At 40.8% G+C, this 60872-nt stretch overlaps 1 protein-coding gene across 3 annotated transcripts; it reads right to left on the reverse strand.

Moving 5' to 3' along the window:
- Window positions 1-11175: 11175 nt before the first annotated feature.
- fndc1 (fibronectin type III domain containing 1) lies at window positions 11176-54111 on the reverse strand. Of its 3 annotated transcripts, none has more exons than XM_037749999.1 (22): window positions 54012-54111; window positions 45690-45884; window positions 44253-44321; window positions 38296-38541; window positions 37985-38083; window positions 37024-37141; window positions 36718-36905; window positions 36038-36145; window positions 35321-35509; window positions 32480-34753; window positions 32209-32324; window positions 31390-31501; window positions 30913-31263; window positions 29303-29374; window positions 28164-28304; window positions 22639-22875; window positions 19292-19400; window positions 15662-15741; window positions 15320-15349; window positions 14032-14193; window positions 13809-13931; window positions 11176-11988 (listed from the first exon to the last, which is right to left on the reverse strand). In XM_037749999.1, exons 1-22 carry the CDS (start codon window positions 54082-54084, stop codon window positions 11873-11875), a joined length of 5208 nt encoding a protein of 1735 aa, XP_037605927.1. In that variant the 5' UTR covers window positions 54085-54111; the 3' UTR covers window positions 11176-11872. The 3 variants fall into 3 exon arrangements, with proteins under 3 accessions (XP_037605927.1, XP_037605926.1, XP_037605928.1); XM_037749998.1 differs by having other exon boundaries at window positions 32209-32327; XM_037750000.1 differs by lacking the exon at window positions 29303-29374 and having other exon boundaries at window positions 32209-32327.
- Window positions 54112-60872: the final 6761 nt, after the last annotated feature.

Raw genomic sequence — 60872 nt, forward strand, 5'->3', positions numbered from 1 at the left:
ACTGTTTGTAAGATGAAAACACGGACAACTCCCAGACCGGACAACACCGTGGTAGCGACCTGTTAATCACAAGATAGCCACGCCCTAAAGCATACCCTGCTTTATGGTCTATTTGACTCTAAATGGGACCATAATTTACTAAATGAACATCATGCTGTATTGAAGAAGACTTGAAACTAGCGATTGAGACCATAAACTCATGTTTACAATGTTTACTGAGGTAATAAATCAAGTTAGAAGTAGGCTCATTTTCTCATAGACTTCTATACAATCTGACTTATCTTTGCAACCAGAGGAGTCGCCCCCTGCTGGATATTAGAGAGAATGCATGTTCAAGGAACTTCTGCATTGGCTTCACTTTTCAGACTTGGAGGTTGCCCACTGGTCGTAGTAAAATAAATATCTGCTTAATGCTTTTTAATGCTTGGGTCCAAAAATGTAATATTTAAAACTGAAGTTTAAAAACATGTTGACAGAGACCTTATGTTGACAGTTAGCCTGTGACAGAGCGGCTAACTGTTTTTCTCTGCTTCCAGACTTTATGTTAAGCTAAGCTAAGCTAACCTCTCCTGGCTGTAGCATCATACTTAATATTATGTACAGTATATTGATTTATGTGAGTTGTATTGATCTTCTCGTCTAACTCTTGGCAAGAGAGCAAATTAACATATTTCCCAAATTTCTGAACTATTCCTTTAATGTTGAACATCCCAGTGTGAATGTGTAAATGTGAACCATTGCTGATAAGTTAAACACATTGAGAGTAACAAATCAAATTCAGCTACAACATATTCCACTGCCACATTTGCATCTTGCCTCTATGGCACTATTTGCCCACATTCATAATGGGATGTTTGAGTGTTTTTGGGGTGATAAAGTCATATTAGAGCAGTGTAAATATTACACTACCCTTCTACTGATTATGATGAAATCATATCTTTGAACTCAACAATAGGGGCCACTGTGTTGGAAAGTTAACATGGAGAAAAATGACGTCCAAAACAATAAACTTGTCAAAGGTAGACACCCCTGCCAACGTTGTGTTTTGATTATCAAGAAAAGCTGCTCCTGGCCTTGGTCTCCACTGGCACAGACTTTTCCGATGACGTGTTTGTATCTGCTGCAGAGGTGGAGGATAATAATGAAGTAATAGAACATTTGAGCAACTCGACAAAGCAGTGGAGGTTATCCGAAGGTCTGTAACTATGCCCAAGGTCTAGATCACAGGGTCAGATTAGCTCAGCATCAGATAGGCGGGTATATTCTGAATGTTAAATCACTCACTAAAACATACATACTAAATACACCCTTTTGAGTAACACTTTACTTTAATCTACTGCCCTGATCTACTTCATCTAACACCTATAGGTGGTCTATTTGATGTTGGTGTAGTACTCTGATTAGTTTTATTAGTCAGGAATACGTTTCCAAAATTGTTTGGCAAATACGCTCATTCTCTTTCTTGCCAACAGCGAGATCAAAAGATCGATACCGCTCTCATATATATCCGTTAAAGGTGCTGAATTCCAAAGAGCATGTCTGTGATTGAGGGTTTGCTTCCACACGGCTCTCAACACGGCTGAGCTGGCAGCTATCAGCTAACAGTGTTAACAGTGCAAACAATGGCAACAGTGCTGACAGAGCTAACAGTGTTAACCTGGGGGGGGACCGGTGGGTGGGTGTTACGCTTCCGTGACTATATACATATACGTATATATAATAAAATGAATAAAACATATTCAATATATGAAATAGACGAAATTATATATTTTTTTATATCAGTGCTTGCACATAAAATAACAGATGTATTGATGCAGTTAGTTAACTGTGAGATTATTCTGCTTAAAATTAAATTAAAAAATATTTTTAATTTATTACAATGTGGGTTTTATTTTCGTAGTTTCGTCCATCATTTCTATCGGTTATGATAACATTGTAACTGCTGAGATCTGAGAATACTGAAAGTAAACACCCCCCAAAAAAGTGTATAACAGTCACTTCTGGCTCAATCAAACTTGTTGTGCATAAAACCAAGGAAAGTGTGGAAGGTCAAGCTTGTACCAGGAAGTGGGTCTGTAAACTGTGATGGATGTTTATAACATTTTGGACAGTTTGGATAAGAATTTCAAGATTTGATCTTTGTTTTCTCTTCCACATAAGTTTGGCTAATTTGAGGGTTTGTTTCAGACTTTATCTTTATGATCTTCTCATGTTTCTTGTCATGTCAGACTTCTTATGATGGTGCCACACTTCCATATCTAAGCAAATAAAGTCCATAAGTAAGTACCCATAGAAAGGATGGACACAATTCCGAAAACAAGATAATATAAGTTTTATGAAAGGGAAATTTGTCTCCTCCGTCCTTAAGACCAAAAAATGTTTCCTGTTTAGTGCAGTCAGCTCAAACCTCTCATCATGTGCTGAAAGAAAAGGAATAAATTCTGTGGATAAAATGCAGAGTTTTTGTCTGTAGCTGTGATAAATCTGGATTTTCAAAGAGGTCAAGACAGAAGAAACTACAGCATCTAAAGTGCCTCTCTGTGCTGGCAGCCAGGAGGTTTGGAGCCTCATTAATCAATCATAGTGTCCAACATTGACTTCATTAGGCGTTTAACAGGGACTGTAAAGACACCACAACTCAGTCAAGCTCTTTCACTGCCTCTTTATCAGATCTGTATAAGCAGATCACGTAAGATAGGATGACATAGTGTTTTAGTTAGCCAAGAAAAGCCATGGGAACAATTACCATAATCCTAAACCCTATCTTTGAGGTTTATGGGCCAATAAAAGAGAATATTATCTAGAAGCTGCTGGATGAGGAAGGATTTGCATCATATAGTGTCATGAAGGTGTGCATGTGTGCCATGTGTTGACAGAAGTGCGGTTGTTTACGAGCTGCATGTGAGCATTCGGTATGTGTCGTTGCACATAATGACTCGTGGGACATGTTAAATGCACCTCAGACCTCACACATCGTCACAGAGGAAGGTCAGTAGCAATCAACGTCAATGCTTAAGTGTAAGTAAATACCCCGCTCTCCCCCGAGTTAACGATGTCGAAAATCTTTGTTTTTCCAGGTTTGTTTCCATCACATGAAGTCATTTTAGACATCCATGTCATGAAATGAGTTTAGCTGTTGACAGAATTGGAATATGCTGCAGCACTTTCTCTCAGTCTGACCTGATTACCTGGAAATTAGTCTGCTTTAAAAAAACTGTAGGCTATCCTCATTTGACTGCCTCAGATTGGGGTTTGGTTTGTGTGCCTGAACCATGAAACAACAGGGCTTTCATAAAGGCCCTGCGTTTACTTTTTAGAGTTGAATGAATGTTGGCAACATTTCCCGGGTAACATGAGCTGAGTATAAAGACTTCCACTGTATTTCATGACATGAATAGTATATCTCATTTCTAAGCTCCCGTAGGGCTTCACGATAATGGCCAAAATGGTAATCATGATTATTTTGATCAATATTGAGATCATGATTATTTATCACAATTATTCATTGATTTTAGGGATTTTATGTATAGTTGTTATTTGCATAAAAACACAAAATTTAAATGATTAGGAAATAAATTATTGTATTTTTATTTAAATATTTGATTTGATTAAAAAAAAATCTTGGCATTAGTTCTAATTATATATTATAAGCTGTTTAGGAAGTTAAACGGGACTTGCAGTTGTTACAAATTGCAGCTTTATGTCTTCACTCACACTGAAGAACTTCCACACCGATGACGTGTGTCACTGACTGCCACTGTGTGCCGACGTAAAACCATCATGTGGCGGCTGCACATGTGTGTGTGACCGGCTGCTAACTGACGGTGCATCTCTGTTAGTTTAGGAAACGCTTGATTTATGCAGCAGAGTTTTCATGCATCATGCATTTCAAACATCAATGTCGCACTCGATCATGTTCATTTAATTGTGGGAAGCCAAAATCGTGATTGCGATTAATATTCGATTAGTCTTGCAGCCCTAAGCTCCCTGTCACCATATTGTGTCTTTTCCTCCTGCATCTCTCACTACAGGGAATGAAACACTGATATTTCAGACTTTCACTTCTTCTGTGTAACCATAACCTTTAAGAGATAACAACCCATAATCTGAAAAGATAATGTTTTTTGAGTCCTGGACGCTCACCTCTCAGAGTTTGTTAGGTTTATGCGTGACCTATCCACATGCCAAAAGAATGATATAATTGCAAGGCTCAGCAGGCTGAGTTCATAACTGACTTTCACAATGAGCTCAGAGTAGTGAACAAAAACTCAACTTTGATCCAAACCCCATTAAAAGAACAGTGAGCTGAGAGCAAAACAACCGAGTCTCTGTCACTGCAGACTGCCTGTTATGTAATCGTGGAGTTCGGTAAATATTATGTCGCTGAGCAATTGAGAATTTCCAGATCTTTAATTTTCATTAGAGCTTTTTCTCTTCATGAAAAGCTTGTTCAGAGCGACAGGCCTGTTGTTTTTATCATTCCAGCTGATACTGCCGAGGATACTCGATATCCCCCCTGGATCCTCTGCATGTCCTTCTCCTGCCAGTGTGGATTCTCTTCCAATCCATGTAACATTTATGTATTTATCCTTACAGAGCTGAAACCTTAGAGCTGTATTTTCTAACAACCTCCTTGTCCATCACGAGTAGTATTTGCTTAATCTGAAACAGGAACAGAAAGTGACAGATTTAGGTTCATAATAACAAAACAAGTCAAGTTTAGAAATTGAACTCTTCAAAAAAAAAAAGATTGCTATGCTTTTCCAAATTCCACAAAAAAGAAAGCATGCACGAAAAATGAAGCCTATTGGATATATGCCTCGTGGTTTTACTTACAGTTTATTTGAAATGGATTCAACAAAAAGAAAACACTTTCACAATCTATTAAGTAATCTTAATTCTGCACACAATTAACAGAAATAAAACATGACATTGCTTGGAGGATTCTTGATTTTGAGGATCTGTCTCTCACCCTTTTTTCCCTCTTTTGCTTTTCTCTCTTCGACCTTCAACTGATTCTTCTTTCGATGATTTCAGCTCTCTAGAATGAAGTCTAACTTTTTCCAGTCCAAACAGCGTGTGACCCACTTTTATCAAAAAGAAACAAAAAAAAAAAAAAGCAGCATGTGGAAAACAGTTCTTTCACAACCACACATTTTTTCATGAGATTTTTAATGCTCCTGTAATTAAACAATTTTGTGGTATATTCAAATGTATGGAAATGAGCTTTATCCAAATCAATACAATAATGCCAGGAGTAGCTTACTGGCATTGCGCAGCCGGTTTGAGAGGTAGCTGGATTTATAATGTAAGATCCACGTGTGGAAAGTCAGCTAAAGTCAGCTGGGCCTGGTCTCAATCAAGCAAGCGTGGCCTTTTGCCCTTTTTTATATAAAGGATCTGCTCTGTGCACAGACTTTGACAGAGGATCTGACACATACTGGAAAATAGCTGACACATGATGTTTTAGTGCCGTGTCATTATGGATGCATGTCATGGTGTTATCTTGGCTGAAAAGAGGCGGAATTTCAACATCTTTGGACAAATTTAAAAGGGAGCGTTTGTGTGTGTGTGTTTTTGTTTATGCGTACATGAGGCTGATGTTGATGGCGGTCACCGTTTCATCCGTCTGTCTTCTGATGTCAGCTTTTGGCGTCTGGATGAAAGCAGATGCAACAAATCACAATCCGATTCTTAATCCAAAGTCTGATGCTGAAGAATGTCAAAGAATATTCTTAATGAGAAGAGAAAATGACGACAACATCAGTGATCCTACGTTTGATTAGCCAAACTGTCTATTCCATTGGTGTGTGTGTGTGGAGCACATTTTTTCCCTGAGGGCCACCCAGTCTAGATGAACACAGACTCCACCTAAAAGATAGCACACATGATGTAAATGTGGTCTTAGATAGGCTTTTAGTAGAGCTGCTCCAACCATTCATAATCCAGTTAACTATTCCAACAGTGTTTTAAATATGAGAACAATTAAATTCATGTTATTATTATTTGCAGCAGACAGTGATAAAAGAAAATAATCTGGAAAAAAGACATGCTTATTGGAGCTACTTGTAGGCAAGTGTTCACAGGCGTTGTTTGGTTTTGATTATATGTAGAGTTCCTTCTTTTCTGCTTCCAGAGAGGAGTTGGATCAATTAATCAGCTTGCTTAAAGGAACAGTGTTTAGGATTTAGGGGGATCTATTAGCAGGAATGGAATATAATATTCATAACTATGTTTTCATTAGTGTATAATCACCGGAAACTAAGAATCGTTGTGTTTTTGTTAGCTTAGAATGGAAAAAGCTGAGAGTGACTCTTCTCTCTCTTCTCACCATTTTGACACAACACAGCACTTTCTACAGTTACTGCGGTGTCTTCCTGGTTTTAGCCTGAATTTATTATCGTTTTGTGGGTTTTTGTTAGGCCTCTCATCTTCCGTGCTGCAGTACCACTCTCCGCCTGAACTGTTACTAATGTGCCAGCGGGGGCGCTGTTTTACAAAAATTAAACGCTGTTTAATGAGTAATGATCAGAATCAGAAATACTGTATTGATCTCTGGGGGAAATTACAGTTGTTCTATTTTAGAATAAAAAAATATATAAACATAGATAAGAAAGAAAGAAAATACAGATGAAATGTAAATATGTGTGCAAAAATAAATGCAAATATAAAATTGACTATCAAAGAAATCTCAACTTAAATATAGAGGACATCAGACATACCATTTCATTTTTTTTAATGAATACATTTTTACATTTAAACATTTTTAATTAATGAAAAAATAATTTTAATTTCATGTTCTGTTACTTACTATTACTTTTCCTGATGTTTTAGATTTTTGCCGTGGTATCATTTCAGTATCGGTATCGAGATATTAAGGCAAGATATCGTATCGAAGTCAGAATTTTGGTATCGTGACAACACTAGTGTAGAGGTGAGTGTATATACAGTAGTGCGGCAGCGGCGCTGTCCCGAAGCTTTGAATACCTTCGAATATTTCTCATCAAAGCTGAAAAATGGCATTCGGCACAGCCCTACTGTATATACACAGAATAAAAGAATATAAACACTTCTCATATTTTACTTTTTCCCAACTTCAGAATTTCATAGTACATCACAACAAGTTGAAAATCACCGATAATTACAGAAGTAGCTAGCTGTGGAGAAATCTAACTAGCCAAAGAGATGTGTTTCCTGGGAGTTAGTGCACCAAAAAGATGACTTTGAAAACTGAACTTACATTTGACAGTTAATGAGGAAGAGATGCTGTTATAATATGCCCAACGTGATGCCTATAGTGTTGCGGAAAATGTTAGCTGAAAAAAAGTAGGCTGATATAATAATAACACAATTTGGAAATCAACATTTACTGATGATCAATTATTTAGAATCAATCACAGAAGTGTGTGTATACTGTATATCGGTGTCTTGTTTTCAGTTTTTTCTTGGAGTCTACTCTATGTCGTAGTTAAAACCTGAAAAAGCAGCATTTTATCTTTTTTCTGTATAACTACCGAAAGCAATGTGCTCTTTTAACAGAATTCTATATAACAGCAAAACATGTTATTGTTAAAGCTGTTTTTAGTTTCTCAAGGTCAAAACTCTTGTTTGAAGTGTTGTTCTTTTTATTTTATTATGATGAAAAGGTTGTTAAAATGCCTCAATTAAGAGTTTCAGCATCACATGCTCTGAACGCTGCGTTTCAGGTCTTTCCAAGAAGCAGTGCCTCGGGGGAAAGTGGTGGTGCCGAGTTTAAATCTTGGACCACACTACTGTTTTCCTGCTTGTAGGTCTGCGTCGTCCCGTTGTATTGGTTATAGTTTATCTATTTTTCTTCTCCCTCCTGACAGCAGTCATCATTTCTGACCGGAACACACACGCATACATGCGCTAAGTGTGACTTTATCCTCTCTAATATCTGTAGCAGATGTGATAGCCTTCATGTACACGTGTTGAAGCGTGTTTGTCCTCCTGTCTCTTCTTTTCCCTTTTCTCTCTTCTTTCTTTCTCAATTTCCTCCTTTTGCTCATCTGGTATTTTTCACATGCAAAAACACTTTTTCAGGATGGGTTTCCCCATGGTGTGTTGTATTCAGTGTGCAACTCCGGGGTCTGAAAAGTGAAGCCAATGCGAAAGTGCCTTAAACCTGCATTCTTTCTAACAGCCAGCAGGGGGCGACTCCTCTGGTTGCAAAAAGAAGTCTGATTGTATAGAAGTCTATGAGAAAATGAGCCTACTTCTCACTTGATTTATTACCTCAGTAAACATTGTAAACGTGAGTTTATGGTCTCAATCGCTAGTTTCAAGTCTTCTTCAATACAGCATGATGTTCATTTAGTAAATTATGGTTCCATTTAGAGCCAAATAGACCATAAAGCAGGGGATGCTTTAGGGTGGGGCTACCTTGTGATTGACAGGTCACCACCACGGCGTTATCCGGTCTGGGTGTTGTCCGTGTTTTCCTCTTAGAACTTTAATCCTTTCACAGTGTGTTTTCACAAAAGTTAGTTAAAACCTTTTTGCTCCACCCTCTCGTGTCTGTTTGCAAAAACAGACGTCACGGTGACTACGTCCACTTCATATAAACAGTCTATGGTTGTATTGAATAGCATTGTTCTCTGCTCAGGTCAAACGGCACAGCAACTCGCAGCCAATGAAAATATTTTGGGGCAAAGAGAAGCTCATCACTCACTGGAAAAACACATGAAAGCAGAAGCTTTCATCCACACACAGCGTACCTGGAAAATATGTTTGAAAAACTGACAACCATCCACCAAAGTGTTGATTGGTCAGTAACCACTCCAAAAACAACCATTATCTCTCCGCCATTGCTCAGGGGGAATATTCCATGCCCTCTCAGAACTCAATCACCATTTAATGTCTTTTAAATCTGACAGCAATAACACAGCGGAGCCAACCTCAACAAACTACTGCCTGTGCTCCTCAGATAAGGGATTGCAGGCTAGACCCTTGATACTGTGCAACGTTTAATGTAATGGAATAAAATAATGTTTTTAAGTGAACTTTGAACCCCATTCTTGGCTTAAATACAAACAGAATAAGCGTATTTAGGTGTCTTGTGATAGACGTATAGCATAATGATAAAGTCTCTTGCCTCTTGTGGGTTATACTATTCCCTTCCTGGAGGAATGATGGGGATTAATTAGAGTGATATGTTATGTTTTGCTATGAGGCAGAGTTGTACATTATGTGTTGAAAACGAGTAGCCTGGCTGCTACTGGATATCATCAATTTTTCTCTCCGAGTCAAAGCTGACAGTTGTAATCAGTTTTAGGCAAACACTGAAAAGGGCAGCTCCGGTTCTGCTGTTGGGCTTTACGGAAAGAGTGATCCATTTCGAAAATGAATGTCAAAATCTCATACCTGGAGTAATGATTAATTGGCAACACACATACAAAAAAGACCCTCTCCATTCATTAAACCTCATCTGTTTTCCACCTGGTTTATTGTGGTGCTGAGCCAGTTATGATTATACTTTTTCCTTTTTTTGTTATTTTACACAGATGGACTATAATTCGTGTTCAAACAACACATTAAAATCTGAGCACCATAATTGGCTTTGAGTATGAAAATGAAACTCTATTCCTTGTGAAAGATTTTATCTGAAGTTAGCAACATTTGAAGCAAATTCTAACGCCATGCAGGTAATTGGATTAATATTCAGCTTCAAATGATCCACAATATACCAGTGATGATTGGTTTTCCAAATGTGTACAGCAGGCTTTTCCAAATCTAACACAGCAGATATGGGTACTATTTCAAGCAGTGGTGGAGGAAGTATTCAGAACCTTTACTTAAGTAAAATGACTAATATAACAATGTAAAAATACTCCATTACAAGTAAAAATCCTGCATCCAATGTACTTACAGTATTAAAAGTAAAGTGGTGGAATGTAACTAAGTAGATTTAATCAAGTATTGTATTTATAGCTGCTGAAATAAAAAAAACAGAGCATTAATATAGCAGCAAACAACTATTTGCTATGTAAAGATATAGAGGAGTAATGTCTACCTGAGCAGAGAATGAAGTCTCAATCCCTCTGTGTGTGTTGTAATCCGAGCTTCTCCGTGCTTTGTTTACGTAGCCGGGCCGGCTGCGTGTGACTTTAATGCAAGTCCCACTGGCTCACTAACCACCATCGCTCTGCCATTTTTGAGAGCCATGTGGAGGCAATCCCTCAGTCATATATATTATCCTAATTTGGAATTTGGCACCTTAAGTACAAATTTGAGTTACAAACGTGAACTTCACTTAGAGTATTTCTATTTTATGCAACTTTATACTTCTACACCACTACAGTATATAAATACATAAATATTGTAATTTTTTTTGTAATTTTTTAAAAATATGATGCACTGTTAAATATTATAATACCTGCTATTTAAACATAAATGCATCAAAAATGTAATAATAATCCAATAATATGATATTTAATACTATAACACACACAGGGGCCAATTTTCTACAGTGCTATGAATACTTGATACTTTAAGCACATTTTACTTTTAATACTGATGTACTTTTACTCTAGTAACATTCTCAATACAGGACTTCTTCATGGAGTCTGACATGTTGTTGTACCACCATGTTTCAACAGCAGTCCTGAACCTACGCGTTTTTACGTTACCTGAAGGCCAGCTTAGTTCTCCAACACGCTTGGAAAAGGAGGGGTGAGCAGAGGGGTATTCAGTTGGTTGCAATCTGCAACCTTACCACTAGAAGATGTCACTAAATCGTACACACTGGTCCTTTAAGTATTAAATTAATTAATTTCTATACTTAAGAAAAGTACTTGAGTAAATATGCTTTTTTACTTTCCAGCACTGGTTTCAATCCAAATCTAATTACAGTACAAAAGATATGCATTACCAATTTAGATATTTATGGGGCAGTATATTAATACTCTCCACATGACTGATGTTTCCACTCACATGGTTAATGCCAGTGAACTGGTATTTTCTCTCTTTCCCCCTCACCTGCTTCTGTCCACAATATGTTGTTTTTGACATTTCATCAGATTTTAACAGTTGCCGTTCCAGCTGGCTCGACCAAACCTTCTCTGTTACTCAAATCTTCCATTAGTTTGATTAAGTAGATCTGGATCATCTGGGGAAGCTTTTGCTATAAAAGAATGTGGCAGCGGGAGAATATGATATGATTCATGTTTTTGGATTGCTGTGGTTTCCATAACACCTTTATTCAATCTCTCACAATTCCTGAGCAAATATTTGGTCTTTTATTCTTTGTCCGTATACATAAAAAACTTACACAGTAACTTTTAATGAATTCTGATGAATACCAAAAGGGTGTAAAAAAAACAGTAAGATGTTTTAAGAACACGAATAAACAAACAAAAAGTAGCTGTCAGAAGCTGTTACATTATGAAATACAAATCTCACGATTGAAAATGAACAGACCTATACACACCTTAAGTGCCCATTCTTACAGTTTGCTTTGCAGCTTGTGCTTTGGTCCAATGTCACTGGTTTGACCGTGCGTGTGCATTATTGATGAGATAAATAACACTGGGTGAGGACCTGTCTCTGGGATAGTTGGGAATAGTACAAGGACACTTTAGGACATGAGTTACACTAAGCAAGAGCACACATGCTTCTTTTTCCCCTCATATACAAACTGCTTTATATAAAAAAGTGCATTGTAATGATATACATTGAGTTGTTTAAAAAGTATTATATTCTCTTTCTGTGAAGCTGTAATAAATTCGTAGTGGTGTCATTTCATTTGGGCAGGCAAAAGTCTGTTTTTAAGGGCGAGACCAGTGAATGTAAGAGCCTGCAGCAGGATGCAGAAGGGTTGCCCTCGGTAACAATGTCTCCTACTCCTCCTGTGTTACCACTTCCCGGGGATGGGCACCCCGCATTCATACCAGCCCACGAATGGATGGGCTGTGCGTCGGCCAATGACTCCAAATGCAACGGGCTCCTGTCTGTAGGCGCGATAAAATCCTGCAAAAGAAAGAAATGATAATGCTGTTTAGGAGACTTGAATGCAATGAAGAGTGAGCATGTCTGGATATAATCATCATTTAGCACTTGTTAGCAATTACTTAGTTCTTTCTCTGCCTGACTTCATGACAATTCAACAAAAAGAGCCACTTACATCTGAAATGAGGTTTGTGGTGTTCTATATTTCTCTTATTTCAGCAAATCCCATGAAAAGACAATGACTTGATCCTACTAGTATTGTCTGTGTGTCCAAAGCCTGATGACGCTTATTCCTCCGTGCCATAGAGCTCCATTGTTGACCAAAAACTATTAAAAACACATCAATGAGCCACACTGTTGCACTGGGTGACCTGTTCCTTATAATGAACAAGGGCATTGTGGTTTATTTTGAATCAATCCCACATATACCATCCTGCTGCTGTAAATACCAGTGGACAACTCTGGGGTCTGAAATGTGAAAGCAATGAGGAAGTGCCTTAAACTTGCATTCTTTCTAAAAGCCAGAAGGGGGCGACTCCTCTGGTTGCAGAAAGAAGTCAGATTGTATAGAAGTCTATGAGAAATTGAGCCTACTTCTCACTTGATTTATTACCTCAGTAAACATTGTAAACATGAGTTTATGGTCTCAATCACTAGTTTCAAGTCTTCTTCACTACAGCATGATGTTCATTTAGTAGATTATGGTCCCATTTAGAGTCAAATAGACCATAAAGCAGGGTATGCTTTAGGGCGTGGCTACCTTGAGATTGACCGATTGCTACCACAGCGTTGTCTTTTCGTCTTACAAATTTAACCCCTTTCACAGTGTGTTTTCAGTTCATGCTAAAAATGTCTTATTTAGCGTCCACAAACCAGTGGGTGACGTTACAGTGAATACGTCCACTTCTTAAATACTCATTAGTGTACCAAAATGCACTATTCATTACTGTTACAGTAATGTTTGCTAAAAACTACAGTGACCAGCCTCTTTAGGAAATGACTGAGCTTGAATTGAAACTATATATTTGTGACCCATTCAATAGGCTTGACACTGAGTGCCATAAACAGGATAGGAAAGTCAAAGTATTGACAGACGAGCTGATGCATCATCAGTTTTAGTCTTTTCATTGGCTTTGTTGACGATAAGAAAAATATAGAATTGGTCCAGCCTTAACTTTTAAATATAAGCCAACACAAACTACTTCTACAACATTGCAAGTCAGTTTCCAAAAAGCAAAGCACAGGGTGTGTTACTGGGAAATCAAACCCAGTGGGCAAAAGGTAAGCAAATATTGGAAGTTGTGAAAGATTAAATTGTGAATTTTGTCTTTCGAAACGTTGCTGTGTAACAGTGGACTCTCAAGTCTTGGATGTCAAACACAATAACAAGAGAAGGTTTTCATAACACCTTCTACCTTCAACTAGATAACCTTATTAGGCCAATGTACGTAACTTTGAAAGAAAAATAAAGCTAACTACCAATGAATGATGCTCACATTGATTACTCATCCCAAGCAAATTTCAAGTATTCTCATTATGTACTGATATGAGCTGAAAACAATTATCGCTAGGAAGTTGTGGCATTGATCTAAGAAGTTATGGTATAATTAGGAAAATGGCCTGCAGTAATAAAAAGCATGTGAGAATTGGTGCTAAAACTTGCAAAACCCTGGTGGGTCCTTTAACAAGTATTCATTTAAACACTACTCTGCATCTGTGTTCTGCATTGATAAAGATCTATGCAGCTGGTCCATTTAGGAGCCAGAGAGCCAGACAGAATGGAAAGATGTGATAATCGGTTACGTCTAAATATCAAGGCCATAAATGTGCAACATGTTTACCTTGTGCTGAGGGCAGATTATTTGAGAGGTAGAACGGACCGGTCCTTCCGTCCCTGTAGGAGTCCACAAACTGGCAATGGTCCTCTCCCTGGCCAAAGGTATCTCCTATACTGTAAAAGGGCTCTGGGGAGAGAAAAGGGGAAGTGGGAATCATAATTATGATTTTTTTTATGATAGCGCTGTAAAAAGTATTGATTATATCTGGTTTTAAATCGGACATTACCTCTAAGACCGTCTCCCATGAAGATCTTGTATCGCAGAGAGTTACACAAAACCACGCCCACAAACTTCCTGTACCATGTCCGCTTGACATACTGGCTGCCCTTACAGCTGCTGTGGGCCGAGTTATACTTGAAGGTAAAGGGGATCCAGATTGGCTCTCCACCTGAGGAACAGGAGGAGGAGATGCATCATGTTATGGTGATAAAATATGCATCCTATGTAAGACACATCTTGTATACATAGCGGAGGGTGAACTCTGTAAAGCTGAACGAAAAATCCAAGGTTAACAGTTGTGTTATGGTTAGATATTAAATTGTCTGTTCCTGAGGTAGCCAGAAGGCAGCCAAGTCTATTTCATATCTTGTAACAACCTAGATGATGATTTATACAACTATTGGTTTATGAAGCTCTGAATGGTTTACGTTTGATCTGTCTATCCTTTATGAACCATCCAGACCTCTCAGAGTGTCTGGAACAGGTCTGCCCACTGTGAAGCGTTCAGTTTTTATGCCTCACATAACTGAAACAAACTCCCAGAAAACTTAAGGATGGCTCCAACTCTCAGTTTTTTTAAATCAAGGTTTACAACTTTTCTGTTTGCCAATATCTTTTTAAAATTTCTGATTATTCATTTATATTTTGCGCTTCACTGAAATTAGTTTTCTCCTGTTTGATGGGTTTTATTCAATTTAGCTTATCTTCTATCATATTTTACTCTTGTAAAATTATATATATATATATGTGTCTTTTATATATTGCCTTGTGTTTCTTTTGTATCTTGTCTTAGTGGTTTTATATATCTCATGTAAAGCACTTTGAAATGCCTTCTTGAAAGGTCTAGCAAGGATTCAAGGAGGGAAACAGATGAGGTTATACAGTTAGTTTAGTTTTGTCTTGATTTCTGTGCTGCGGTTTCTTAATACTTTTCGGTCAACATATACACAATACAATGTTTCTGAGATAGAGTCATAGTGTCGTTTGCCTATACACAGTAGTAAATTGAGAAACTCTCGCGAGATGGTCAAGGTTAGGTATTGAACTCGAATGGCTCAGGTTAGGATAAGTCGTCGGGCAAGTTTTCGCAATTTGGGGGTTACCTTCCAGACACCACCAGTAGCAATCACAGGAGGGCTACTGATCGGAAATGGTCGAGGAGTGAAAATCCACAAAATGTATATCCTTGTTTAACAGATGTAGACTCTCTCTTTAAAACCTCAGTGCAGCTTGGGTAAGACATGGCTTGCTTGTGCACCTTAAATTAGAGACGTGCAGTCGGTGTATGGACTTACCAGGTGGTCTTTCGATGAGAAGAGGATCGTCTGAAAGAAAGAATGCGATCATTTCACAAGGGAGGAAAAGCACACAGGCAGCACTGCAGATTTAATGCATTCACCTGACTTTGAGAATGAAAGCCCTATAATGCACATAATGCAGATTACATCTGGTAGTCTGCTTTTACCGCAAGGATGGTTTTATATTTGAATATATTGCATTGCAAAACAATGAATGTCACCATGACATTTTCGTTGCATGCTGCAGTACAGCAGAAAATCTAAATCCAGTTTAAGTGCGAGTTGAACTCAATGAGGCGTCTCAAAGTTTATCTTTGCAGGCGTTGACAGGATACACACCTGATTCGGTGACATAGGTGAGTGTATCGCTGACGGGTCCCAAACCAAACACATTCTTGGCCTGCACTTTAAAGTAGTACCTGAATGAAAACAAACAACAGCATAAGGATTTAGTGAGAGATTTAGTAGTCATTCTGCCAGTGTTGTTGTGACTGCGTGAAGGTGAGGAAAATGTTAATGACCATAGCAGATGACTGGGCATGCTTCAGTCAGGCTGATTTAAGAGTAGTCTGTTTTATATTCATATGAATCCAAAGTGAGCGCAGCACAATAAAATGGCTATTTGGCTCGTGTTGAAGGGAGAAGGAGAGTGGAGGGAAGGGCTGCGAGGGGAAAAAGAGACATCTAGACAAGTGGAGATTGAGGAGATACAGGATAGAGGATAAGAACGAGAGACAGAAAAAAAGAGGGAGGTGGAAAAAGTAAAGCACAGGGATAGATGTATGCTGAAAGAGAAGGGATAAATGGGAGGTTGAAAAAGAGGAATAGTCCTCAAAAGAGACATTTGTCACAGAGAGCTTTAATATGGCAGTGAGTTCACGTTGTCTCCAGGAGGTGGATGAAGTTATTAAATCCTATCAGATTAAAAACTAAGCCACAAATGTCAACTTTGAGTGTGCAAACTTTTCCACTGTAGCTGGTTGATGTGTTCGTGCAAGTGTGTGTTCATTAATACAGTATTGTGCACATATGTGCTTTCCTCCAGTCTGCAAGGTCGCATACAGTAAGTTCATGGTCCGTCAATTCCTAGCCAGAAACTTTCACCACGTACAGCCACGAGGCCTGGATCCAATCACCACAGCCACGTGACAACGGTGACCAAAATACATATCAGAAAGACAGAGAGGGAGAGGGAGAGGGAGAGGGAGAGGACACGGCAAGGCAAGGCAGCTGCAGTGAGATGATGTAATGATAGAAGAAACTGGAGAAGAAATTGGAGAAGGTAGAAAAAAAAAGAAAATGTGAGTCAGAATATAAAAACAGAGAAAAGACCACAAAATACAACATGGAGCCAAGATAGCCATTTGAAACTTCCAATACATATTGAGAGCTCTCAGTTTCAGTCAGAGTATCGATCCTCTCATCTTCTCTTGAGATGGGAATCTATGTGGCAACTGCACAAACACTGTGAGGCTAATTCAGCCTCAGTATATATGATAGTTCAGCCACAAAAACTAACAAACGATTATAAACTGAAGTCGATTATAAACTGTAAACTATTCTAGGGCATGTAATGACACTCATATTTTTGAAAAGCAGTGGAAAAACAAGCATGGAGGTTTCAAATTCACAAGTTAACTATTTGTATCTTATCTATAACATTTATTTAATCAGAGATCAAGATCCCTTTTGCAAAAGAGACCTTAATACAGCAGAAGAAATAGGTACAAAGAGAAGACTAGGGCTACGACTAGCAATTACTTTCATTATCAATTAATCTGATGATTATTTTCTTGATTAATGGATACATTTTTTGGTCTATAAAACATCAAAGAACAGTGAAAATGGATCCTGGAGCCCAAGGTGACGTCATCTAGTTTTGTCCAACCAACAAAGAGAATTAATTGCCTGAAAAACAGGTGACGAGTGACCATCGCCTGAAAGTTGAACTGCAGCGGAATCATGATATATTTGGCATTTTTGCTTGAAAAATTAGTTAAACGATTAATTGATTTTGAAAACGGGCATCTCTATGAAGATTCAAAGTTCAAAGCTTAAAATCATCTAATGGGACGAGATATTCAAGTTTTAAAGTCCCTTGAAATTCTCTTTTATGAGAAGGAAATCTTGTGGATCCAAGGAAATTTGTCCACATGTGAGTGCACATATGTGTGTGTTTAGGACTATAGTAGCTCAGTTGTTCTGGCAGACAGAAGGAGCCTGCAGCATGGGAAATGCCAACACTGTCGCATAAACTATCCCAGGATCAACTGTAACCACGAGAGATGCACTATCATGAATACAAACTGGTTGCCAGGGGAGGGAATCCCTCTTTGCAGACTCTTGGAAAACTTTACCCAATGCACGCAGCTCTGTTTGTGTTCAGCAGCAGGTGTTTGGTTTCCTAAAGGCCCAGGACGAGACACCTATCATAACACCTCAAGCTGATTCGTGCCTCCACTGGGCCAGAGGATACTTATGTCCCTGATCAACTCACATCTGAAACTGTTTTTCCACCAGATTCTTATCTGACATACAGCTAGCACGTTTAAGGCGAATGGCAGGCAATTTATTCCCATTCTGATCCTTTAGTCCCACGTAAAATTGTTCAAACAGTACATTTGCTAAAAGCACTTTTACATGTATCATTGACACTTACAGCTTTCAAGCAAAAGGGGCTTAATGCACAGCTGTAAAAGGAGCCAGATACTTGGGGGTTTTGGGTGAGAACTCTCCCTTCCTCTCTTGGGTCCATGTGCTAAGAGATATTTTCGTGCCTTTATTTTGAAAATCTTAACCCCGTGTCTCGTAAGACAGGGTTTTGGAAACGCGCTCTAATAACTGAAACAGACCGAGGTGACTGTATCTGTGTGGAAGTGTCAGATAATCTCTGCTGTATTTATGTTCCGTTGAATTTTCCAAGATCTCTCGAGTTTTACAACATGTCACATTTTGGTGCAGGTTCAACAGTGTTTCTTGACATGCCTCCATTTAGCCTAACAGATTTCCTGATCTCTTATACAGGCATTACAGTATCAGTATCCAACTCACACTCTGCTTAGATCAGTGTCAGCCTGGTTCAATATCACAACTGGCAACATATTCCCACATAAACATGGAATAGTACCAACAAACACGTATACATACATGCATACATGAACTCACAACACAGACATCCAGACAAGATGCATGTTCTGTGCATTATGTGATGACAGCATAATGATATAAACACTCAGCCGCAGCCAAGCACCTGCACCTCAGGCAATAACCTCATCATAAACATTACATGCAGGTCAGGGCAAGAGATCTTTCAACCAAGCAAATCTTTGTAAGTTCAGGTTTTCTTTCTCTATGACTCCCATGTGTGAGATGATACTGTGAATCACTGAGCCTGAAAGCATTGTGCACATGCTCACGTCAACGTCTCTCTAAGAGTGTGGCTGCGTCTAAAATTCCATACCAACATGTTATTTAGAACGCTAAAAACAGTATGTGAGATTTTACGTATGTCTGAAACCTTAGTATGAAACCAGTTGTAAGCGAATTGCATACTATTTACTAACGGCGGCATAAATATCCCACAATGCAATGCGGTAGTGACGACAATGTTCATAACATTGTCATTGACAGCTCTGCAACATCAACGCTTCAATTGAAGTGTAAGTATAATATTTCACTTTGCTGGGAGTACTAGTTCAGACTTTATGATTCTAGCACCGGTTACCATGGTTACATGTCTCCAACCGGCAAGTTGACTCTCAGGAAGTGACGACGTAAATTACTGCTCAGTGCGTCCAAAGAGATACACACTACTGTTTATTCACACAAGAGTATGTCGAACGATAGTACACATATTGGGTATGTAGTGTATAGTATGTGATTTTAGACGCAGCCTGTGTATTATGTACGTAATACGTATTATTATGCATGCACACACAATGATATAATCACAGGTGGGTTATGTGTTACCTGGAGTTAGGTTTGAGATTCTCCACAGGCAGGTGTGTCCCACTGGAGGGTCTAGTGGACCATCTATTGTTGAGGACATCGTCATATGAAGCACTGTGGACCATGTAGCCTGCAGGGAACAATACAGGATAAAAGGGAGAACTCAGTAGTTGATATAAACAAAGACAATGTCTCAAGTGAAACACAATACCCCGAGGTTCAACATTAAAGGAATACTTTGACATTTTGAGACACTTTTTTTTTAACCAAGAGTTAGAAGAGACCGTCGATACCACTCTCATGTATATAAGTAAATATGAAGCAAGCACCAGCAGCCAGTTAGCTTAGCACAAAAACTGGTAACAGTAGGGCTGGGTAATATATCGTTATTATATCAATATTGTTATATGAGATTAGATATCGTCTTAGATTTTGGATTCTAATATTGTATTATGGCATAAATGTTGTCTTTTCCTGGTTTTAACAATTGCGTGATGAATTACCAGACTGTTCTAGCTGTTATTTACCTTTACCCACTTAGTCATTATTACTGATTATTTATCAAAAATCTCATTGTGTAAATATTAGACGATATTGTTGCAATATCTTCAAGGTATTTGGTCAAAAATATTGTGATATTTTATCTTTTCTTTATATCTCCAGCCCTTGGAAAAAGCTAGTTTGGCTCTTTCCAAAGGTAACAAACCCACCAGGTGTTTTACTTTATCAACCTTGGACTCACATGACCTACGACTATTTATAAAGTATGAACATTTATTTTATGCATTCAATTATTTTGTGAGAGTAGGTGGTCTCCCATATACATTTATGTGAAGAGAAACTGCCGCCCTAGCATTTTCTATAACTCATGCTGACTGTCCTCCAACCTGCCTGTGTGTTTTCTTCTTCTTCTCAGTCACGCACACTAATCCGTAGAATCCGGTAAGCAACCTCAGGTCACGCGGCTCTCGCTCACTCACTTTAAAACTATGGAGAGCAGCTCTGCCGCACATCAAACTACCAACTGTTTCTATTGGACTTTTGAGTCTGAGTTTCTATTTGTACTGGAGCCGCACCAACACAGCTGGCGGCTGACAGGAGAGAAGGGAAATACTAGCTACTTTGTTTTTCTTCTTTTGGTTTTTCATTCCTTCTCCATTCTACATTGTTAAACTGAGGTTTGATAGAGTAGTATGTGGACTACTGCCTACTCTGTATTTTCCTGCTTTAGGTATAAATGTATGTCCTTTGAGCCAAATACAACACTTGTAATACTGAATAATGAGTACGATTTGTCCAAAACCTTTAACTAAAAGGTCCTCTATGCATCAGAGTAAAAGGAACCAGAAGTTGGGTTCAGGTAAAAACTCAAGCCAATGTCCCTCATCTCTTGAGTCCACTTGCTAACAGCTGTTTCCATCCACTTGTTTTTGAAAGCCGTGACCCATAACTCGTAAGACATGGTTGTGAAAACACGCTCTAATAACTAAAACAGTAACTTGTGATTGTATCTGCATGTGTGAACTCTACCTGCATATGTGTGTGTGTCAGATGTCTGCTGTATTTACAGTGCACGTCTTTGCAATGTGGTTTATAAGGAAATTCACATAAAAAGTTAATCTAAAAGTTAAAAGTTCTCAGAGCCGACTTATCTTTGATATCGCACATAACAGCAGAGAATCGGTACATCAGCGCCACAACACTTAATAGAAATGAGTTTCTGGAATGCACCGTGGTATGTGAGATAAAACTAAATCACAGAGTAAGTATTTGAAATGGGAGAAAATAGCGATCAGGTGCCAAAATGTCCAGACCAATTAAGTGCAAAAATGCATTAAAGTAATAAGTAAAGTGTCAGGATAGTGTGTGTGTGTGTGTGTGAGCAGAGAGGAAACACCTAGGAGAACAGATGGAAAGAAAGAGGGGAAGAAAACACCAGTGACAGTACAGACCAACTATCTGTTTTACACATCAGTGGACGGATGAACCCGCGGCATGACCAGGAGCTTGGGTTTTCCTGCCAAAGAAAACTTTCTAGCCGGCCAGACTGCTACCTTTGATAGTCCACCACGTCTCATACAGTAGGCTGTTATCTTCACTCTCGTCTCGGTCCCTTTTTTAACCCATGCGTCACTTTCTAGATCATAGGAGTTTTGTTTTTCCCTGAGAAACTGAACAGAGCTGAAGAGCCCTATTCCATGTGTTCCATGTAGTCTGTTTTTCATGATGTATTCACAATAAACTGCTGGAGCGAGTTCTTAAAACCTGAGTCAGGGGGGATGCTGGTAACTTGTTAAAAGCATATCCTAAACCACAGCAGATGAAAGGCTGAAAAAACATCAGATACGTGTGGACTGTAACGTTCCTCCAATTAAAGGTAGGATTGGTAGTGTTGTTCAGATACATTTGAATTCCTCTTCTTCTACAATGGTTTAGTGGCACCTGACTGAGGTATAACCAAAGCAGAGAACTAAATAAAACTGAATTACTTAATACCGTTTTGACCAACTAAATAAAAGATAAATGGACTTGCGTTTATATAGTGCCTTTCTAGTCTTCTGACCATTCAAAGCGCTTTAAACCTCATGTCAGCATTCACCCATTCAGACACACATTCATCGACTTATGGCAGAGGTGCAAGGTGCCAACCTGCCCATCAGGATCGAATCTAAATACTCATTCACACACCGATGGCACAGCCTTCGGGAGCAATTTGGGGTTAAGTATCTTGCTCAAGGACACTTCGACATATGACTGGAGGAGCCGGAGATCGAACCGCCGACCTTTGTTCTACCTCTGAGCCACAGACGCCCCAAATTACAAATACACAATTTAAAGGGACTGTTTGTAACTTTTTAAGCGTATAAATGTACCGGGTCGGGAGCCATGCGCGCTCGCATATGCGAGAGAGAAACGTTGTCTTCTCGTTACCGACCGGGTGCCGGTCTCTCCGGCTGCGGGCGTAGAGAGCAGGGAGACTCGCTGCAGAGCCCCGCTGCCTCAGCCTGCACTGAGGCAGGAAAAGCCAACACTAAGATCAGATCTAAATCATATTCATGGAGAGACCTTCGTCTGGTCAGCTAACATTACTGCCAAGCAGCTGAAATATAGAGTGATATTGTGGTTTTAGCTGACGTGTGTCGCCTCACTGTTTTGAGCGATGCTCGTTCAGGTATATTTAGAGCGAGCAAGCGCGAGCCCGACGCTGACTTTCGTTGATTTCACGGCCACAGGTGTCGCTGTTAACAAGCATTTCTGAAAGTTACAAATAGTCCCTTTAAAACAAACACCAAGGATATACTGATTTCTTAGCAAAACATTATTTTAATTCTAATTCAACTTTTAAATTCTGGAAAAACATTTCTTACCTGAGACCATGTCATCCTTCAGTGGGCGGCCCCAGTCCAGAATGATGAATGAGTGGCAGCCCTCCATGGCGACCACCGTGAAGTTGCGAGGCTTGTTTTTGGGAGGCTGATTCTGATTGGCTACCAGGCTGTCCTTCTCTATCAGGTCTGCTAGGACGTCGACCTGAAGATACTCCAGAGCCTCCGTCAGGGAGCACGGAGAAGCCGGGTCCTTCCGGATGTAGTTCACATAGGGAGCTGATGGCAGGAAAAAGTGATGGCAGTTATTTATTTTAACTACATCATTTCCTAAAATAGGCAATTAATAATGAATACAAATATTTATTTTGCATTATTTATAAAAAAAAAAATAATCTTCTTGATCATAATTTAAAAAATATAAAACTTTTCCAGATCATACTAATTTAATTTTTAAAAGGGGTATCAGAAGTTGGCCTGCTGGCTGTTGTGAACGCCCTCCTATATTTCCTTTGTTTCCTCTCCTCCTCTTTTTGTCTCTTTTTGTTTGTTTTCAACAACTCTAGAAATGCCAGCTGGACCTACAGCTGTGAATACTTCAGAGATCCCACAATTCCTAGTCTGACTGTGATTTGGAGGGAACCACTGGAGCCTGAAGTCGCTCCCACCTCCCCAGATGATTGGCCCTCTGCGCAGGCCAAGAGTCTCACACGTGTCAGTATCTACGCATCACCACAGACTGTGTGGGTTTAAGCTGTCACAAGCTCCTACTGTATGTGTGTACGCAGTCTTATGTATTACGCATTCATACACTGAAATGCATGCTCTGTCGTCAAGGGGAGCAGATTTATGCGTCTGTTTATGCACAGGGTGCTTGTAAGGCTGCGTTTCTGCAGAGCATCCACATGTGCAGGATCAGTGCAGGTTTGTACACACAGAAGATCCAGATGTTTTGCTCTGATCATGTGTCCTTCTGTCTGTCTTGTTGAAAAACCGAATCCAAAAACTTTGACGAAAACTGCCATGTGTGAGCCAGACGTGGATCAAATGACACTGGGAAACAGCAACAGGACAGTTCACATAATGTCATCCCTAATATCAGTCTAGTAAAGCATAAATTAGCATTGTAATAGTCCAAACATCCTGGACCTCATTTTCTAGTCCTATGTGGCAAAATCCATCCATCTGGATCTTACTATAAATCAGATTCATGCAACTGCTAAGAATTATTAGTTAATACGTTTTGTCCCACATCTTGCTTTGGGGCCTTCAAACTATGCTTGGACAGATAAAGAGACTAAGGGAGGTCAGACAGTTCATGCAAAGCATGTCAGTAGACTGGCAAGCTGCTGAAATGAACCTAAAATCTATTAAATTAATAAATTGAGAGGAGGATGTCTCCACATTGAGCCAACAAAGCCTTCTTTCTGTGCTGATGTCAGCACTCGCAACTTTTATGATTTCCACCGCTCTTCTGCTCTTGCCTGTTTTTATCTCGGGGGAGAGTAATAGCTTTCAGATGGCTCTATGTGAGGTGAACACAAGGAAGCTGTTGTTTACCAAGATAGATGGTGTCCACAGTAAGCCATGTTATTGTCCCACTACTGCTTCCAGAGCAGATGATACTGATAATTGTGACATTGCGCTGATAAAGACACAGCCACCAATCTTTTCCTGACAAAAGGTTTCTCACAAAGATCAATATAACTGTGACGGTGACAAATTGCTTTTAATCTGTCAATAGCCGTGTTTCCGTTCAATTATCAAGCAAATTTTAAGCAAACTTTTGAATTGTCGCAAAAAAAAGAAATGAGAATTATGTGTGTTTCCATAATCCATTTAGCGCATCAACTTTTTTTCGACGAAGGCAAAAACCACCTCAAGCGAGCGTACAAACCTTTTTTCCGTAATTGAGGACATTTTATCGAATGTTGCCGTTTCCATACAGTTTTTCTAATTCAATACTTCAAAATGCGAATATACAGTAAATATTGAATGGCAACATGGCTAGTGAATGATAGGAAAACTGTTACTTATGTTTTTTTCCCGATCGTTAGACTAGCAAAAGGCTCACATTGGAGCTAATGGCAGTCATTTGCATCCAGAATGATTTCCCTTGATTCTGATTGGCCAGAATTTGTGCATTATTTTACACTGAAACCAATTTTATATGTCAAAGTCATATAAGTTACTCGCCGTGGGAAGTGCTACACAGCTTGAGAAGTCTTCTGTGACTCTGGAAGGATTTTTGTCAAGTCTCAAAAAAATGACTCATGCGTCATCTGTCATGTATCTTGGCTTGAGTTGCATTATGGGAGGTGTAGTATCCAGTGTTTTTGGAACTTGACCCATCCTAAGGACTAAAAGTCACGATATCTTGGCTTCCACTGCGTCGATTTTGACCGTTGTTTTTTCAATCTTGTAACCCATCGTCTATCGGTCTGATGACAGATAAGCCTCTGGGGGGCTATATTTTGAGGTTCTGGTGTAGCCAGCGGATATCTGGGCCAAGAATTCCTTTTCCATGCGCTGATTATTGTTTACAGTCTGATTAGCAACTTGAGACTTAAGTTGGAGTTGAGAGACGTGTACGAACGGATTGTTTCACAAGTAGCCAGTTTACAAGCTTAAACCAATAAAAAGCTGAATCATCATCACGGTAGCTGGTTCCAAGATTGCATTTCGGCCAGTGCTTTCCACCTTTTTCGCTCTCTATACAGACTGTTTACCTTCATTCAACCAAAGCCTGCTTGAACGTGATTGGTCAATACTACTCGGACTACAAACAAAAACCAGATTGCTTCCGATACCAAAATCTTGTGCCGTTGCCTACAGATTCTACATGTGAACACAGAATCTGTTAATAGAGATTATGATTTTTATAAGCTGTCTCTTGTAAATCCCCCAGTTTATGAATATTATGTGCAATATTAAGTTGCTGCAGTATTTTTATTTAATATGTGTTGAGATAAGTCTTTATTTCAGGTATTACTAGGCTACGGCTTCTCTAACTTAACAAAGAAGTAAAAGTAAGGTTTATTCCCAGGTGTGCAAAGCCAGTCTCAAAAGAAAATATAAACAATGTTATATATTGGTTTTGGGTATATTGGTTTACAGTATCTTCACAATTATTATTTCAACAGCTGAAACATAACAAAAAGTACGGTCATTAAACAAAGCACTATTGAAAGGACCTCTGACATTATGTCATTTTTAGAAGGCTGGAAGTCAAGTAGATGCTGTTTTTATTTCTGTCTAGAGACTATTGCAGCCTGTTTGTGCAACCAGATGAGGTGATATGGTACGAGAGGCCAAAGTAAGCATACAGGGACAGTAAAAAGAAAGCAGGGGGCCAAAGTTTGCTGGGATCGAGTCTGGAGACCCGAACACTGTGTCCTCAGTGAACTTTGTTATTCTGATCCAATTACGGATGGATGGAACCAAGTTGAATGAACTGTTAGACATAAACTTATTTCCATTTTCCACAAAGTGATATATGCATATTCATAACTATATTTCACAAATCAGCAGTTGAGTGCTTTACTGTAGCTGCAATTAATTACATTATGATATGGATGAGGAGAAAATAACTTACACTATTATAACGATTTTTTCTTTTTTTGGCCAATGGTTACTGTAATGTCTAAGAGTCGTATATTTAGGAGGTATTGCTGAGAAAGCCAAGATAGAGGTCCAAATTTATTACTCCACGACGAAACAAAACAGAACTCCCATCAGCCTATCATTATTTACAGCCCAGCGAGACATTCATCACACACACTCACGAACAGGGATAAAAAAAACATGTAATACTCAGAAGCCAAGCTTGAATTGTCAATCACGCTCTTTGACCTTCTTAGCAAGAGACGTATACTATTTATTGTGCTGTCGGGTAAAGGTAATATGTATCTTTTCTCTGGCATTTACAGTCAACTGAACTCACAGGAACAAATAATATATTATATTAGTATATCCTCCTGCTTCCTGGGAGAGGAGGATGTTTCAAACATGAGGTCAAAGTATAACTTATTTTATACTTTGAGGGGGTTAAGTTCCTTTTAAAAGTGATCCATCATGCTTAATGAGAATGTGCTAAATAATCTAAAATCTGAGTTTAAAGCTGCTATGCACACTCAAAGCTTAACTCTGGAAGGAGAAAGAAAAGTATAATCTTACTCCTGGCATGAAGCATAAGTCTTGGAAGAAGGATGGTTTTTCACACATTAGGTGAAAGTATAACTTACGGTACATCTGTCTGAGGGTGTTAACCATCTGAGACCCACAATAGACCCGCTTTTGTTTTTTTTAGGGGGGAAAGGGGGTCTTTAGGGGGAGATAGCAGGTCAGCTGTATATGTCACATAGAAGTGGTGTACATCATCTGAAAGCTGGGAATCTGAAGATTGATTTGAGATGCAGCTCAGCACCGTGTATCAGTTGTTCTAGTCATGAATTAATGAATTAATTAACTAAAATAAGTTGTCAAAGTGTATAAGGGTTTAGAACATTATGAAGTATATGATGATCATTCCCATGCTCTATTATGTGTCATAAGTTCTTGCAGCAATTTTTGGGTTCATACCATTTGTTACACAGATTTGGTGCTAAATTTAACCATTTTTCACCACTCGAGAATTGATAAAAATTGTCAATAATTCCTGCAAAATACCACATTAAGACACCAAGACTTGGAGGAACACCATGGAAAAAGCCATGCTGTGATTTGATCAAAAACTTTTGACATTTGGAGATTTCTGCAAGAATTTCATTTTTCAGCGATTGGATGGCGAGCACTTCTGTTCTGGGAACTGCTCAGAAACCCCCTTATTGTCAATCTAGCAAGGAAAGCCATCCATCCTCTAAATGCCCTATGTTTCTAGTTTGTGGCTGTAACGTTTCACGAGGCTGTGATTATCCTAGAGGTCACAACAGCTCATTTGATACAGTGAGGTCAAATTTGAAAAAATGGTTGAAAGACAGTAAAGTTAACCCCCGTCGCTCCACTCAGCTGCCAGGAAACAAGACACGGGAAACCTCCGTTGGTCTTGGAAGAGTTGCAGCATTTATTTCTGTATAAACTTCAACTTCCACTGCACATTCACTTGATATTCTCAGAGCTAAACTAAATCTGTCTTCTGTTCTGCTAGCTTACTTGTTCACTCACACATATTGGCCGCCCCGCTCTCTCTCTCTTGCTTCACCTCTTTTTTTCCCACGTACACTTAGACACTCTGGTACTGGCTCTTCTATTCTCCGAATGACCTCCTCCACTTTTAGAACAACTACCTCTAGAAAGGGCCATTCGCATTTTAACGTCAGCCACTGTAGTCGTCCTACGGGCTTGGCACACGGGCGATGTTTCTATCTGCCACCTCAACACTAGATGTCGCCAGATCTTACAAACAGAACCTTTAAGTTTACAGCTGCACAACAAACTCAAGGCTAAACCCTGGTTTAAATTACATTTGTGCGCCAAATAGAGGAAGAGAGGAGGACATTTGTGCAAGAGTAGATATACATGAGGAAACACTTGTTGATAGACACACACTTATTTCTGTCTTTGAGTACCTGTGAATCGCTTCTTCCCACTGAGGTCAAACTCAGATGACGGGCCGTGGTTGGATGGTCTGGTGTCTGGCTCCGGAGTCGGGATCTCTGTGGTGGTGGTGGTGGTTGTGGGTGGCAGGGTGGTCTGGACAAAAAGATCATCTGGCAACAACACATGTGTCAGTGAGCTTTTGATTTAAGTAGACTTTATATTATTTACATCCTAACTCAATAGCATGCTGCTGTGTTTCATTAATCCTTTGTAATCGGTACCATGATCTATGTAATAAAAGTGCCAAATTGATTTAATTAATAGTGGGCAGATGTGTGAGCTCACTTTGAAATAACCCCTTTTCCCCTGAACACCCAAAGCTGTATTCTTATGTAATGTTTTGCTACCCATATTTTCCATGTGAGGGGGGGCCATTGAAGACAACGGCCATTTCACAAGTCTCCGAGACTGACAAATGTGAATGGATTCAGTGGGTGAAATGTAATTAGTTCCTTCTGCTTTCATCACTGTTTTTTTCCTCGCATCAGTGGGCCTTGGCATTACATCATGGTCCACACACATGCAACCCGCTCTGAGCCGTAGCAGGAAAATGCTAATAAATATTGTAATGCTAAATGTGTAGCAAAACCACCCCAAAAAAGAAAACATCAAATGCTGCTCACATGCAACAGCTTCTTTGAAAGTTCCAAGCACCTGTAGTGAAATTAGTACAAAGGCAACAAAACGCTGCAGTTTTCCATTCAGCTAGTGTTTGGCTGAAGTCGGAGCCCATCTATTACATTACAAAGCAACCTTAAGAACAGCAAATACGTTGCATTAGATCACAAGCCAGGGCATTCTCTTCATCTTAGTAACGCGGTTCACATAGTCCAGTTTTTGGAATACATGTTATTAAAAACAGCCCATGATGGAAAATTACCAAAACTTAAGCCATGAACCAAAAAAACAAGCCAAAAAAACATACAAGAAGAGACACAAAGTGAAGACCACAGGCAAGGCGAAGAGGAAGAGACAGGAAGAGCTACCAAACAGATCTACTGACAGATAAACAAACAATGCAGTCAACAAAACAATGAGCATGTAGTGCAGTGTAGCCCATCCCAGCCCAGTGGCGGTAGGTCGGTCCGAAGCCAAACTCAGCCAATACCTTTCTTAAGAGCTAAAGCATCAGCCATGGTCACTGTAACCATGTGGTCCATTTCCATTCCTGAGGATTCCTCTGTCAGAGAAGTAGAACAAGCTGTAGCATCAATCTCACATGACCATGTATACATTTCTAAACTGACATACACACGTACATTCACACACGTACACCCACACATCCATATAGACAGACCTACTTAAATATATGCTGTAGGCACAGGCACTAATACATATTTTGACACAAGTGTAATCCTGGCTAGATTTCAGTCAACTTAAGTGTGTGATGAATGAGTGAGAAAGTGTTGTAAAACCCCTTTTTCTCTATTTTAGACTTTACAAGGGAACATCCAGCTGTCTCAGTTTGCTGGGTGTGTTTGACGTTGTATGTGTTCACTAATAACGGGCACTGTAAGGTACAGAGCTGCCCTGGAGAACTATCATTATCATAGTATTTTGTTACAGAGGGAAAGTTTACTATTATAGCCTACCGTATGTCATCGTAATGGGACACTTTTGCCATTATAATGAGAAGTTTTTGCGGTATAATGAGCTTTTTTGTGGGACTTTATCTATTGTTATACAGAAAACAATATTCCAGAAACTACACCGCAGATATAAATCACCATGTTTTTTCTCAAATAAAAAGCAATACTTGTAGGATCAGCACACTAAAAAATCTATTTATTGCCTGGCAAGGTTGTATTGCTTGTCAGCCCCAAACCAAACACTTCATCAGTTCCTTCAATATTCACATCCAGTTCCTCTGTATAGCTGCAGTATCACCTCTTTTGTGTTTATAATTCAAAACCTTGACTACTATGGATTGTGGCTAATCATTTGTACATTTAAAATGCATTTGAAGTTCATAATGCAACACAAATAGCTATGGCAGTTCTGTGCTCACATAATCAGATTTGTTTGTGTGTATGGGGTTCTTTTATGAGTTTAAAAAATACTTTTAATTAACTATTTTGATTTTGATTTGAGTTTTTTGTGGTTGACTGCACATCTACAGCTCTGATCTAATAGTCTTGATTTAGTTTATTTTCAAATCCCCCACCATATGTGCTGTAATAACTATAATACCCATGGTTCTTGTGTTCATGCTTGTGTGTAAGTATGTTTCTTCTATTGTCTTTGTGCGATAACACTAATGGTAGTGTGCAACTGACAGCTAGTAGTGTGTTTAAACCAGCAGGACTCTGACCACAGCCAGGCCCCAGATGTGGAGACTTACATGTGGTTCCTGTGGTCTCACATAGACACACACATCTACATGCACACACTGACCAGATCACAAAGTTAAGACACACACTGCTATAGAGTTATAGGACTCTGTGGGTAAAGACAGGAAACACTCATGGCCTTGGCCTAGATGGATATGACAAACAATACAACTGAGAGATTTAGTGAAGTCACTATTCTGGCTCTAAAATGCTTCACTGAACTTGACTTCAGTTATGTGGGAAAGCTTTTTACTAAGCAATATTGCAAGTTGGGACCCTGCAGTCGTTTGTTTCATTCCTATAGTATACATCTCTATCTAGATTAATCTTTAAAAATGCTTTTAAAATGCGTTATGATGAATTTCGAGTGTCTTTCTCAAAGTCTCACCTTCTGGATAACAGTCCAATATCCCTTCTGCATCCAGCAGTGGATACCCGTATTCATCTGTTTTGGAGAAGGTTCCAGGTGGACAGGTTGGGAACGGTGGTGCAGAGGTAGACTCCTCTATGATCCAGTCAGTGGTGGTGGGTTCAGGTGTGGTGGTGGTGATGGTGGTGGTGGTGGTCGGAGCCCTAGTGGTGGTGGTGGTGGTCCTGAGGTGAGGAAGGTCCAAGCCAAGTAGAGGTTTCCCTCCAACCATGAGGATCTTGTCTTTGGGGTTGACCACAGGCCGGCTATCTCGGCCATGGCCAAACAGAGCCATACCGTCCTCGTTTACCAGTGGACTGCCCATGTGGTCTGGTGGTTGGTTGAGTGGAGGAGCAAGGAAGAGGGGAAATATTCATGACTTTGTCTTGAACAGAAGGCTAATAATGACAATGCTGTATGTGTAAATGTCATGCAAGATGGACAGAAGCATATCACCAAAAATCGTGCGTCCGTCCTCTCCAAGCACCACTCTCTTTGGTTTGCCCTGGGAGTCCTGGAGAACTTGTCCCTCCTGGTTCATAAGAACCCCCTTCTCTAAGTCTACGACCTGGAGAGATACAAAATAATTGCCAAATCTATACAGCAATCTATATAGAACTATTGCCTCATCCTGACAGTGAGATTTCTTATAAACAATGGGAACAATTGATCTGTGGCATTTCAAAGACATTAGTTCAACATTTTTGGTATTTCCAAGAGTTAGATGATAAGATTGATACCACTCTCATGTTTTTACTGACAGCAGTCAAACAGCTAGCCTGCGCCTCTGTCCAAAGGTAACAAACTCCACCTACCAACACCTCTAAAGCTCACAAATTAACATGTTTTATCTCATTTGTTTAACTCTTACAAAGGAAGAGTAGAAATGATAGTAATTGGGGGTTATGTGTCGGACTATTTCTTGGACAGGCACAGTAAATTCCTGATGTCTCGTCGTCACTGCCAGGTTGCCAGTCTACCAGCGGAGACTACCTTTTGACAGATCCATACTTGCTGTTTCCCCATTTCCAGTCTTTATGATAAGCTAAGTTAATGATTTCCTGGCTGTAGGTTCATATTTAAAACACAGATATGAGAGTGGCACCAATCTTTTCATCTAACTCTGCAGAAAATTAATAATTGTATTTCCCAAAATGTTGAACTGTTCCTTAAAAGTGATAGATTACAGTACAATCTGCAGTATGTCATACTGTAGTCAAGAATAGTATGCTTCACAATGTAAGATTACAACTATTGTTAAAATCAGTTCATTACCCATTTGGTTCCATCAGGTCCAGTGATAAACCTTTGACCAACGGCCTTGCTTGTTCCATGAGAGGAAGGGGATTCTTTATCACTTGTTGCTGTCAGGTTTGGTCGTCCATTTTTACCTACTGATTATACGATTTGTTACTAAATCATTTACTCATTACAGTATCATACATCTATGCATTATCATTCAGCTTTTTGCTCAAGCAAATCCTTGCACCTTTTGAGTAATACAGTAGCAGGTAGTGGCAGCAACTTTAAATTGCATGCATTTTACCATTTCCATTGGCTGGCTTGGGTTGTCCTCCATTGGTTGGCTTGCCTCTAACGATGGGATAGCGAGACCGACCCCCCTGGCCCCTAAAGCTGTCTCTAGATGATGACGACGACGATGTAGACTGGGAGTTGCCTCCAATTAATCCCCCTGTCTTTGTCACAGTAGTGCCACTGCCAACATCACGATCTGAGGTCAGAACTGGTTGGGGCACATTTGAAGAAGAAGAGGAGTCCGATGATGATGAGGAATCAGACGTTGAAGAACCCAGCCTTGAGTTCTGTGCTGGCTGTGGTCTGATGGGAAGCCTAGATCCACCAATCTGCCTGTTAGCAAGCAGAGGAGAGCGTACCCTCCCATTCACTCCCATACCAGGACGACGATAAGGTGGAGAGCCTCCAGACGGTGAGCCAGGTCTGGTCCTGGAAGAAGTTTCCCTTGTATCCACACTATCATTGTCCTCTACGTTTCTGTGAGGCTCAGCAGAAGTTATAGTCGGATTCTTCTGGGCCGCTGCAGGGTCCGCAACTTCATCATTTTTTCCACTGATTTCTCTACTCCTTTCATTGAGATAATCGTCATTATGATCGTTGTTATTGCCATTAGACGTTCCTCTATGGACGGGCTTACTTGAGTCTCCACCTGAGGAACGATGGGAATCAGAGTTTGAAGAAGAGGAAGATGATGAAGAGGATGAGGTAGTTGGGTTTCTAGCGTCACTAGATGCTGTGTTTTGATTGGTCGAAGAAGGTTTAACTGAACCCACCCCCACCCCGTTCTTCAGTGAGTCATGAGTCCTCAGATCTTCACTAGTCTCCTGTATCTTGGATACTCCTGCAGCACCTGTGGCCCCTGAAACTCTAGTGGGTGTCCCCCTAGAGACGGGTCTGCTGGCCCCCATGGAGGGTGACGTCCTGGTCACGGGGGTCCTACCGTCCTGCCTGGAAGATGTAGCTCTCGTCCCTGAGCCAAACCTGCCTGGGTAACGGGTAGCTAGCCAAGGGAACCTTTCAGCAAATGAGGGGCTAATTCTGGTACGAGGAACCACAGGTTTTTCATTACTGCTCTCCTCCCTTCCCTCTTCCTCCCCTCTCACCTCCTCTGTGGGTTGTGGTTTAGAGCTTGAAGTTGGCTCTTCAACTACATCTGCATCTGTGTTTTTGTCATTACTGTCATCATTTCCCTCCCTGTGTGTTGTGTCTCGCTCAGGTGATGTCCTGTCTGGTAAAGTGGACTGTGATGTTGCTGAACTACGTGCGTTTGGAGTTCTGCTTGGTGAATTCGATTGTGAGGTGACGGCCGGTTTGTAACCATTCAGCAGTCGAGTTGAATTCCCTCTAAACAAATATCCAGGATTTCTTCGACTGTAACCATATCTAGAGCCCAACCCCGACCCATTGGTGCGCCCAGCTGAAGCTGAACCTCTACCAACAGCTGTAGCTTCTTTCTGCTGTGAAGTGGTCTCTTTTACAACTGGAGAGGAGGGCTTTGTATGTGTTACGCTGGGCTTATTGTAGGTGTCTTTGCTCTCTGGGTATGTGGAAGCCACATAGTCCTTTCTACTGGCTGCCGACTCTTGGATACGTGAGGAGGAGGATAATGAGGTTTTAGAAGGTGAGGATGAAGAAGAAGTAGAAGATGAGGAGGAATCAGACGAAGAGGAGGAAGCGGAGGAGGTGGCAGAAGATGAGGAGGATGAAGAAGAAGAAGATGAAGATGAGGAAGCAGCCTTGGATCCTGGTTTTTGATGAACCCTGATCTTAATGGGCCTTCTGGGCGGGGGCTTGGGATGAGGTTTAGTGGGGGAGGGCGTCAAAACTTTGAGGCTGGGTGTCTCAGTAGTCAGAGGCTTTTCATCATACCCCAATTCATCTTCAAATTCAGGGGAAACATCGTTGTCTGGTTCTTTTGTCTCTGGTACAACCTCCATGGTCGTCGTCTCTTCTTCTGGAGGTGGCGTTGTGGGTATTGTCTCTTCTTCTTCTTCCTCCTCTTCTCTATCTTGAGCTCTTCCTCTGGAAGACCCTCTGTTCACTGTGTTCCTGCCTGAGCCCCTCACAGAGGTCAAGATGCCGTGATAGGAGCGTGACTGGGAAAGTGGGCGTACACGCCTGTTGACAGGTGTAGCAGGGCGTGTCAGAGGCGGTGTGGTTGGTTCCTCTGTCACCTCTTCTGGCTGGATGTCAGATTCTTCATGGTCGGTATCCTGTTTGGAAGGAGTGTGGCTAGTCCTGCCCCTGTCTTTGGTTTTTGAGAACGATGAGGCAGCGCTGCTGGCTGGCAGTAGACAAACAAATTACATGAATTTAGTATTAATCAAATTTTGAAGCATACATGCACACACATAGACCCTGTTGAGACCTGGCATTAACATGCGTCTTGTGTGATCAGATCACGAGTGGACAGCTCTAAGTACGTCTGTTCACACCTGGCATTAGAATGCGTCTTCATGTGTCTTGAGTGACCACTTGTGATCGGATGTTATGCGCTGCTGTAGAGAGTGTGGGAGTAATTAAGTGTTTGCCCTTTTTTTATTACCTTCATATAGTATAGGCGCAACGTAAACCTTGGCTAGACTAGCTGTTGTGGATCACCTCTCTCTGTGAGTAACACACACCGGTAGGCGGTCCTTCAATGTGTTCAAGGACGCATTTGCGTACACACTGCTAAAAGAATGAGGCCATATGTCAACTCCGAATGTGGTCTGAGCAATCGGATCTCTAATGCGTACTGGTTGCATTTACACCTGTACTTAGAGCTATCCACTTGTGATTAGATTACCCAAGACGCATGCTAATGCCAGGTCTGAACAGGGTCATACTGTATACAGTAAAATATGCTTACATCCTGGCATGACAACACTGAGGACCTTGCTCTGTGGTCCCTGACCCCTCCTGTTGGTGGCTCTAATCTTGAAGATGTACCGGTCTCCCGGTGTGAGGCCATCTACGGTGGCTGTGGTGCTGCTGCCCCGGTGCGTCACACTTTTCATTCCAAATGGCTTCATAGCAGGAGCATAAGACAGGATGTACTCTGTGTGGAGATAGAGCATGAACAACTGTTGTGAAGAGAGGTAGTGTGAACATTCAGGAGAAAATTTCATAACTAATAGCCTTTGAAAATCTGAATTCAAAAGTGCATACAAGAAGTTTTTACCCTTTTTTGTTCCAATAAACCCATATAACAATGGGTATGCATCAAGTAGTCCTGTGACCTCAGCACTCTGTGCATTACCCAGATGTATTTTTAGCTTTTTCATTATTGTATATACCAATCAAATTACAGTACTGAACTGACATTGTCAGTCAGAACCAAAAATTCACAGCCACTGGAGAGCACTATTCGATTAGTCAACTAATCGGTCGTTAAGGTCTTAGTCGATTTCTTAAGTTGTTTTTTTAATGCTGAATGACTTATTTCTAAGAAATATATGAGCACATCTCTGTTAAACACAAGATTTAAAGTGTTGCTTTTTTGTGATTCTTCGTGGAGAAATTCAGTTTTACAGATCTGTCAATTAAATCAACTTATCGATTAGTCGACAAATCATCCTGGCCTGACCTCTTATCCTTCCATTGGGTTCTTCAGGTGGATCCCATGTTGCTATGACAGCAGTTCCCTTCCCTCGTAGTGGCTTGACCTCAAAGTTCTCGGGTGGCCCAGATGGTGCTAGCAAGTGAGGAAAACACAAGTGAATGTAAAGACAGCAGTGAGAGGAGGAGCAGCAGGACAGAAACCAGAAGCAGCGTAGAGGGAACAGGGTGAGGAAATTGCTGCTTAAAGAATGTAAAAACAGCGAGTTTGTGCCAGGAGGCTTGAACCGAGGGAAGTACTGTTGCCATACGTAGTCAGGAACCTTCCCTTGTGATCATGTATGGAACTGCAGATGGATATCTGAGCTGTGAGCCAGGCAGTAAATGCTGACATCCCAATGAACCGCAGCTCAGGAGCTGCTATGACATGGTATGAGAACTGCAATCATGACAGAGCTGCAGCCAAAGCTGGAATCAAATATCAAATAGGCAGTGAATGTGATGAAGTGTGGTATGAGGAAATGAGTGTTATGCAAGATTGAATTCTTCTCTGCAAGAGTAAACTCTCTTTTAATATTGTAAGGAAAACGCAGGGCTTTGGTTCTCTATAGCTATTCCTCTTGACTCGCTACTCATCACCTTTCATTGTGACCTACAAAATGATATTCTCTAAGCAATTCTCAGCAGTTAGCGGCTGCGTGTGCATACCTGACTCAGGGGTCCTCTGAAAGACGGAGACGCTCCACTTCCCATGATTTTCTCCCTGAGAGATTCTGACAGAGAACTCATACATGCCGTCAGCAGACAGGGTGTCTATCATCATCCTCCTCTGGGTGCTGTCCTTGTACTCCCAGCGTGCTGACTCTCCCTTCTCCCTGTATTTAACTGTGTAGGATCTGGATTAAGAGATAATAGGGATCTTTTATTCCAGTGGAAAGGGTTAGTGATCTCTCTTACTCAGTCAATCTTTGTCTTTAAATCACTTTCTTTCACACACACTTTAACAGATCCCACCTGACTACCTCGGGGTCGACCTTCCCCATCTCAACAGCAGGGTCAACCCAGGAGATGAGGACCGACTGGGGAGACATGACCCTGACGCTGATGTCCCGGGCCTCGTACTCCGGTGGCTCTGGACAACACACACAAAGACGTAGAAACAAAAATGTCTAGCTCCAAACCAATATTAAAATCACCTCTAAGGGCGCTTTCACAAGCCATAGTTTATTTGGCTAATCCGAATCAGAGTGAAATTGATACTTTTGCTTCGTTTTCTATTTAGTCTGGTTTGGTTTCACAGTGCACAAATTAAAGCGAACCAAATAAAAAATGAATTTGCTGAGGGACGTGTATGAAGGAGCGAATTTATCTTTTTCGTCTCAAGAGCTGCCACTTCTATGCAGGGAATCGCGGACTTTGAAGTATTGCCGTCGAAGTTTTTTCACTTTGTTTCGGCACTGATCTACTGTGCGCACAAATCCCTTCTCCTCCAGTTTATCTTGATTGACTTTATAAACGTCACTATTTTTTTTACTTTATTTAGCATATTCTTTATGTTCTCTTCGGCACAGATGTCAAGCAAACATCGAACTTCTGCAGAGGTCCAGGTCAGACGTCTCCCACTCATGTTAACCTGTCATTTTACCTGTGTCCACAACAAATACCTGCACAGACAACCTGCGTTTTGGTTCGCTTGGAACCGGTCCAAGAGTACGATTACTGCGTTCATAACTGCCCAAATGAACCGCAATAAAGTTCGATTAAAACAGACTAAATGCTGGCTCGTGAAAGCACCCTAAGATCATTGAATTTGGTTATTGGTCGGCCTCTGGTTTCTCATATTTTGGCCAACATGACAACCATCGATTCCCACACTTACATAGATATTGATGAGCTATTTTAAAATAGTTACAATGCAAAAAAGACAGACAAATGTGTAGAGGAATTCAGCGATTGTCTATAAACCTTCAAGTACCTGGTGTGGTTGTTTTGGTAGCGACTCCTCTGTTGGCGGGTGCGCTCTGGCCCTGGGCTTTCTGTGCCTGCAGTGACACCACATGAACGGACTCAGATGCTATGAATAGAAAGGGATACCAGGCACGGCCAGGGTTTACACTATGGACACTAAAGATAGTACAAACAAATGTATACATTTAGCTAATTTTCATTAAAAAAAATAGATTAAGATCTGCAAAATGGTGTTTGGAGGTCCTTTCAGCCTCATATTTTACTGTAACTGAAAGCATTAATCTGGAGGTTAAGAGTGTAAAATGTGAGTCCTCTTACTTAGTTTGGCTGTGTTTCGGTTTCTCTGGTCAGATTGAGGCTTGGTGTGGTGTTGGCGTCGCCTTTCCAGCGGGGGAGCTCCTGCCACAGCTCTCTCAGGCTGCCTGGGCCCTGAGGAGGACTGAGGGGCCCTCCTGTGTGTCCTGGTATTAGACACGCCCAATGACTGAGCTGTTCTGTCCACCCTGGTGGCCCGCCGCACAGAGGGCTGCTTTCTGACAGCAGTTTGTGGAGACCTGGCTGGACCTGTTAGGGGATGATAATGGAGGTGAAAAGTCAGAGTTGCCTTTAAGGGTCTTGTTGAAAGTAACTGCCATGGAAAATCATTGAACATAATTGCTCCACTCGAGACACATCCGCTCAGTGATAAACACATAATTACATGTCATTTTCATCCAACAGTTTCAGTTAACATGCCCAGTTGTCACTCAAGGGACGTGCTGTGGAACCGCACCACCTACTTCTGGTGTCCTGCTGCGTGCTTCAATCCCACCCTAGTCGTGACTCCATCGTGGACATTGACTCAGACATCGACTCAGACAGACAGACGATCCCCTTCATCTGGCTGCAGTGCTGAGCGATAGCATTGGCAATATAACAAAAAAACCCTCTTCTTTCTTTCCTCCCCTCCCTCTATCCCTCCTTCATCCGTTTCTCATAATCACTGTCAGATGAAAAGGATCTGCCCTGTTTCCCATCAGGATGGCTGCATGCACAGCTGGGTGAGTACTGACAGGTCAGCTGATGTAAGAAAGTGGATTTGATGAAATTCAAAGTGGTTAAGGACAATAAAATGCTGTGATGTGGGTTTCCCCTTTCAGCGAACAGGTGGGGTGGGCCAACTGAATAGTTTTCCAAGAGAGGCCACCACACCCAAAAAGTTTTCTTCAGCTATGTCTTACAAAGGGAGACAGGGAGAGTTTTATGATACTGTATATGAGGGGGAACAAAGAGGATGTGGAGAGGAGTATAAAAGCACAATAGGAAGAAAGGGGGGTTTGTTGGAGCTCTCCATTAGTGTTTTTAAGTCTCTCTGTATCCTTCCCTCCGTCCTGCCAGCACAGCTGAATACATTTCTCCCCTTTGGATCGAGACAAATGGCTGTTTGGTAATGCAACAACTATCTCGCTGTGATGGTCCTTTTCCTGTTTTCAGATCTTCCCCTCCAAGATTCTCCTGCACCTGTACAAGTTTCATTGATAATCTGTTCTGTGTGTTCCTCTTGTCTGTCTGCCAACATGACAACAAAGCGTCTCTGTAACTGTTTGCATGCCTGTTAAAGGTGTAATTAATAGACATGAAAGGCCCACCTAAATAATTCAACATCACTTTAAGTGTACGCTAGAGTATTTTCGCCGGTTTACGTTGCTGTCAGACAGCTATACAGTCTATGTTTCCGACGGGGAACTGAAGGTGTTATCTATGCACCAGACTCCATTGAAAAAAACTGTAATTTTACCTCGCAGAACATGGGAGTTAAATGCTGCTCTACCACTGCCTCAGTTGATAAGTTTGTTTGTGTTATTTTGTGACTTTGGTTAGTTCGGATTCAGCAAAGTCACACAATAGCACAAACAAACTAACCGATTGGGGCGCCCTGGTAGCTCACCTAGTAGAGCAGGTGCCCCATGTACCAAGGCTGAGTCCTTACTGCAGCGGCCTGGGGTTTGAATCCGGCCTTTTGCTGCATGTTATCCCCTCTCTGTCTCCCCTTTCATAACTGTCACTGTCACTATCTAATAAAGCCCAAAAAATATTTTTAAAAAAGCAAAATCTAATCGATCAAGACAGTGGTAGACCAGCAACCCCCATGTTCTGCGAGGTACAATTACAGTTTTATTTAATGGAGTTTGGCGGAGAATAGATGGATACAACGGCTTCAGTTCCTGGTCAAAAAGGGCTGTCTGACAGCAAGGTTAAGCTGTGAAAATATTCTAAATATAGCGTACGCTTTAACTGATATTGATGTTTTTAGGTGGGCCTTTCTTTTAGGTAGTTAAAATCTGTTTTGCTGCTGGCCCCGTCCACAACAGTATAGTTACTTTGGTTCCGTGTGGTAACTCTTGTCTGCTTCTCCAAACTGGGGGCGTGCCGACGGTCATCTACTGTAGGTAGTACACTGATTATGGATAAGTACCTCATACAACCCCACTTCAAAACACCCGAACTATCCCTTAAAACTTAAACTTGAACATATCAGGATCACACCAGTGTTGTTGCTTGTTTTATCTCTTTTAATACAAGTCACATAATTACTGTTGACGGTTGTTTTAGTTTTTTGCGTGCATGTTTACTTACTTATATTTTTCCAGACATTTATTTCCACTCATCATAAAAGCCCCTAAAAATACATTCAGGAACTGTGGACACAGAAACTTGAAACTTGCAAACTTTGTGTTTATTTTATTATCTGTCAAAGTATGTGTATATCAAAGTATGTCACAGTATGATACCACTGTGTTAAATGTATTTGAAAACACAGATTCATTTGAAAGTCTGCACTGAATTACCACCCAATAATAACATATCGGTGGGGAATATGGAACATTATCTTATGATTTATTCCTACTTGTGAATTTCTGACATTTTTGGCTGCTACTGAAGCAACACCTTCAACAATAACAATAATATATCCTTTGTCTCTTACCCACTGTACCTGTTTGAGCGTCTCTCGCACTAGCTGATTTTGAAAAAAAACAAAAAAACATTTGGTTTTAATCAGCCTAAATCTCCTTTTCCTTATTTTTCTTCTTCCTCTTTTTCTCTCTCTGGAAAGCTGTCACAGTGCATAGTTTGGCGCGGGTCACCACGCCGCGGACCACTAAACCATTGACTCCGCAGTGCTCTCACTTGCCAAATCCTTTCTGTCTTTTCCTGGAAGCTGGATGGTCCGAGGTGCTGTGAGGCTGGCCTCCAGACAGACAGACATACCACTGCTACAGCGGAGACCCACCTCAGTGTCTTCAGGCTGATGCTGAAGAATGCTGTGCCCTGACTCCCTCCTCAAAAACTAGCTGAAGACAGCAAGGTTTTTAATCCACCGTCTTTCACATTTCATCAACTTGAAAAGCAAATCTAAACTTTGCAATCATAAATTGGTAGGATTGGTTACATTGCTCAGTTTAGCCACAGTTTATTTAACTTTGAGTGGTAGAGCTCTCCTGGAGGCAGAAATAATCAGTTTAGCCTCAACTGACAAAGACAATGTTATCTAGCTCACTGACACAAATGGCAAGAGAAAAAGGCTCCAGTCAAAATAAGAATATACAACACTTCTGCTCAATGGCTTCATTTATAACTTGCCTTCATTCATTGATTAGCTTAACAGGTTATCAGCTAGTAGGCGACCATATAAACAACTTGATCTTAGGGGTCTTTGAGGGGGCATTCACTATAATTCCATCCATAAATAACGCGGTGACAGAATCTATGACTATTTTGGTCATGGGTTTCATATACTTTCTGTAATAAAACATCTAAAAGCAAAAACCTATCAGATGTGGGACCCTGGATCTTATCAAATGGGGGTTTGTGGTCTAACTTCAGTCAATTTATTTGATGTAAACAAGTTTGTGAACCACTGAGTTAGCCAACCTAAAAGATAATGTAACCTAATGTTGGATAGCATTTGTCAGTTGGCAGTAAGTTTGCTGGCTTTATGAAAGTTGCTAATTCATTCATACAAAATATGAATATAAAATACTAATGCTAGTGTATTCATTTGTGTTTTCCATATGAGTTGTGTCCATATGAACGCCCCCCCTCTTGTGGTATTCACAGTGGAAAGTTTCTGAAAGCTCTGCCGTTGAGTTTACGAGTTGTTTACGTGTTTGCTGACATTATCAGAAATGGCGGAGGCCTTGGAAGTTAATTTTTCGGTGCATAATCAGTTAATATATTGTAATTTTCGTCATAGGCCTATAGAGTTTTTCTTTGTAATTTTATGTATCTCAAGAAAATGTTGATATCCCCAATGGCCTAATCTTTGCCTCTGTCATTATGCCTTTGCATTTCTTGCATTACATACCCGCTTGCTAGCTTGCTAAATAGTTAGCCTCTATGGCTTCTAGACGCTGACAGAAACGTTTATATTGCTGATTGCAGTGTTCTAACGACTTAACCACTTGAACGCCAAGCATATTGTGTTCACGACTTCCCATGCCGTAACCACGAGCTCACGAGTTTCATTTGAAGGCAGCATTACATTAGCCGGTAGCTGGCTAGATAACATTAGTTAATGTAACGCTAACGTGAGTGTGCTATGTCTTCCTTTGCCCTTTCCTTTTCACTGGGCGTTATTCTGGCGTTACTTTGCCAGAAACACAGTGGGTCTTTGGCTCCATTCACTGAGGTTAAACTCAACAAATATGATTAACTGTGTCTCCAGAGCGGCTCTGCCTCAAACGAATACAACTGAAACTCCAGAGCAGCGTGGTGGTTCAGTGGTTAGCACTGTCGCCTTACAGCAACAAGGTCCTGGGTTCAATTGCTGGTCCTGATCCTTTCAGTCTGGAATCTGAATGGGTTTTCTCCATGTTCCCCACCGCGGCTCAAAAACATGCCAAGTCAAGTGGTTTGGAGAGACTAAATTGTCCATGTGGAACAGTATGAACACGAGTGTCTATTTGTGTTCACCCTGTGTTAGACTAGTAAGTGTTTACATGCCATCTGCTTAAATATCCAGATGTCCCATGACGCCGCACAGAAATAGACAGATAATGAAAACTTACCAAAAGTCTAGTCTGCAGCTTAAGTAAGCTTCATTTAGTGTGTTTGACTTCAATGAGAAGACCATTTAAAGAAGACCTATTATGCTTTTGTGCTTTTCCCCTTTCCTTTAGTGTGTTATATCGTTTTTTGTGCATTTAAAAGGTCTGCAAAGTTACAAAGTCCAAAGTCCACACCAAGGGGAGTTAGTCTCCCCCACAGAAACACTGCTCCTGAACTGCCTGAAAAGCCTCGCTTGAAGTCCCGCCTTTTCTTCCGTAACGTGGTGATGTCACCAAGTAACACATTTGAATACTACCTGCCTAGCAGCCAGTTTGGCACGCCCTCAAACAAAGCTTGTTAGAGCGGAGCAGGAGCGGAGTTCGAAGAGTTTGGTTTGGTTGACCAATCACAACAGTGAGCCAGCTGACCAATCAGAGCAACCAAATACAAGTATGCACCTGAAAATTAGCACAATAGGTCCTCTTTAATTTCTTCTAAAGAGCTTAAATAGAGTTTAAGTAAATATCAGAGCTGGAAATAATCAATTCTTGATTATTTCCCTGTTACTCAATGAGTCATTTAGTGATTGAATAACACAAAATCATAAAAGAAATGCCCATTATAACTGCAGAGCCTTAGAGTTGTCGTCCAACCAACAGGTCAAAATCCCTAGGTATTAAATTTACAATGATATAAAATGGAAAAAATCTAAACAGCAAATTTGTAGTAAATAAATTACTATTAATTATTAATCAATTAAAATTGTTTGCAGTTAATTTTCTTTCGCTAATTAAATTAATTGATTGTGCACTCATATGTCAACACAGTATTATTTATTATTCAGCATCATTCACTGTATGAGTAATCTGTCAATATGGTTATAAGCAGTTATCTCTGCTACTTTCATTTTACAGTCTGTTGAAAGCAGCGAATATGTGATAATTAACATGGTGTTCACCATTAAAGGCAATAAAACTCCTAGCTGAATAGATAGGAATCTATGAGTCAGAGTCAAGGGATTGTTTTCCCTCCAATGATCCTATCGGGACAGAACAAGTGAGCCCCGAGACATTGCACTGTGAATCATCATCACATTAGATTCAGCGGCTCCTTTTATGCCCACAATGACAGCAGATCATTTCAGCTAACCACTGTTAATGGACCACATAGTTTTACATTCACGGCTGTTAACTTAGACACGCCACTCCAATGTGTTGTCGGTAAAGATGCATTGAGATCAGGTTTACCTGTTGATGAGTTGCTGACAGGTGCACCGCCCAACACAGCAAAGCCATCCAGGTTAACCCATTCAGGGTCTAGAAAATAAAACAAGATATCTGGTTAAATTATGTTACCAATAGAGACTTGGCAAGCAAGCAGTAAATTATATAAAGTGAAAAAGAAATTGACAGAATCATTTCCACCTGATTTTGTGGTCAACTTTTAAATGTTTATGATTTGCTTTTCCCCTTCCCCTTCCTCTTTTCTCAATCTCCCCTTTTCTTTTACTCTCCGTTTCCCCTCACCTCTAAGTTTTTGCAGTTTTACTGTATCAGCGGCTGGCCAGACACATTAATGATGTGGAGGCAACCAGCATGGTGTTATTTATGATGACTGATGCTGCTCTCATGCTGCTGAGGGAACAGCACACGATCTGCAAGGAATTTTTTGGAAAGGCAACACTGAGACGCTGCTCCGTTGCCAGAGACTTATGGCAAACTGCACCGGAGCTGGAGAGACCACAAGGCCGCCACAGCGCACACTGGGCGGCACACACACACTAACACACACACACTAACACACGCTCACATAAACACATAAGCATCCATAGATGCATATTTGACACGCCATACAAGACAATGCATGATTCAACACTTGGCGACACCCTATCCTTCACCACAACAACCACCAAACACACGCATGTTGCACATACGCACACACACAACAAGTGACCACAACACAGGGGATAGGGTTATAGGAGCTGGGCTGGGTTTGGATCTGGAAAAGAAGGGTTGGCTGCAGACTCTGAGCTGCTGATGAAGTATGGCTCTGAGATGCCAGGGATGGAGGAAAATGGAATAATGACAAAAGCAGGCTAGACTGTGTCAACACTGCAAAATGTGTATAGAAACATAAAGACCTGTCTTATGTTTTACAAGGCGGGATTAGGAATTAAGAAGCCGCTAAGACCTAAAAATAAGGTCCTTCCAAAGCCTAAAATAGCTGCTGTCTGCAGAGCTGGAATGATGGTCGCCGGTCACGCACACAACCACCACTCGTTGCTCTTTCTTTCTGTCTGGCAAACTTGGCTAACAGCACATCTAATGATGAACTAATCTGATATAAATCAATAATACATGCACTTGCATGCGCGTGCATACACCTCACCTCCTGGCGTCTCTGCTTTGTACACAGCTTTGCTCATCTCCCTCCTCGTTCTTGGCACTTGTCTTGACAAAGTGCAGAACTCCGGGATCTGAACGCTCACTCCATGGTGTAAGCCAACCTCTTTCTTGCTCTCAGTCCATTTATTTTCCTCTTAATGACTTTTTGTGTCTAGCAGCGTGACCTCAGGTCCCTCAGAAACATACTCATTAGCTCCCACTTCTCAAACATTATCTCATCTCACATCCTCGTCTCGCTCTCACCCTCTCTGTTTAACTTCCTCCATGTTTCTGCCTTACCTACATCCTCCAGTAGATGAGAGCGACTGTCCTTGCCCACTTTCGTGAAGCGGTGAGACCTCGTGGGTTTGTTGGAGCTGATGACGAAGCGGTCCACAGGTCTTCCATCCAGATGAATAGAAGGCTCCCAGCTCTCCCTCAGGCCCCTATCCACAGATGTCTGTTTCCCATTCTGTGACCGCAGGGGCTTCTCTGCTGCAAAACAAATGACGTCAGGATAAATTGGGTCTGTATGAAGTTTATTTTAACAGTCTTCTCTGTCTTTATCCTCTATCGTAAAGGTTTGTTGCCCCTATACACATTTTAGCAGTATGTGGTTGTATGTTCAAGCTCTGTAAGCTGCTAATAAACCTCTTCTTCAGTGCCACCAGTACAATTTACTCTGGATTTATTATACTTGGCATTTAAACAAACTGTGATTCTGATGAAGCATAAACTTACGTGTAAGGCGGCCCTGAAAAATACAAACTAGTTTGATGGTTAAATAAATAAATGAGGATTTGCTTGGATGGCTAAAGGTTCGGGACAATAAGCAATCTTCAGTCTCCCTCTTGGCTAGCTTTACTCAAAACAGAGAAAATAGTTACCAACGCTGTGTTTTGGACAGCAACTCTCCTCTATGATCTTCTTTTGGTTTGCATGCTAATGCAACGCGGGTGACACCACAATTATCCAACAGCCTAACAGTACACAAGTAAAGCACTGTGACTTTAACACAATATAAAATCATGAATTCAGCTTATATGAAAGAAGAAAAGCTGCTAAAAGGCCCCAGAGGAGACTGCGTACATGCATGTGACATAATAAACAACCACTTGCGATATTCAAAATAGCTGACTTTATTCATCATGTGCAGAATAATGGCCTCGTGCCTGAGAGCCAGAGTCTGACGCATAGTAAGAAATGTGCTTAATACTTGTTTACAACCCTGACCCAATAAGCGTTACATAAAACCCTCAATCAATGTATGTGAATTTCATCGTTTTGTTCTCTTTAAAGTCAAACAATTGACCATTTTTAACAGCTAGTTATACAGATAGAGACTCTGGTATGAGGATTCTGCTGAGAGAACTAATTAATAACATGAATTGATAACACTCATGAACATTGAATTTTAGTAAAGTCAACTGTATACCACAAGGAAGAGGTTGAGGTGGTTCAGGGAGCTGCAGCAGCAAACAGTGTTGGCATAACAGTAACAGTGATTAAGTGACAGGTAATGTTTTTACACCAGCATGAAACTGATTGGATGTTATAGCCACATAGTTGCAAGTGAGCCAATGAAACTGAAGCATATATGAAACAACTGCTGCCAATCAAACATGTGTTAATGTGTAACTTTTTTTTGTTTGGACTCACCAAAGCCACACAATAGCACAAACAAACTAACCGATTGAGGCAGCGGTAGACCAGCAGCCCCCGTGTTCTGCGAGGTCTGGTGGCTTTGGTGAGAGCATAGATGGATACAACAGCTTCAGTTCCCCATCGGAAAGGGCTGTCTCACAGCAAGGTAAAGCTGTGAAAATATTCTAAATATAGCGTACACTTAAACTGATATTGATTTTTTTAGGTGGGACTTTCTTTAAGGTGGCTAAAATATGATTGGCTGCCGGCCCTGTGCACAGCAGTACATTGCTTTGGTTCCATTCTTCTTCTTTTGGGGGCGTGCCGACCGTCATCTGCTGTAGGTAATACACTGACTATGGATAAGTACCTCATACAACCCCACTTCAAAACACCTGAACTATCCCTTTAACATCAAAATGCTCCACTACATTTATCATCAAGCTGCTAACTTGTGTGCCTGTGTGCTTTTTTGTACTGGACAGATAGCGTACGATCGGTTTATCTGAGCTTTTTTTCAGCAACTGAAAAGGTGCTGATGAGAGTGGTGAGGATAAACCAAAACAGTAAAGTTGTGGACCAAAACGATGACTGAAAGATGCTGAAGGCAGAGTCTGGTGATAATTCTCTGTGCCATTTAATCCGTTGTCAATACAAAAATACTGTTTATAGCAGCTTTAAATCTCAAGACCCAAATACATATTCAAGCATTGGCTAAATGGAGAGAATCTGCTGGAACATAAGTAGCGCAGGGTTTATTGGCAAGCTGCTCCTTCGTCGCTGTCACATATAATTGTCAGAATTGTCTGTCCATATCATAAACAGCTGGTCCTTATGACCGTCTGTGCTCCCCAAATGTTTACAGCAGCCCTTTCTGTTTAGTGTCGTCGCAAAATCACTTCACCGCTTTGAATTCTTGTTGTCTGCAGGTGTGCGTCCAGCTGGATCCGCACTTTCATTTTTCACATTAAGCGATAATTGCCGCTCAGGCCTCGTGTGCTGCAGGTTACAGATGGTCGCAGCTCTTCGGAGGCCTACAGTGTTGTCTCTGCTTAACTCTGAGTTTTAGTAAGTGCTGAAATATGGTCTCTTTGCTGTTTCTCTAGATAGCACAAACCCTCAGATACAGACTTGCATCCTAAGTGTTTGTGTTTTCTCAAAACAAAACACAATATCTCCTCATTATATCCTCATTAATGCAGGGTTAGAGTGGAGTCACTTTTATCAGCTGCTCGTGGCAGACTCCATTGACACAAGCCTGGACGCACTTCAATCACTCCCACCCTGTTTCCAATAAGGCTGTGTATTACGTAGGAAGGGATCTGCTCCTCTGTCCAGACATCATTCTGTGATTTGGCCTCTTTGGAAATTTATGATCCAAGGGCAAACCAGATATTTCTGATTAAATCAAGACTCCTTCGAGCGCAGCAGATGCATGATTGCCATCCAAGAATAAACAGTTTGGGAAGCAGTTAAGCAACTGAGTGGATGTAACATCATAATCGTACGGAGGGAGGCTTGCTTTCAGGGCGTTGCCATGGGAAACCAGGGCAATAATATAATATTTAAAAGACAGACAGTTAGCATGTGATTGAGTTAGACAGTGGAAAGTATTAAGTATGTGAAGAAGGGCCTGTGGGTCAATATGTCACTGTCTTTCTTTGATAAAAGTGTCCGTGTGTTAAAGAGAGAGTGAGACAGACACACGTGTAGGTGCATGTGTCGTCTGGTACAAGAAGCACATGCAGGTAAGCCCCGAGGTCAAAGGACTCCTGTAAAAGTGTTCTAGAAAATACTTGCGCTCATGCACCTGCAATGTGCTCCACTTTTACAAGAGCACCTTCTCACCTCGCACACAAAATCACAGACGCCGACCGCTCGCTCACCCCTAATGTGTTTGCCATTAACCCCTAATAACTGTCCTCTTCCATAAACAACCATCAGTAACCAGGATCACCAGTGAAGGTGTGTGTGGAGGGGTTAACAAGATAGTGTTGCAGTGTCGAGCTAAGACTGTCCACTCTGTAAGTCCTTAGAAACAAGATACATCAGTGCGTGTTTAGATATTAAAATTAATTTGTTGTCATGGCAATAATAGACACAGGCACGCACTGAGGTTTCTTTTCTTTCTAATAACTGTAGGTGCTAGAGGCAATTGATGTAAAAGTTTCCACCATTGTAATCATTGCAGCACAACAAGCATTCAACAGACATGAGTGAAACCTAAAAGGTGTGTGTGCAGAGTTTCTTGGCAGGGCCTTCTTGATGTTTGTTGTTCGTATTAAGGGAACAATGTTTAGGATTTATGATTGGTCAGATTGAGCTGTATTTTCATATTTGACATTGGTTTAAAGGTCTGGTTTACCCAAATAAATAAATGAATGACTCTCAGTTACCACTGGTCAGCTATGCAGCTAGTTTTGGTTTTATTTGCCCAGGTTTTTGAAATATTTGTCCCCGAGCTTTCTGATGCCCCCCAAATAATTGAAGCTACCTAGCAGAATTTCAGATGCAGGACCACGCCTCAACCATGCAACTTCCTGCATTTCCATAAATACACCCGTAACCAACTCCTCCCTTTCTGCTCTCCTATTCAACACCCCTCCCTCCCTCCACGCTTCCTGTCCTCTACGTCGGGTCCCGAGGGGGTCCATCGTGCCCGGGTGCTACACCAGATTCCCTGTCGAAGTTTCCCCAAGACGCATTCGGAAAAGCGTACGAGCTACAAGCAGTTCAAGCCTCGCACATCAATCATGTTTTTCCGAACTTAATCGCTAAATGCATCTTGTTGATGGTGTGGTCTTTGCTAGTGAAGGTCAAATTTAATTGGTTATTGTTGTTCTCTCAGCATTGAAAACATTCAACAGCAAAGTATCTTTTCCAGAACCAATTTTACTCTGGACAGTTCACAGACCGCACTGTCAACAGTTTTCAGTGGAAAGATTTTCTACTAAAGAAACAGTCCCAATAAAACTGTTGACAGCATGTTCTGGGGATTATCACGAGTGACTGCGACACTGATGCTGGAAAAAGATGTTGCTTTTTAAATGTATTTTTGTGTGTTTTGAGCCCCACAATTCACCTTCATTGTATTAGGATGGATATCTGAAAAATCCGGCAAATAAAACCTAAACCATCCACATGGCTGGTAAGTCAGAAAATGTGTTTTATTGATAATTTGGGTCAACCAACTCTATGAAGTAATAGTTTGACGTTTTGGAAAAAAAATGCAAATGCATGCTTGCAGAGAGTTAAATGAGAAGATCAACACCACCCTCACATCTGCCCGCTCAAATTAAACTACAGTAGACACACCCAAGAGACAGTTAGCTTAGCGGGGCATAAAGACTGCAAAATGGGGGGAAGTGGGGCTTTGCTTGTCGTCAGATTTCTTGACCTCTAGAAAAGAGCAGCTGTTTCCCCAGCCTCTCTTCAGATCAAAGAAAATACCTGGGACTTGAATACATTTAAAAACAGATTTGACCTGCATGAACATAAATTCATCTGGGTTGGTGTTAAAGGGGTCGTTGCCAGGGGCTACAGAGTTCTCACCTCTGTCAGCCTTCCTCTGACCTCCTGACCTAAAGTAGACTCTTCCCAGTAATCAACTTTGTTTTAAAGTCGACACACCAGACTGAGACCATGACCACACCTGCACATCAATCACCAGGCTGTCAGTATAGATGCTGTCATTTTATTAATGTGAGTTAAGCCTCATTTAAAAGGGAAATGTGACTGAGGACATATTTTATTTAAAGCAACAGCCTGAAGTGAATAATTGTTTAATTTGGGAGGGTTACATGCATACATGTATGACATTAATAACATATGACATTTACTTACAGAAGCTGGCCAGTAAAATTACAGTCTAAAAACATATTTTGCATTTCAATGCTGGTGGTCATGAGCTCGAACAAAACAGACTTCCACAATGATTCAAATATAATGAAGACTGACATCTTACACTGTTAGTTTATGCTATACCTTCCTGCAACACCCTTAGTATGCTGACATCTACTGTGCTGTGACAGGTGTGCTCATGGCCCAGCTGGTACTTGTTTAAACAACTGGAACGGCGCGAGAGATGACATCATGACACGAGACACGCTATCGCTGGCAGTTTTGACAGGCAGCCAAGTTGCAGGTGGGTGGGGGTAGTGGGTCAAGCTATGTCAGGTGATCAAACACACCCTGCATTGTGGAAAATATTAGAAATATTAGATCTGCGCTAGCTCTCTGCGACATGTGTCATATTTTCCCAATGCAAAGTTATGAAATTCCTGATTCTGAAGGTTTTCTGTGAGCTTCTGAAGAATTCCAGCGCGTTAAGTGGAGCAGGGAAATTAAATTCCACCAGCCTGCAAAGACATGATTCCCTCTTTTCCCCTCACTTTCTGTCCCAATTACTCTCTACACTCAACACTTTCCAGGAGTTGATGGACTGTGGCTTCATGGAAGAACTTGACATTATTTATTATCCATATACACTATGTTTCTGTTCTCTCTGATTGTGCTGCTCCCGCCTAGGTTTCCAGATAATCCCAAGTGCCCAATTTCACCCGCTGTTGTGAAGACTTTTAGACTGACAGGCTGATGACATGCGAGTGGAGAAAGTTAATGAGTAACACTCTCCTCTCCCTTAACAACTACTGTCAAAATGCCCGAGAGGGAGACATTTAACTCCATGCTGCTCCAGCAGAGCTGCTCAGCAGCCTGCAGCAGTGAACCGCAGTTGTATTAAGTAGCTCCCAGGTGTGAATGTATACAAGTGGATGAATGTGAAGTCGGGTGTTGCAGAAAAAGTGCATGACCGCTCTGAAAAGACTTCCTAAAAGACGGAAAAGAAAACGACTCGAAGGAACAGACCACAACAAATAGCAGCTGCCTATATTCAGAGAAAGCAATGACTTCATGCACTAAGTGCTTACAGTTGAGAAGGAGGAATATAGAAACTTACAGATCAACTGACAATATAAGTGGACTGAGTATGTTGGTGAAAAAAAGAGAGGCTTGCTGTAACGTGGCCTTTAAACGCAGCCAGAAGGGTTAGCTTACTGCCCTCCAAACTCATCACACTTTATGGCTCTTTTGATATTTTGACTGTCTAGAGGATGTGGGCTTCTTTTCCTGAAAACTGATTTTACAGACAGTAGCCTACTTCAAGGTGCTATCCAGAGAAATATTATAGCAGCAAACAACTATTGTCTATGTAAAGATATAAAGGAGTAATGTCTACCTGAGCAGAGAGTGAAGTCGCTCTCCTCTGTGTGTGTGTGTGTTGTAATCAGAGCTTCTCTGTGCTTTGTTGACATAGCCGAGCCTGCTGCACGCGCCTTTTAGTGCATGTGAGCGTGCCCCACTGGCTAGCTCTCGGGCGCCGCTGCACTGTGATCATACTGCAGTTACAGCTGATAACACGGTCCCGCCCGACGGCATCATCGCAGAAGCATAAATTCCCCCTCCGGTTCCACTCCAGGTAAACACTGTTAGCTCTGTCAACATTGTTGCTGTCGTTTGCGCTGTTAACACCAAAAGCTGCGTCGAGGCAGACATGCTTCAAACTCCGTATAGAGAACCTTTAAAGGTACAGTGTGTAGGATTTGGCGACATCTAGTGGTGTGGTTGAAGATTGCAACCAACTGAATACCCCTCTGCTCACTCCACCCTTTCTAAGACTGCAGTAACGTGAGCCGCTGAGTGCAAAACCGTGGTAACACCGTTTGCCTCGCTCAGAGGCCATCATTACCATAATAACACTACTTTAGGAGCAACGGAAGTCAGACGGCGGCTGGCAGTACGACGGTTTAGCACTCTGCGGCTCACGTTACCGCAGTTTCACAAGCGTTATAGAGCCAAAGTTTGGTTTGTCCGTTCTGATCTACTGTAGAAACATGGCGGAGCAACATGGTGGACTCTGTAAAGAGGTCCCGCTCCCTATGTAGATATAAACGGCTCATTCTACGCTAACGAAAACACAACGATTCTTAGTTTCAGGTGATTATACACTAATGAAAACATAGTTATGAATATTATATTCCATTTCTGTTAATATATCGCCCAAAATGTTACAAACTGTTCCTTTAAGAAACTTTAAAAATGTGTGCTGTGGTCTCTGTGCCTATCAGAAATGCTACATCCATTTGATATATCACTATGCTATCATGGATGAAAAACTCAAATTTCAAAATAAAAACTACATTTTGAATCATTTTGCTATCTGGTGTATTTCACCCATTCCTGTCTAATAGCTGATGATTGATATGACATTCAAAGCATGCAGCAAAGTGACTTTATCCAGACTAAGAAGTGAAAGAAAGAAACCACCACTTCTATTCTCCTGAGTTTTAGAGGCAGGTCATTTATCACCACCACCAGCAGCCAGATTAGTCACCCATTTGGCATAATACCCCTCAGAAGAAAGCACAATGATGCAGCCTGGTATTTATCATCATCTACTAATTGTTGATCATGTGAGCATATGCCTACTGTATGAGGTAAGGACTTGTTCCATGACTGCTGCTGAGAGACCAGCATCATATTTTCCCCCCATAAAGTAACAACAGTGAAAATACTGTCAAAGTCACTTAAAGCAACTCTGTCACGAATGCACATGATAAATCAAACTATACACTCTCAATTAAATATTCCAGTGCGTTATAAATGGCTGCAATTAATCTATTTCATGAAAAAATGACATCTGCAGCTGCAACTGGGGGAATGGTTAAGGCTCGAGCGCACAGATGTGGATATGCACCACTTAGGCATAGACTTTCCTTTCAAAATAATAGCATGAAGATGAGTTAAAAGTCATATTTTAATGCACTAAAACAAGCAGATTGCAGCAACAAACTGGCAACCATCAATCAAATTGGATCCATTAAATCACAAGAGGAGAAAGCAACAGTGCCCCAAACTGAATAACACATCAGTGCAAAAAGTGCACCTGTTCAAGGGGAAAAAAGTAAACAAATATTTTACCTGTCCATCCGCATCCTGGTGCGCAAAACGTCACGAATAGCGCCAAGAGCGTCCTGCTTGCGGCTAAAGCCATAGTGAGTGTGGCGCTTCTGCTGCGCAGCGACGCACCAGCTGGATGCAGAGAGGAGAGAGGAGGGCTGGGACGCACCAGCCACTCCTCCACTCCTCCGATGGCTCTGCTGCTTTTCACCTTCTTTATGTCAGCAAAAACACTTTGTAAAAAACAATAATACAATATCACATCCATAAACCTCTGCAGTCGATTCTGATATGATAGAAATTATTAGAAAAAAATGCATTTAACTGTGAAATAGAGTGCTCTCTCTGTATATATGATGATTTCTGTTCTCATGATTTTAATTTAATCAAATGCATTTTTTATTCCTTAACAGTATGCATTCTTCTCAGATCTTTAAACGTGCCTGCAGGCTGCTGCAGAGTGTCTTTGATTTTTTTTGGGATAAAATAATAGAATAAAATTGACAAAATGTCTCCCTCTTCAGGGAACACTGCTGATTTTATCCAAAAAACTGAAGGTCTGGTAGCAGGTGGAGGGAGAGGAAAAAAAAGACTGCAGGGTGAAAACCTCTGATTTAGTGCCAGAATATTACAGATCTGAGGTTTTGCACATGCTGTCCATGAGTGCTCAAACCACACCTACTCTTCCTGATTTAGTTTCATGTGTAAGAGAGTGTGTTTTTCATGTTAAAACTGCAGGAATGTTATTTTTAAGGTAGTTGTTTATTTTAAAAAAAAAACCTGTATGCAACCACCTGTCCTGTTCTGATCCAGTCTTATGTTTCTTGCAGACGTGAACCACTTCAGGATCAAACATTTCCATGACACCATGACGTCACCACCAGGTGTGAGGGAACTGGACTGTGGGCCACTTAAGACTTCAATAAATGATCTAATCTGTGGTGAGTGCTCAATTACATCTATTTTCCAAAGAAGTCATTTAACCACTAGATGGAGCAACAAGCCACATTTTTAAATATAGTATAGCTTGTGTGCAATAAAGGTAAGATTTTGTAGATTTGAAGTTTCATCTAAAATGCTCTGGGTGTTAAAAGTAGTTAAGATGACTGAGTAACAGTTTGTTTAGCCTTTATTTAACCATGTTCGTCCCACTGAGATCAAATATCACTTAGAAGGGAGAGCAGCCAGAGTCAGAACAGCCAGTAAAGCATGCTTGGCTTGAATACTGCAAAGTGCGACCGGATGTAGTAGAACATCCTGGTATTTTTGGCATACTGCATTTGACGTATTATGTATCCGGACATACTAAATCTTTTTCTGGCACATTAATAGTATGGTAGTATTGGTATTGGAACACACCATATCACACTAAAGTTGGATAATTTGCCAGTGGATGCCTTTGCAGCACTTTTTTGCAAGTGAGAGCTCTTCATCATGTTTCCCAGAGATTGGCCGGAAAACCTCTTGACCTTTTTGTTGTAAGAGCGAACGTCCCACAAGACCAGCAGCCCACAAAACCATCTGACTGAAGGGCAATTACCCAATCCATCCTCCTTTCACAGTGTTTCATAGCCCAGAGGTTAATCTAACAGTTCTCATTCACACTGAAAGACTAGGAATGAATAAACTAAGCGATTGCTTTTCATAATTAAATCTATCTGTATGAGCTCATCAGGCAACATCAAGATGGCTTTATCCACTTGTCTGTATGTGGTTTAACTCCAGACCTACATCTCCCTCTGTTGGCCAGAGCCCTTATCTACACTGGAGAAAAGATTTCAACCATCACTTATTCATGAATGAATTCATGATTGCCACTAAAGCTAATCAAATCTGAGGAGGTCAGATGGGAAATTAGGCCTAAAATATAATAACCAGGTTTTCACCACACAGTAGCAGCTCTGTTCAAAGTATTGGGGACAACTCTTCAGGTGGTTTTTCTGTATTTGTTAATGAAAAAAGAGGCCAGAATTGCCACAAAATCAATACGTGTGTCAGTGGTCATCTTCACGGCCCTCGGGGACCAATAAAGTAATAGTAGTTTATCTTTTTTATGTTGTTTCTGCCCTCAAAACCTTAACATCATAAACTGATTACTTGTGCTGATTGAGTCTCTTCTAGCCCCCCTTACACACACACAAACACACACACACACACACACACACACACGCAAACACCCTACTGCAGCAGCTTGCTTTATTGCACGAGTCAGCACAAAACACAATACATTTTTAAGCTGAAAAAAAATGTTATCCAAGCAGATAGTGTCTTCAATTCGCTACTAGCAAACCTGTAAAAGTGCTCAGACACTGCCAATCATTCACACACACACACACACACACACACACACACACATAGATGGGAGGGAGAGGGTTGGATTGCTCCTCAGGCGACACTTCAAACAGCTCAGTATACTAAGTACAAGGTGCCCCGTCTTGTTATACGCATGCCTGAGGTTATTTATGTCAAGTCCTGCTATAATTCCCCCAAGTGAGGTGACAGGATGCTTGTGATGAAGTAGGCCATCTCTGCTGATTTACTGTATCAAGCTGGACTGCATGTCAGCTGAGTTTACATGAACGGAGGGTTGTGTTCCAGTTTTACTTTATTTCTTTTGTCATTTGTGTATACCAAACGTGTTACATAAGGCTGTTAGTTTAACCATGTTTAACCCTCTGAGACCCACAAAAGACACGTTTTTGTCTTTTTTAGGGAGGTACAGGGGGTTATTAGTGGGAGATAACAGGTCAGCTGTAGAAGTGGTGTACATCATCTGAAAGCTGGGAAGATGCTGCTCAGAGATGCTGCTCAGCACTGTGTCAAGTTCTTCCAGTCATTAATCAGAAATAAACATCAATTCATTAATTAAAATTAGTTAGAGCTTTATGATGGAAGTATGTGATGGTCATTCCCATGCTCTATTATGTCTCATAAGTTGTTGCAACAATTTTCGGTTGGATACCATTTGTTACACAGATTTGGTGATAAATCTTGCCATTTTTTTTACCGCTGGAGAACCGATAAAAATGGTCAATAATCCCTCCAAAATACCACATTAAGACACCAAGACCTTGAGGAACACCATAAAAAAAGCCATGCTGCGACATTGACATTTGGAGATTTCTGCAAGAATTGCATTTTTCAGCGATTGGATGGCGAGCACTTCTGTTGTGTAAACTGCTCAGAAACCCCCTTATTGTCAATCTACCTAGTAAAGCCATCCATCCTCTAAATGCCCTAGGTCTGTAGTTTGTGGTTGTTAAGTTTCATGAGGCTGTGATTATCCTAGAGGTCACCACAGGTCATTTTATACAGTGACGTCATGTTTCAAGAAATGGTCTCACTACAATGAAATGGCTACTATGTGGACTAACATCTTCACACATGAATACAGTTGGGCTCACTGGATCCACAAGAGTCTCAGCTTTACAGTGATACCCAATTTATGTAATTCTAAGATACACCATTTTAGAATAGGCAGAAATAACACATTTATACTGCATGCAAAAAACTACATGTGATTATCTTAAAGTGGGCATGTCTGTAAAGGGGAGACTCGTGGGTACCCATAGAACCCATTTTCATTTACATGTCTTGAGGTCAGAGGTCAAGGGACCCCTTTGAAAATGGCCACACCAGTTTTTCCTCACCAACTTTGGAGCATTATTTAGCCTTCTTCCCTTTAAGCTAACATGACATGGTTGGTTCCTTAGGTTTTCTAGTTTCATATGATATCATGTCTTCACGCTAACTCTAAAACTGAACCTGCTACAGCCTCTGAAAGACAGTCTCAGAGGGTTTAAAACACAACTTTCTTTAACACACATGCAGTCTGTCCTGTCTGTTGGTGCTACTCCTTTGGGGTATCTCCTATACAGAGATGATGAATTACTGAACCAGCTCTTCCAGCCCACCGTTGTCTTTGTGCTTCTCGTATTTTCTGGGAGAGTCAGAAAACCCTCTAATTAACGGTCTTAGACAGTAACTAAAAATAGGGTGGTTCAGTAAACAGAAACACCAAGCTCAAAGGGAAAACTGGTCCTTAACGCTCTTTAGATGTACACTCAGTCGCCAGTTTATTCGGTGCATAGCTAAAACTAATGCGGTGCAATAAATCCTATACTTTCACGGATGATATAATGTTCAGTTTTTGTTGTTAGAGAGGTGTTGATTCAACTATATTATCATTTTGTGGTGCTGTTGAGCTGTATTGTGCTATACTGTACTGTTATTTTGCCCATTTATATCAGTGAGGGAGGGCAAAATAACAGTGACAGAGTTGTTGAATATACATGTCAACGTGTCAGACACTACACAGTGTATGTATTTTTGTGTGAGCAGATGATTCTTACAGTATCTGACAGGCGGTTCCTATATCTTGGCAGGACCAATAAGCTGTGCTGATAGTCTGGTTGTGTCTGCAGGGAAACATCACAGCACTGTCAGAGGGGTTCCTGCTGCCATCAGTGCCACTGTGCTACTCCTAATAGTGGCGTTTCTGAATAAACTCCCAGCACAGTTAAGTGTGATACTTGTTATTTACACAATGAGGTGTAATTCAGATTTGCAGATTTGCGTACATAGTTTTTTCTTGAGCTAAACTTGTTGCATGTTTCAAAAAGGCTACAGGCCAGGTGTTCTCAAATATAGGACGTTTTATAACTAAGTTGGGGAACAAAGACCACACCTCAAACACATCCAACTTCTGCACAAAAGTATTTAAGTATTTAAGTACACCTGATCTGTTCATTTCTCAGCCCTCCCCCTGAACTCCTTTTTTATCTCCTCTCTCTTTTCTCTCTCTGTCTCATTTGAATACAGGAACAAGAATCATCCCTTCATCCCCTTATCCCTCCATCCCTCTGCCCTCATCCCTTCATCCCCTTATCCCTCCATCCTTCTCCCACATCCCTTCATCCCTTTACCTACATCCCTTGATCCATTTCCCTTCATCCCTATACCCACATCCCTTCATCCCTCATCCTCCCCTCCATCTTCTATATACAGTATAACAAACTACTCTAAACCCGTATCGTTATTGCCGTTATCCTTGTCAGTAAATTTATGGTAAGTACCCCCACACATGAAAAATGCCGATGCAGTAGTGCTCTGGGAAGGTGTTGGTCTTTTACATCTTTTAAAATTGCACCAACATCTGGTGAAGCAGTGAATTATTCTTCATTTTCCTCCCAGAGAATCCCCTCAGGACCTGTCAGCAGGCTCTTGGCACAGCTGCCTACCTGCTGGTCTTTCCAGCTGCCTACCTGCTGGTCTTTCCTTGTAACAGATACATGGATTACAGCCAGCAGGTGTAAAACATGGTTTCTGCTGAGCAGAAACAACGACCACTACCCAACATCTGACCCTGTGTGACCAACGGATAAAGCTCATTTGACCCCTGACCTCAATTTAGCCTTAGTAAAGGGGAGGGGGGGGGGGGAGAAGTTGCCTGGCAACTGCATTTTACTCAGCATCTGTCCTAAAGAATAATATTTAATCCTATAATACAGTAAATTTTAGAAACCTAACTTAAGGTCATGATAAAGTCTTTATAGCATTATTAACCCTCTGAGACCCACGGGCGATCCCGACCGACTTTACTGTCTTTCAGAGGCTGTAGCAGGTTTTAGAGCTAGAGCGAAGCTACAGATATCATATGAAACTAGAAAACATTAAGGAATCTATTGGTACCAAGCATGTCGTGCTATTTCAACAGGATTGGGATTAAATAACGCTCCACACTTGCACTAAATATGCCATTTTCAGGTCCCTTGACCTCTGACCTCAAGATATGTGAATGAAAATGGGTTCTATGGGTACCCACGAGTCTCCCCTTTACAGACATGCCCACTTTATGATAATCACATGCAGTTTGGGGCAAGTCATAGAGAAGTCAGCACACTGACACACTGACAGCTGTTGTTGCCTTTGTTGGGTTTGAGTTTGCCATGTTATGATTTGACTGAATTTGTTATGCTAAATGCAGTACCTGTGAGGGTTTCTGGACAATATTTGTTATTGTTTTGTGTTGTTAATTGATTTCCAATAATAAATATATACCTACATTTGCATAAAACAGCATATTTGCACACTACAATGTTGATAAGAGTATTAAATACTTGAAAAATCTCCCTTTAAAGTACATTTTGAACAGATAAAAAATGTGTGATTAATAGCGATTAATCAGGCGATTAATTTTGAATATTTGAATTAATTGACAGCCCTAATAAGAAGATGAAAAAGAAACACTGTGACTTGTTGAAATAGTCTATCCTTTATTAATATATGGCAAAAATATGTTAATTTGAATGTAGCTTCTATTGGTGTATTGTATTTGTTTTATGTAAATGTGTTTTAATGTGTCCTGTCTGGATGTGATATGTAATAATAGACTAATTTCTGCCTTTTGTGTGCAGAAATTAGATAAAAAAAAGTATTTTCTGCTCTTTATTTTGAGAGTCTTTTTAACTGAGCAGACAGTCTGCAGTGAAGATAAAGAATATAAATCTGGTGTTCAGCAGGCTCATGAAGATTTTTACTCCATGAAAAAGGGAGGCAGTGAATTTATCTCAAATCCCAGAGCTGGGCTGATGTTTTACAATTAGAGCAGTATTCATCCCCACGAGGCTGGAGCTGTATTGCTGAAGGTACACTGTAAACAATGCTGTTAATTTACAGCAGGATTTCAACAGTATTAACCTGTTATTGCTAAAAACAGTGCTTTACTGTTAATACAAAAGAAAACCTGTTGTTTGTTTTTTAACTGAACTATAATGCATTCTTAAAAAACATCACTTTACTGCTGATCAGCTGTCTAAAGTATCATCAGTAACAGTTTCATGCAGTATTTGTTTAATTCTGGGACCTGATCTGCACATGTGA

Source organism: Sebastes umbrosus, chromosome 18, assembly GCF_015220745.1.
Source record: "Sebastes umbrosus isolate fSebUmb1 chromosome 18, fSebUmb1.pri, whole genome shotgun sequence".
Classification (NCBI taxonomy): Eukaryota; Metazoa; Chordata; class Actinopteri; order Perciformes; family Sebastidae; genus Sebastes; species Sebastes umbrosus.

Bases quoted from the DNA above. Each gene is read 5' to 3' on its own strand.
- fndc1 (XM_037749998.1), bottom strand. From the start codon at position 54,084: ATGGCTTTAGCCGCAAGCAGGACGCTCTTGGCGCTATTCGTGACGTTT. The intron at 36,906-37,023 runs GTGGGATCTGTT...CTCTTAATCCAG, and splicing joins GTCGACCCCGAGGTAGTCAG to ATCCTACACAGTTAAATACA. The intron at 14,194-15,319 runs GTAAGTCCATAC...CCTGTTCCTCAG, and splicing joins TCTCATCGAAAGACCACCTG to GTGGAGAGCCAATCTGGATC.